This window comes from Pteronotus mesoamericanus, unplaced genomic scaffold, assembly GCF_021234165.1.
Source record: "Pteronotus mesoamericanus isolate MK-2021 breed Mesoamerican mustached bat unplaced genomic scaffold, CSHL_Meso_final scaffold_21, whole genome shotgun sequence".
Lineage (NCBI taxonomy): Eukaryota > Metazoa > Chordata > Mammalia > Chiroptera > Mormoopidae > Pteronotus > Pteronotus mesoamericanus.
Genome location: NW_026555310.1, coordinates 308,667 through 369,307, shown reverse-complemented (window position 1 = coordinate 369,307; position 60,641 = coordinate 308,667). Strand labels below are relative to the sequence as shown.

General features: G+C 36.4%; 3 protein-coding genes and 1 pseudogene across 3 annotated transcripts; 3 read left to right on the top strand and 1 right to left on the bottom strand.

Annotated features, from left to right (window-relative positions):
- The first annotated feature begins 14,695 nt into the window (after window positions 1–14,695).
- On the top strand, window positions 14,696–15,634 carry LOC129084518 (olfactory receptor 6C75-like). Its single transcript, XM_054590714.1, has one exon. The coding sequence runs from the start codon at window positions 14,696–14,698 to the stop codon at window positions 15,632–15,634; it is 939 nt and encodes a 312-aa protein (XP_054446689.1).
- A 9,199-nt stretch (window positions 15,635–24,833) lies between these two features.
- On the bottom strand, window positions 24,834–25,772 carry LOC129084517 (olfactory receptor 6C2-like). The gene has a single exon (XM_054590713.1). The coding sequence runs from the start codon at window positions 25,770–25,772 to the stop codon at window positions 24,834–24,836; it is 939 nt and encodes a 312-aa protein (XP_054446688.1).
- A 16,267-nt stretch (window positions 25,773–42,039) lies between these two features.
- LOC129084515 (olfactory receptor 6C2-like) lies at window positions 42,040–45,471 on the top strand. The gene is made up of 2 exons (XM_054590712.1): window positions 42,040–42,951; window positions 45,436–45,471. The coding sequence occupies exons 1-2, from the start codon at window positions 42,040–42,042 to the stop codon at window positions 45,469–45,471; spliced, it is 948 nt and encodes a 315-aa protein (XP_054446687.1).
- Window positions 45,472–51,274: 5,803 nt separating this feature from the next.
- On the top strand, window positions 51,275–51,745 carry LOC129084516 (transcription factor BTF3-like; annotated as a pseudogene).
- Window positions 51,746–60,641: the final 8,896 nt, after the last annotated feature.

The window sequence follows — 60,641 nt, the reverse complement described above, 5'->3', positions numbered from 1 at the left end:
AGCAAATTCAGGGAAATTGAAATAATACCAAACATTTTCTCAGACCAGAAGGGATTGAAACTGGAAATCAACCTCAAAGAGAAACTTCAAAAACTTGCAAACTCATGGAAACTGAACAGTAGGCTATTAAACAATGAATGGGTCAATAATGAGATAAGAGAAGAAATCAAAAAATTTCTGGAAACAAATGAAAATGAACAGACAACAGTCCAAAACCTAGGGGACACAGCAAAGGCGGTCCTGAGAGGGAACTTCATAGCAATACAGGCCTACCTAAAAAAGATAGAAACATTTCAAATAAAAGACCTAACACTACAACTTCAAGAACTGGAGAAACAACAACAAATAAACCCCAGAGCAAGTAGAAGGAAAGAAATAGTCAAGATCAGAGCAGAACTGAATAACATAGAGACGAAAAGAACAATTCAGAGGATCAAGCAATCCAGAAGCTGGTTCTCTGAAAAGATAAATAAAATCGACAAGCCTTTAAGCAGACTCATCGGGAAAAAAAGGGAGAGGACCCACATTAATAGTATCAGACATGAAAGAGGAGAAATAACAACTGATACCACAGAAATACAAATGATCGTCAGGAACTACTATGAACAATTATATGCCAAGAAATTTGAAAACCTTGATGAAATGGACAAATTTCTAGAAAAGTATATCTTCCAACACTGAAGGAGGAAGAAACAGAAAGCTTGAACAGACCGATAACAGCTGGGGAAATGGAAGCAGTGATCAAGAAACTCCCCGCACACAAAAGCTCAGGGCCAGGACGGTTTCCCAGGAGAATTTTACAAAACATTTAAGGAAGAGCTAACCCCTGTCCTTCTCAGACTATTCCAAAAAATCCAAGAGGAGGGAAGACTCCCAGACTCTTTCTATGAGGCCAGCATCACCCTAATCCCAAAACCAGATAAAGACCCTATAAAGAAAGAAAGCTACAGGCCAATTTCGCTGATGAACATAGATGCTAAAATCCTCAACATAATATTGGCAAACCGCATCCAGCAATACATTAAAAAGATTATCCACCATGATCAAGTGGGATTCATCCCAGGGATGCGGGGATGGTTCAATATAGGCAATTCAGTAAACGTGATACATCACATAAATAAAAGACAAAAACCACATAATCATCTCGATAAACACAGAAAAAGCATTTGATAAGGTACAGCACCCATTTATGATCAGAACACTTAGTAAAATGGGAATAAATGGGGCATTCCTCAACATAATAAAGGCCATATATGAAAAACCTACAACCAACGTCATACTCAACAGGCAAAAACTGACAGCTTTCCCACTAAGATCGGGAACACGACGTGGATGTCCGCTTTCACTGCTTCTTTTCAACATCGTATTGGAAGTCCTAGCCACAGCAGTCAGACAAGAGAAAGAGATAAAAGGCATCCAAATAGGAAAGGAGGAAGTAAAGCTATTATTGTTTGCAGATGACATGATAGTGTACATAGAGAACCCTATAGACTCTACCAAAAACTCCTCAACCTAATAAGCGAATTTGGCAAAACAGCAGGATACTAGTCAACATTCAGAAATCAAAGGCATTTTTGTACACCAGCAATGCAATAGAAGAAGAAGAAATCAGGAAAAAAAATACCATTCGATATAGCAAGAAGAAAAATAAAGTACCTAGGCATAAATTTAACCAAAGATGTAAAAGACCTGTACGCAGAAAACCATCCAACATGGAAAAAAGAAATTAAGGAAGACACAAATAAATGGAAGCATATACCATGCTCATGGATTGGAAGAATTAATGTCATCAAAATGTCCATACTACCCAAAGCAATTTACAGATTCAACGCAATCCCTATTAAGATGCCAATGACATATTTCACAGAAATAGAACAGACATTTCAAAAATTTATATGGAACCATAAATGACCCTGAATAGCCCCAGCAATTTTGAGAAAGAAAAACAAAGTAGGAGGGATCACAATACCGGACATCAAACTCTACTACAAAGCCACTATACTCAAAACAATCTGGTACTGGCACAAGAACAGAACCATAGACCAGTAGAACAGGATAGAAAGCTCAGAAATAAGCCAGGGCTATATGGGCATCTAATATTTGACAAAGGGGGCAGAAGCATAAAGTGGAGCAATAATAGCCTTTCAATAAATGGTGTTGGGAGAGCTGGACAGCTACGTGCAAAAAACTGAAATTGGATCATCAGCTGACACCATACACAAAAATAAACTCAAGATGGATAAAAGACTTAAATATAAGTCGCAATACCATAAAAGTCCTAGAGGAGAACATTGGTAGGAAACTCTCAGATATCCCGCGCAGCAATTTTTTCACTGATATGTCTCCTAAAGCAAGGGACATAAAGGAAAGAATAAAGAAGTGGGACCTCATCAAAATAAGAAGATTCTGCATGGCTAAAGAAAACATCAGCAAAATGAAAAGGGAGCCAACCGTATGGGAAAATATATTTGCTAATGATACATCAGATAGAGGTTTCATCTCCAAGATATATAAAGAACTCACTCGACTCCACTCCAAGAAGACAAACGATCCAATCTAAAAATGGGCAAAGGACCTGGGCAGACACTTTTCCAAGGAGGAGATACAGAGGGCCCGGAGGCATTTGAAAGGATGCTCAGCATCACTAGCCATCAGAGAAATGCAGATCAAAACCACCATGAGGTACCACCTCACACCGGTCAGAATGGCCATCATAAACAGATCAACAAACAGGTGCTGGCGAGGCTGTGGAGAAAAGGGAACCCTAGTCCACTGTTGGTGGGAATGCAGACTGGTGCAGCCACTGTGGAAAGCAGTGTGGAATTTCCTCAAAAAGCTGAACATGGAGCTGCCTTTTGATCCAGTGATTCCCCTGCTGGGACTATACCGTAAGAACACCAAAACGCCAATACAAAAGAACCTATGCACCCCAATGTTCATAGCAGCACAATTTACAATAGCCAAGTGTTGGAAGCAACCAAAATGCCCATCAGTAGATGATTGGATCAAAAAGGCATGGTACATATACACAATGGAATACTATGCAGCAGAAAGAAAAAGGAACTACTAAACTTCGCGACAGCATGGATGAAACTGGAGAGCATTATGCTAAGCGAAATAAGCCAGGGGGCGAAAGACAAACAGCATATGATCTCACCTATAAGTGGAACCTAACCAAGAAAACAAAGATGCAAGGAAAATTAGACCAGCAACACTGAAAGGAAAAGAAATCAACAGAGACAAGAGGGAAGGAGGGGGGGCGGGGAAAAGGGAGGGAAGGGGAAAGTCAAGGAACATATAGCAAGGACTCATGGACAAAACCAAAGGGGAAGAGCTGAGGGAGGGAACAAGGGAGGGGGTAAAGGAAAGTGGTGTGGGGTAGGCAGAGACAAATGTATTTGAAAAAATAAATTAAAATAAAATTTTAAAAAAAATGTTCTGTTTCTAGCAATTTCCCTACTTTATAAGGTTACTTCTTATAAAGAACGTCTTCAAATAAACACCACTTTGTTTTCTTGTCTTGTTGGTAATAGCCATTCTAACAGGTGTGATGTTGTATCTCATTGTAGTTTTTTATTACATTTATTAGGGTAGCATTGGTTAATAATATTATATAGGTTTCAAATAAGTATCTGTTATTGATGTTATAGTCATAGTTTTCTATGAGGGACAAATACTACATTACTACTAAATACTACATTATATCCAGCCTTACAAGAGTGAAATCCAAACAAAATTTTTGAAAAACAAAATATTAATATTAATAAAATATTAGATTTACAATGAAACAGTTAAGCAATGCTGCTAATTTGAACTCTTCCATCCGTGGCTTCTCAACTAATCCCTTAATTCATTAAAGATACATTTATTCAGTGTCTCATTCAGGTTAAATAATTGAAATAAAACACAAAACAAAAGCAACTATAATTCTGTCCTTATGTAGCATATGTCCTAGAATAAATGTATACCAAATACATAAAAATAAATCATCACCACTATTAAGAATCATGAGACAAAATTTAAATGAAAAGGAATCAAAACAGCCACTTATAAAAATCATGTATAGGTTGTGCAGAAGTCATATTCAATTCTGAGATTATTAAAATCATAAGTAAGTTTCCTAAATGAGAGTGATAAAAATCTCTTCTCAAAAGGTGACCCTCATGCACTGTTGGTAGAAATGCAAACTGCTGTGGCTACTGTGGAAAACAGTACATAACATCCTCAAAAATTTAAAGATGGAACTGTCTTTTGACCCAGTGATCCCAATTCTGGGAATATATTCAAAGAAACCCAAAACACTAATTCAAAAGAATATCTGCACCCCTATGTTCATTGCAACATTATTTACGACAGCCAAGATCTGGAAACAGCCCAAGTGCCTACCAGTAGATGAGTGGAGAAAAAAGTCATGCTACATTTACACAATGGAATACTACTCAGCCATAAAAAAGAAGGGAATCTTACGTTTTGCAACAGTATGGATAGACTGGAGATTATTGTGCTAAGTGAAATATGCCAGCCAGAGAAAGACAAATATCATATGATCTCTTTACATGGGGAATCTAAGAAAACGAAATAAGCTTATGAACAAAATAGAAACAGAGGCATGGATACATGGACCAGGCTAACAGCTCAGAGGGGAGGGTGCTGGCAGCTGGATGAAAGAAGGTGAAGGAATAAATCAAACAAATATATATAGCACATAGATGCAGGCAACAGTATGGTGAAAGCCAGAGGAAAAAGGGGGCAGGGTGGGTGGAGAAGCACAAAGTAGGGAAAATAGGGGATGGAAAGAGACTTTGCTTGGGGCTATGGGCACATGATACAGTGTGCAGATGATGTTTCATTGAGTTCTACATTTGAAGTCTGTATGATTTTGTGAACCAATGTTACCCTAATGAATTCAATTTTAAAAAAGTTATTTAGTACTACACCTTGAAGCCAGCATTAAAAATCATTTGCCCCCTATTTAGAAAACCAATAAAGCCATAAGAAAAACAGAAAAAGAAAAAAGAAATTATAAAGCTTTGGATGGTGTAGCTGAGTTGGTTGGAGCATTGTCCTATAACTAGAAGGCTGTGGGTTTGATCTCCAGTCCAGGCACATATGAGAGGCTTCTCTCTCTCTCTCTCTCTCTCTCTCTCTCTCTCTCTATATATATATATATATATATAATTGTATCTCTCTCTCCCTTCCTTTCTCTCTAAAAAGCAATAAAAAAAAATGTCCTCGGGTGAGGATAGAAAAGAAATTTTTTAAAGAAGTTATAAAGAAAAAGACAAGAACAGTAATTGGGTTTGAGAAATTAGTGTGATTATGGGTAGTGCAAAAAACATTCAAAAATCTGAAGCAAGTATTGGATCTTCATATGCAAATTGTAGCTTAAGTAAGCAGGCCGTGACAACAAATTGAAGGAAACTTACATTCATAAAGAAATTAAGAAAATCAAACCAACAAAATACATGGTTACCTCAGTCAATGTAATACAACATATTACTATGATATTTGCATTAATAAAATAGCACAAATTTTGTTGGAATACATACTATAAGCACAACACAATTAAAAACTTTTTAATTTTTTCAATAATGGAAATGGAATTTATTGACTATATGAACTCTTTTTTTTACTTTATTTGTCTTATAGAGACTATTTCAGATGTCCCCATTCTCTCCACCTTTGCCACCTCCACACAGCGTATGCTCCACCTTCCTTCTCGCCATCAGCACACTGTTGTCTATGTCTGTGGAGTTAGGCATATATGTTCTTTGACTAACCTCTTCACATTTTGTCATTCAGTCTCCCCTCCCACCAATTTGAAAGAATATATGTACTCCTATGTTCATAGCATTGTTATTTACAGTAGCAATATCTGCAAACAGCCCCAAGTGTCCATCAGTATATGAGTGGATCAAAACATCTATAGTACATTTACACAATGGAATACTGTGCAGCTATAAAAAAGAAAAAAAGATCTTTCCTTTTGTGACAGCATGGATAGACATGGAGATTATTATGCTAAGTGAAATAAGCCAGCCAGAGAAAGACAAATAACATATGATCTCACTTATAAGTGGAATCTAATAAACAAAATAAACTAACAGACAAAACAGAAACAGAGGCATGGACAAATAAAGTGTTCTTAAATAATCACGATACATTAATGAATAGAGATTGGAATGAAGATAAGCCTAATAGCATAGCACCAACCTTATTTAAAAAGATGTCAAAAATTCAATTAACTATGAATAATTATAATGAAAGAGTTATAAATATCGGGACCACACTGCTTTTTACCACAAGACACATTGCAATCAACTAGACAGGACAAACAGTGAAGAGAAGAAAGCTATCCTATGTTCTCAGAGAGTTGTTTCTAAAGGAAGAATTTTCTGATAGCCAATGCACTGATAGTTCAATTATCATTTCTTCTTTATATATATATATGTGTGTGTGTGTATAAATAATATATTTTATATATATATATCTGCTCTATGATTCTCTTGACTAAAATTTTTACAGTAATTTAGGCCTATTTTTTAAACCTCTCTATATTTTTTTGACTTGTCTTCTTTATTGAAAACCCTAATTTGACAGACCTCTGAGCTCCCTATTGGGACAAAGTGGTGTTTTTTATAAGTAGTCATTTTACTCTGTTGCTATTATTTTTCAGTTTTCTAAATGGAAATGGAATTTATTGACTATATGAACTCTAACTTTTTTTTACTTTATTTGTCTTATAGAGACTATTTCAGATGTCCCCATTCTCTCCACCTTTATATAGTTTCTGGAAAAGATTTCTGGAATAAGATTTCATTTTATTATTTTTCAGTTTAAGGGGCTGGAAGCTTCTCCGAGTGAGTTAGGAATCAGGTCCATCTTATAGATGTAGGGCCACAAAAAGCAGGAACTGTGGCCTGTGGGCCCAAACACTCCACTCTGACATTAGGTCTACAAGCATGGTTCTAAGCCTCTTGCATTTTTTCACTTCCAGGAACTTCTTTACCTAATGTCCTAATTTTTTTCACAATGTCCAAAAAAGCTAAAAATATTCTAACATTAACAGCTAATACATTTTGTGTATTTATTCTCTGACTTTCCTTGGATTAAGCACTTCAAAGGCATAATCTCATTTTTTGAGCCATAATGTCTGCATAGAGAGAAATTAATTTCATCTTAATCTTTAACAATGAAGGAACTGAGACTGGGGAGATAGTTAAGACTTCATTTAAACCCAAGGTATGTGACTCAATGCTGTATTTATACAAGTCATGCTTTTCCCCAAACTTTAAAAAGTTTCAGAGAAGGATTCTCCGATCTCATTTTTAATTAATACACCAGTACATTGGGGGGAAATCTTCCTACTTGTTTAATAATAATTTATAAGAAAAATGTGGAAATTTATCATTATCTCCAGAGAAAGGGATTAAAAAATTACAGAAAGAGACTATTTCAATTGCTTTAATTCAGATTTATCCCATCTTCTTAAATAAGGTTTTCACTATATGTATGTATTTAAATAAATAGAATATAAATGTAGACTATATATTAGAATAAAATATGTCAATAGTTTCTGGAAAAGGTTCTAGACGTTTCTCTAAGATAAACTCTTTTAGAAGGCACTTGCATCCCTGCTCAAATTAATTTGCAAGTGATATAAATTAAAAGCCAGTAGAATTTCTGGCCAGAGTTTCACTGTAGCTTATATTATATTCTGAATGCACAAACACATATACACTCTTTAAATATTTATAGGTAGATGAAGTCCATAGAAGATGCTGCAGTGCCTTGTCCATATTGTCTACCCTGTGATGATATGACACCAACCTGACTTTCAACTGCCGCAGACACATAGAGCCACAGAGGCCTCTGTGGACACAGAGGCCTTTGTGCCCAACTGTGACAGGCCAGGAATGCCTAAGATCGATCCCTCAAGAGCAGCACTCATCCAGTGACTGAGATGAATTAGGATATAAATATTCCTTCTCCCGTGACCTTAAAGTGGAAGAACTCTGAGACATGTGTTTTACTCTTGTCCCCAGAGTTTTCACAAGAAGATGGAGACATTTGTGTGACAGCTTGAAGATCTTAAACTCCTAAAATTCTCCTGTGCTCTCTGACTTAAAGTGTTTCATACATATTCTTTGACTACTCCCTTCCCCTTCTTTCCACCATCTCCCCCACCCCACTTCCTCTGGCAGCTGTCAGTTTGTTCCGTTTCCATATCTCTGGTTCTGTTTTGCTCATTAGCTTATTTTGTCCATTAGATTCCTCTTATAAGTGAGATCATATGGTATTTTTCTTTCACTGACTGGCTTGTTTCACTTAGCATAAGAGTTTCCAGTTCCATCCATTGCTGTCACAAAGGGTAGGAACAAAAGAGGGAAAGGGCAGGGGGGATTGGGACAAATGTAATAGAATAAACAAGAATTTTTTAAAAAAAAGAAGTGGTTTGCACTTCCTTGCCAGACAACAGCAGTCTCTTCCTACTTGGAGAATATATAAAGCCCTCATCACTGTAATCAAAACAGTCTGGTACTGGCATAAGAACAGACACATAGATCAGTGGAACAGAATAGAGAGCCCAGAAATAAACCCATGTTTCCATGGTCAACTAATATTTGACAAAGGGAACAGATGCATAAAATGGAGTAAAATAGTCTCTTCAACAAATGGTGTTGCAAGAACTGGACAGGTACATGCAAAAAGATGAAAATTGACCACCAAGTTACACCATTACACCAAAATAAACTCAAGATGGATAAAAGACTTAAACATAAGCAATGACACTGCAAAAGTCCAAGAGGAAACATAGGTAATAAAATTTCAGATATCCCACACAGCAGTATTTTCACCAATATATCTCCTAGGGCAAGGAAGATAAAGGAAAGTATAAACAAAAGGGACTACATTGAGTTAAAAAGCTTCTGCATGGCTAAAGAAAACATCATCAAAATGAAAAGGGAACCAACCCTTATGGGAAAACATATTTGCCACTGAAACCTCAGACAAGGGTTTGACCTCCAAAATATATAAAGAACTCATACAACTCAACATCAGGAAGACAAGCAATCCAATTTTATGGGCAAAGGACCTAAACAGACACTTTTCCAAGGAGGACATACAAAAGGCCCATATGCCTATGAAAGTATACTCAATATCACCAGCCATCAGAGAGATGCAAATTAAAACCACAATGAGATACCATCTCACACCGGTCAGAATGACCATCATAAACAAATCAGCAAAAAAAAAATGCTGATAAGAATGTGGAGAAAAGAGAACCCTAGTGCACTTGTGGTGGGAATGTAGATTGGTATGGCCACTGTGGGAAAGAGTATGGAATTTCCTCAAAACAGTAAAAATGGAACTGCCTTTTGACCCAGTGATTCCACTGCTGGGATTATACCCTAAGAATCCCAAAACACCAATTCAAAAGAACCTTTGCACCCCTATGCTCATAGCAGTGTTATTTACAATAGCCAAGTTCTGGAAACAGCCTAAGTGCCCATCAATAAATGAGTGGATCAAAAAACTGGTACATTTACACAATGGAATACTATGCAGCAGAAAGAAAGAAGGAACTCTTACTTTTCATGACAGCCTAGATGAAACTGGAGAGTATTATGCTAAGTCAAATAAACCATGCAGCGAAAAGACAAATACCATATGATTTCACCTTAAGAGGAACCTAATGAACAAAACAAACAAATAAGCAAATTAGAAGCAGAGGCATGGAAACCAGTAACACACTGACAGTGACCGGATGGAAGCGGGGAGAGGGATGAGTGGAGAAAGAAGGGGAAGGACTAGTCAAGGAACAGGTTTAAATGACCCATGGACATGGACAACAGGGTGGGGATAGACTGTGAGAGCAGGCGGTGGGCGGGGCTGGGGAAAGCAACAGGGCAAAATTGAGACAACTGTAATAGAACAACAATAAAAAAGTAAAGTCCTCATCTGAGGCAAATAAATGCTCTGAAAGATGCATTTCCTTAAAATGTTCCCTCAAATAGTGGCTTCTGTAATAATACCTAGAATCAAGTCTCAACATTGCCTTCCTAGGGAAGTATATTCCCTTCTACAGAAAGAAAATACTTATTCACCAAAAGAGCTAACATATCCTGAAAGAATCAAGATAACACACATAAGGATAGATCGTGAGAGTACTAGACTTGAGTGAGGGTCACATAAAATGCCAACTAAGAGAGAGATTACTGATATAGGGCCACTCTTGAGTGACTCAGAATTTAACATCCTGGAAAAAATACCTGGAGCCAGTCCTATTGTAGATTCCAAAAGACTGAATTCTGGGTTCTGTCCATGGCGAACCACCCCAGTCAAGACTAAAATCTAGTTGATATTCAGTTTCCAGAAAATTTTCCTTGAACCATTTCAGGAAACATTCTGCCTAAGCAATGCATTAGAAATGCTTTGAATTTGTTTAATACAGGAAAGACAAGTCAAAGATATATCTTTGTATTTTAAACGTTTTACTCCTAGTTTGAGATAATTCAAAGGATAAAGAGCTAGACTCTGAAATAACTTTGCTTACATGAAAATAAAACCAGAGATCCTACTCTGTTATGAAACGGGACCATCTCAGTACCTTGGGGAAAAAGCAAAGAATGAGAAGACTGAAAGAAAAAAAAATGAGTTGAAAATAATATAATAATCTTCAGGTTTGAGAAAATTGAGGGCCATTTCCTGGTAATAATATTGAAAAATGCATATGAAGGTGATAATATTGAAAAATGCATATGAAACCAAACACAGGATTAAAAGTTATTGACTAACATTTTTATAAATATGATTTCTAATTCTATAATACAAATATCAAATGCACTATATTAATACTGCTTGTATCTCTCAGTCCTTTGTTACTCCATGTTGAGGTTTTTAGTCAGAGTATGCTGCATTTCTTTTATACTTCACAGGTTTTTTATTTCTTTCATATGTGATAGGTCAACAGGATACTCTTCAATTAAATATTTTTATTTCTTAACATAATTGAGAGAAATTTAACATAATTAGTAACCTTAAAGTTACTAATGTCTGACTGCCATCCTTTTTTAACAGAAGTATCCTATATTTCATCTCCTTGGATACAATTCTTATAACTTCATATCTTATTTCATTCAGTAATGTTTCTATTGGGTCTAGAGATACTGCTCTGCTTGTGCTGGACGTTATGTTCTGAGGTAATTGATCCACAAATCAATTAGCTCGAAGAATGTCACAACACATGCTAAGGATTTTCTAAATGGAAAATTTTGTTAATGTAGTTAACTCTAAGGGAATTTTGTAATTCTAAACTGAAATATATTAAAGTAGATTATTGAATAATAACATAAATGTGATCATGACACACCGATTGCTCTTATTCACTGTCTATAGATTTTTAATCCTCAGTTCTCCTTATTTATAGTGACCCTTTATATTCTATTACAATATGCTATATAAGTTGGTTTTATTGTATATCATTAGTGTCTTCTGATCATTAATCCCAGAGGAACATTTTCTTTTGTATTGTTTTGTTTCTTTTCCCTTCTCAATGAAATCCCTTGAGTATGTAATTAATTAAACAACAAAAGAACACTCACATTTTTGGCATGTGAAATCAACAGTGAACTATCTCCCTACTTACAGGATATAATGCTTTTATAAGGTATTCTGGATTTTTTTAATTTCCATTTCCAAATCTAAAGAATATAAGAATGTATTTCACTTGTATTAATACTAGATATAATATCATTTGGATGCATTCACAGTAAATGCTAGAGATTTATCTTATCTGGAATAGAACCAAACTTGAGAACTTTGCTTTAAATTTAAACTTACATAAAATGGTGAGGCAGAAAGTACAAAATTTACAAAAGCACAGAATACATTCCATCTTTTTGCATTGAAATGTAACTTAAATGTCATTTTCTTTAAATTTCTTATTGAAATAATATTGCCTAGACTTTGAATGCATTCATAATCCATTACTACCTCCTTTTTTCTCCCTTTTTACATCCTACGAGAAGATACAGGAAAATACTGGGACTAAGGCAAGTGGTTTAGAGTTTGGATCTTTTATTTTTAATTATAAATTAAGATAATTTTGTGGAAATCAAAGGCAGATATTTATAAGTGGTTTATTTTTTCTATTTTTCACTCTTTAAAAATATTTTATTATGGTTAAATATACAGAATACTTATCATTTGAACCACATGGCAGTGTACAACTCAGTGGCATTAAGTACATTCACTCAGTGGTAATTAAGTACATTAAGTACATGTTGTGTAACCATCATCACTATATTCAAAACTTTTTCATCTTCCCCAGCATGAACTTTTTTTATGACAACTCTCCCTTCCTCAACTCCCATGTCCTGGTAACCCCTATTCCACATTCTGTTTCTATTAGTATGTCTATCCTAGGTACCTCTAAAAGTGGAACCACACAGTACTTGTCCTTTTGTGTTTTGTGTTATCTCACTAAGTATAATGTGTTTAAGATCTATCATGTTGAAACATATATCAATATTTCACTCCTTTTTATGACTGAATAGTATGTACAGGCCACATTTTGTTTAATCTATTCATCTGTTAATGGACACTTGGGTTGCTCCCACTTTTTGCCTATTGTAAATAATGCTGCTATGAACATTGAGCCCTGCTTTTAATTCTTTGGCTATGTACTTAACAGTGGAATTCCTAAGTCCTATGGTAGTTCAATGTTTAACTTTCTGAGAAACTAACAGAGTGTTTTCCACAGTGGTGACTTCATTTTGCATTTCCACTAGCAATGCACAAGGGTTCCAATTTCTTCACATTCTTCCCAATACTTATTGTACTTTTTTATTATATCATTCTAGTAGATGTGAAGTGGTATCTCACTGAATTTTGAATTGCATTTCTGAAACAGCTAATGATGAATATCTTTTCATGATCTTATTGGCTATGCATGTGTCTTATTTGGAGAAATCTCTATTCAAGTCCTTTGCCCATTTTTAAATAAATGTATTAGGGTTACTGTGGTTAATTGGTTAATCATTTTACATCTTTTTGTATAGAAATATAAATTTAATATAACAATGGATAAGTTGAGAAAATAAAATTAATGAAATGATCTCTAGAAAAAGAGAAATATTCACTCTGTGGCCATCATAGTGCCACGTTTTAATTATCACTTACTTTTTGCCTGATTATATATTCCTAGAGAGATATTTTTTCATTCATTAATAAAAATATTGGAATTATAAAAAAATATTGGAATTACGAAGATGCTGATTACAAGAAAATAAATGTGAAAAATAATATATTATTTTCATTTAGTAACCAATAAACACAAAGCAGCTTTAGATACAGAAGACATCATGAATTACTTTAAATTCTCTGTTGATTTTGAAAATCGCTGTGATAGACAAACCCTCTAGACTACGTCAAAAAATTTTTTAATCAAACTAGGAGAAAACTATTAAGGAAACAATACATATTTGTTCTGAGCAGGCAGAAATTTTGACATGGGAACTAAGAAAAAGTAATAAGTCACAAAAACAGTTAAAATTTTTGATGTGTGTTAGCTTTTAAAAAGCAACTGAAATCCTAGTTGGTGTAGCTCAGTAGATTGAGCGGCAACCTATCAACCAAAAGATTGCCAGTTCAATTCCAGGTCAGGGCACATGCCTGGGTTGCAGCAACAACAATCGATGTTTCTCTCCCTCCCTTCCTCTCTCTCTGAAATCAATAAATAAAATATTTTTTTAAAAAATTAAAATAAATAGAAGATACTGAGTTGACTATATTCAGAGAGAGAGTCATCACCAGCAGGCCAAAGTTGCACAGCTAAAGATGATTCTAAAGAAGAGGATGCATTTTTTTTTTTTTACTTATTTGTGTTTTGAGTTGCTTTTTTTCTCTTAAGAATCATGTTAATGGTAATTAAGAAGCATAATTGGGTAGGTACAACATAGACAGGGGGATGTTAAGAACAGTTTAGGCAATGGAGAAGCCAAAGAACTTACATGCATGACCCATGGACGTGAATGAAGAGGAAGGGATCACTGGAGGGAAGCGGGGTGCTAGGCAGAGGGAGGCAAAAGGGGGAAAATTGGGACAACTTCAATAGCATAATCAATAAAATGTACTTTTAAAAAAGAATCACATTAATGGTAAACTCCACATGGAAATAGTCCAACCTGCCCACAATCTGGCTAACAAAATATTCTGAAGGAAGAGAAGGAGGAGAAAAACTCTTGATATAGGAATTACAGTATTACTGATTTCTAAAATGTGTTTAGGAAGTTTCAAATGCTATTTAAAATGCGGTTGCAAGAGTTTGTATGTTTTTTGAATTTATAGAATGATTTATCCCTTTTATTTTTATTTATATTCTAAAATTTTTCTTTTTCTTGAAAGTTATCAATATTCATAATCGCAATCTTATTAGTTAAACCTGAATAAATATATATACCCTTCTTAATTTTGTAGAGAGAATTTTGGTTTTGTGTAATACTCCACCCAAAGAGGGTTGTTGGGGGTCTCTAAACAAAGTACCTGACATGTTGTCGGTGATCAGTCAATGGACCTTAGTTCCTCTCTCTCCTTCTTTGTTCTTTCTTAGTAACCCTAACAGCTAATCCTAATCATTCTTTTTTTTTTTTAACTCTCTTTGTCTAGTTTTGATAAAATCCACAAGAGAAGAATGAGGAACCATTCAATGCAAACAGAGTTTATTCTTTTGGGTCTGACAGATGACCCTAAATTGCAAGTTGTAATTTTCCTCTTTCTATTTTTTACCTACATTTTGAGTGTGACAGGAAACTTAACCATCATCCTCCTCACTTTGCTAGATTCCCACCTTAAGACACCGATGTATTTCTTCCTACGGAATTTCTCATTTTTAGAGATCTCATTCACAACTGTTTGTATTCCAAGATTCCTGGGGAGCCTAGTGAATAAGGACAGAACTGTTTCCTATGAGAGTTGTATGGCTCAGTTATTTTTTTTTATCTTTTTGGGAGTGACAGAATTTTACCTTCTCGCAGCTATGTCCTATGACCGTTATGTGGCTATATGTAAACCTCTGCATTATACCACCATCATGAGTAACAGAGTTTGCTACCAACTTGTACTCAGCTCTTGGGTAACTGGATTCGTGATTATCTTCCCTCCAATGATCTTGGTACTCAAGTTGGAATTCTGTGCTTCCAATGTCATTGATCATTTTATTTGTGATTCTTCTCCCATACTGCAGATCTCTTGTTCAGATACACATTTCCTAGAGCTAACGTCTTTCTTCTTGGCCGTGGTGACACTAATGGTCACCTTGATGTTAGTGATTCTTTCCTATGGCTACATCATCAAGACAATTCTCAAATTCCCTTCTGCTCAGCAAAAGACCAAAGCCTTTTCTACCTGTTCTTCCCACATGATTGTAGTTTCCATTTCTTATGGTAGCTGTATATTCATGTACATCAAACCATCAGCAAATGATAGAGTGACTTTAAGCAAAGGAGTAGCTGTACTCAATACCTCAGTTGCCCCCTTATTGAATCCCTTCATTTATACCCTAAGGAACCAGCAAGTGAAACAGGCCTTTAAGGAAATGGTCCAGAAAGTTTTATTTGCTTCAAACCAATGAGAATATATTGAAAAGCATAAAGGAAATAATGCCCTTTTTCTCTTGGTTTACTTTGTCTTTCCCTGTACATGGTTTCAGATTATATTAGCAATTTCAGATCACTTTGGGTCTCTTTCCATGCTATTATTTCTGGTTAGAAACTTGATTCTGCACACCTTTATCAGTGTAAGAAATGCAAAATGTTAAATGTGATATTTTTCTTAGATCATATTTTATAAAACAAATGTTTTCAATAAAGCTCTGTATGAGCTTGCATATTAGAAGACTTTACAGAGTTTGGAATTTTTGTAGCTAGAATTATATTTTTAGGACAAGAGAAAAGTTTTTGAAAGAAATCACGAAGTCATTTGTGACAAAAAGACAAGGAAATAGTTTAATGGTAATGATAATAGATAATAGATAATGATCATAGTTTAATTTTAATAGATATAGTATTATGTTCTTGGGAATATTATGTTTCCTAAGTGTCACTTTTAAGGTGTGAGCACATTGCACAAATTATGAAGTCAAAGTAAGATATAATTTATAATAGCTTATTTTACAAAACACTTTTTCATTCAGTAAGATAAATTTTAATCCTTGTGTATGTGATGAATAGGAAAAATAGAAATCAAAGTCTATATTACCCTAACTGAATATATTTTTAAATAAAATTATAAAATTTTGAACTCCTTTTTTATTGAATTTATTGGAGTGACATTGATTAGTAAAATGATGTAGTTATCATGTGTACAATTCTACATCAACTGTATATTGTATTGTGTGTTCACCACACACAAAGTCTCCTTCCATCCCATTTATCCTCCCTTTACCCTCTTCTGCCTCCTCCCACCCCCTTTCCCTCTAGTAATAAATATACTGTTCTCTGTGTCTATGAAAATTTTGAATTTCTGAAAGAAATCATGACTATGTTAATGAAATAAATTATAATGTAAAAAATTATTTCATTGTCTTCAAAGCCTATATTCTACCTCCTCCATCCTGATTAAAGTTATTTTCTCTATCTAAAAAAATCCCTTAATTCAATGTAATAACTATTTTGCCATATAATGCTAAATTTCACTTTTATATTCTAGCCTAGTTAATTGAGCCTTTGGTGATGTAACTGGTAATGATAGCTATACAAGCTAAATATTCAGAAAAGTCAGTGGAATCAGGATATTTTTTTTTAACCAAGTTAATTTTTATGTAAAGTATGGCTATACCTTAAATAAAAGTGATATGGAAAAGAAAGGACAGAAACTAAACCTGTAGGATTAAACGGTGTAAATTTTTGGCACTGATTGTGGCCCATTATTCATGTTAGATTGTAAGCAATTCAGGAAGCAGGGTACAGTTTCTAATACTACTTCCCACTGAGAGGAACCAGGGCTTCTAGGAGAAAGAGTTGTTTCCATGTTAGGGGTAGGAAGCATACAAACTAAGCCTGAACATTTCATTGTTACAGAAAAATAGGAGGCAAAAAATATCACGAGGACACAGGAACCAATCTGGATCCTACCTACTGGTCTAAAATGAGACAATTTGAACATAAAAGTATAATAATGACTGCAATTGATTGAAAACTATCAAATATATAGAAGTCCATGAGTGTATATATAGCATTATAAAAGGAAATTAATTGATCAATCATTACTAAGTAGGTCAAGCAGACATGATGAGGCTCCTGATGTGATGCAATAGAAAGTATACAGTCACATCTGTCATCTATCTTTGCTAAAAATATGAATCTATAATCTAATCAATAATTAAATCTAATTAACATGTAAAAGAAAATCGGTGATAGAGTAACAAGTGATACCATGAGGAAAATGACCTTATTTCTCTAACTATTCATACAAGAAAAATAATAAAAGGACTGTAAGGAAATACAAAAATAAAAGTTGTGCCCTGGCTGATGGAGTTCAGTGGACTGAGTGCCAGCCTGCAAACCAAAGGGTCGCTGGTTCAATTCCCAGTTAGGGCACATGCCTGGGTTGCAGGCAAGGTCCCCGGTAGGGTGCGTGCAAAAGGCAGCCACACACTGATGTTTCTCTCCTTCTCTTTCTCCCTCGTTTCCCTCTCTCTAAAAACAAAATAAATAAAATCTAAAAATAAAAAATTGTAAGTAGCATAACAATCAAATGTGATGTGTGAATTTTGTTTGGATTTTAATTCTAACACCTTAAGTGTGAGAAAAAATCTTAATGTGAACTGGAAAAATCTGAATACACACTGAATATGTGGGATAATGGCATGATGGTAGGTAAAAGAAACCTTTCCTATTGACATACCTACTGATAAACTTGTGAGTGAAATGCAATGAATTTATGGGTGAAATTCTATTAAGTGAAATGCCAGCCAAAAAGCAGAAGACTGAGATGATAGAGAAAAATTATTCTAGTGTGTTTATAATTGTGGAACCTGGACAATGAATACATGTCTGATAATTATAGTATTATGACTCCTTTTGTGAATGTTTAAAAATTCTCATTCAAGAATGGTTTAAAAACCTACATTACCTGCTTGTTGTGATTGGGATAAAAATCACTGCTCATAACTGAGTATTTGCCCCTGAGTTAGCTCACTAGGGCAGAATGTACTCTCCAAATGATTTCAAAAATGTTCTACCTACAAAGAAGTTCCCATAAGACTAACAGCTGATTTCTCAAAAGACACTTTGCAGGCAAGAAGGAACTGGTGAGAAGTGTTCAAAGTGATGAAAGGCAAGAACCTACATCCGAGACTACTCTATCCAGCAAAACTATCATTTAGAATGGAAGGGCAGATAAAGTGTTTCCCAGGCAAGGTGAAGCTAAAGGAATTCATCATCACCAAGCCATTATTACGTGAAATATTAAAGGGACTCATTTAAGAAAAAGAAGAATATCAAAACTATGAACATTAAAAGGGCAACAAATTTACAACTATCAACAACTGAATCTAAAAAAACAAACTAAGCAAACAACCAGAACAGGAACATAATCATAGATATGGAGATCATTTGGAGGGTTATCAGTTGGGAGGCAGAAGGGGAAAAAGGTGCAGAGATTAAGAAGCATAATTGGTAGGTACAAGATAGACAGGAGGCTGTCAAGAATAATACAGGAAATGGAGATGCCAAAGAACTTATATGCATGACCCATGGACATGAACTAAGTGGGGGCATTACTGGAGGGAAGGAGGTACCAGGCGGAGGTGAGCAAAGGGGAAAAATTGGGACAGCTGTAATAGCATAATCAATAAAATACATTTTAAAATGTTCTGCTTCTAAGATGACAAATAAATCAGGCCAATTTAAGGATATTCTCTCATCTTAGCCACATTCTTCAACCTACATCTACCATGAATAAAGCAACTGTTGACACCTGATTCCTCTATTTCTCAATTTGTTTAGAACTCATGTTGAGGAAATGTGTGATTAAATAACACCAATTAGCATCCACATTATGGTTTAGAAATATAATATCATGAATACCATTTATATATGTGACCAAGTTGTGAACCTGGAGGATAAAGCAGACTTGTATAGGAAGTGATTTTCACTTTGGGTTAAAAAAGTCAGAAATCAGTGGTGAAATGGTAGTTATACAAATTGAAATCACAGAGGACTTGATACTCATAAGTTGAACTCTACACCCCTCATATTAGTGGGATACATAGAAATTCCCACATGGGGGGAAAAAAGCAAAGATTAAATCTTACTAAAGTATGTATACTTCCTAGGTTTAAGTTGATGGATTAGTAGCATAGATTATGGCAAAATCAAAAAATCAGAGAAGCTAAAAATTTTAGAAGTTTGGAGTTGAACGCAGCCATAGGATGAGGATACCCGCCCCAGTGCTTTTGTCTGATTGAAACTAAAGTTGGAGAACTTCTCTCTATCAAGCTCCCTAAGATTTGGAGAAATTCATGCAGAGCCCTCTGGTGCTTTAATGGACTCACATGAGGAGGCTCTGTCATAGATCAGCAAATGATTGACATCAAGAAAAATTCCTGGAGGCAGGTTTTACTCATCAAAGTTAAAGATCCAGATTACAAGGCCATTTATTTCTTTTTTTCCTCTTCTATTGCTTTTATTAATGTTTCCATTTCCACTTGCTTACATTTTCTTATACTGGTAATATTATTTTAAAATTAATCTTATAGTTTTATAATGTGTTATCCAATTACAATAATTAACATTATTAACATAGCATTAATAATGTATTTAAATGCATTACATTATGCTTTTATATATATACATGGTTTATGATATAAATCTTATTCAATTTAGTATTGCAGACTGGTGCATCCACTGTGGAAAACAATATGGAATTTCCTCAAAAGACTAACAAGGGAACTGCCTTTTGATCCAGTGTACCTACTGCTGGGATTATACCCTAAGAATCCTGAACCACCAATTCAAAAGAACTTATGCACCCCTATGTTCACAGCAGCATTATTTAATAACCAAGTGCTGGAAAAGCCTAACTAAGTCATAAACAAATAGCCATAAGTAAATGAGTGGATCAAAAAACTCTGGTACATTTACACAATGGAATAGTATGCAACTGAAAGAAAGAAGGAACTCCTACCCTTCATGACAGCATGGATGGAACTAGAGAGTATTACACTAAGTGAAATAAGCCAGTCAGTGAAAGACAAATACTATATGATCTCACCTATAAGTGGAGCCTCATCAACAAAACAAACAAAGCAGCAAAATAACCAGAGACATGGAACTAAAGAACAATCTAACAAGGATCAGACAGGAGGGAGAAGAGAGATAACAGAGGAAAGGAGGGGAAGGGTTAAGTCAAGAAACATCTACAAAGTACCTATGGATGAGGACAACAAGGGGAGGTGGAATTTAATGTGGAAGATGGGGGGTGGACAGGGCAGGGGAAAGCAACAGGGGGAAAAATGGGGAAACCTGTAATTGAACAACAATAAAAAATTTTTTAAAGAAAAAGAGAGGACCCAAATAAATAAAATCAGGAATGAAACAGGAGAAATAACAACTGACACCAAAGAAATACAAAACATTGTAAGAAAACATTATGAACAACTATATGCCAAAAAAACAGCACAACCTGGACAAAATGGATAAATTCCTAGAAATATGCAATCTCCCAAAACTAAATCAGGAAGAATAAGAGAATCTGAACAGGCATGTTATACCTAGTGAAATTGAAGCATTAATCAAAAAAAATCCCAAAACACAAAAGCCATGGAATGGATGGATTCACAGGTCAATTTTACCAAACATTCTGAGAATGACTAACACCTCTTCTTCTCAAACTGTCTTATAAAATTCAAGAGGAGGGAAGCCTCCCAAATACATTTTACAAGGCCAGCATTATCCTAATTCCAAAACAATGATACAATGTTATTTATGATTAAAACAGTCAATAAAATGAGAATGCAGGGAAGTATCTCAGCATAATTAAGGCCAGCTCTGACAAACCCTCAGTTAATATCATACTGAAAGCTTTTCCCCTAAGATCAGGTTCAACACAAGAATATCTACTCTCACCACATTGTTGTTGCTGTTGTTTGTTGTTGTTGTTTGTTGTTGTTAAAATCAATAGTGTGTTACTTTACATTGTTTAGTAGTATTCACAGTTTATTCACATGCCATGAAATTCTGACAGTTTTTTAAATTGTTTATTTATTTTTTTATTGTTGTTCAATTACAATCACCCCAATTTTTCCCCCATTGCTCTCCTCTGCCCTGCCCAGCACCCTGGAAAGAAGAGGAAGGGTCTAGTCAAGGAACATGTATAAAGGACCCATGTATATGGACAACAGGGTGGAGATTCACTCACATCATTCTTATTCAACATAGTACTAGAAGTGCTAGCCAAAGCAATCAAGCAAGAGAAAGAAATAAAAGATATTCAAATTGGAAATGAAGAAATAAAAGTGTCACTTTTTGCAGATGACACCATTCTTTATATAGAAAACCCTAAAGACTCCACAAAAAAACCACTAGAAACAGAAACAGCTGCAGTAAAGTTGCAGGATACAAAAATCAATGTATGAAAAACCCACTGCATTCCTACCTATTAACAATAAAATTTCAGAAAAGAATTCCTTTTGCAATTGCAACAAAAAAGAATAAAATACCTAGGAATAAACTTAACAAAGAATATGAAGGACTGATTCTAAAAACTACAAAGCATTATTTTAAAAGATTGAAAAAGATACAATGAAATGCAAAGATAGTTCATGTTCATGGACTGGAAGAATCAACATAGTTAAAATGTCCATATTACTCAAAGCAATATACAAATTTAAAACAACCCCCCATCAAATTCCCAAAGACATCTTTTAAAATAAATAGAACAAAAAAATCATCAGAGTTTTATGCAACCGCAAAAGACCCCAAATAACTAATGCCATCCTGAGAAAAAAGTAGCAAAGCCAGAGGCATCACATTCCCTGACTTCAAATTAGACTACAAAGTGACAATAATTAAAATAACATGGTATTGGCAGAAAAACAGACACACAGACCAGCGGAACAGAACTGAGAGCCCAGAAATAAAACCCATGTATAGGGGCAAATAATTTTTGTCAAAGGAGCCAAAAACATACTATAGTGAAAAGAAAGGCTCTTCAACAAATGGTGCTGGGAAAATTAGACAGCCACATGCAGAAGAATAAAACTAGACTATAGTTTGTCCCCTATGCAAAAACTGATTCAAAATGGAACATAGGACTAAATATAAGATCTGAAACAATAAATTTACATAGAAAAAAACAAAGGTACTAAACTTATGGACCTTGGTCTTAGAATTTTATGAATTTTACCCCAAACGCAAGGGAAGTAAAAACAAAAATAAATGAATGGGACTATATCAAACTAAAAACCTTCTGCACAGCAAAAGAAACGGCCACAAAACAAAGACAACCAACTGAATAGGAGAAGATATAAGATATATCTTATATCTGAAACAACAGATCTGACAAGAGGTTAATATCCAAAATATATTAAAGACTCAAACTCAACACCAAACATAAAAATGATCCAAATTAAAAAAAATGGGCAGAGTACCTGAACAGACACTTCATCCAAGAAGACATACAAATGTCCAGCAGATATATGAAAAGATGCTCAACTTCACTAGCTATTATGGAAAATGTAAATCAAAACTACTGTGATATAACACCTCACCTCTGTTAGAATGGCTGTTACCAACAAGTAACAGCAAGTGTTGGAGAGGTTGTGGAGAAAAAGGAACCCTCTTTCACTGTTGATGGAAATATAAACTGGTACAGCCACCATGGAATGCAGTAAAAAGTTTCCTCAAAAAATTAAGAGTAGAGTTACTATATGACATAACAACCTCTCTTATACATACCTAAAAAATTTCGAAAACATTTATTCACAAAGATATATGTACTCCTATGTTCACTGAAGTATTATTCATGGTGAACAACACGTGGAAACAAAGTGTCCTTCAATAGATCATTGAATAAAGAAGAGGTAACGACGGCCTGGCGGGAACGCAGGGCGTAGGATCGAAGTACGGCCTCGTCTGGAGTCATGGCAGTGAGGAGAAGGGGGTTTTCTTCGGAAACCAAATCGTCGGTCTCCTCTCTTCCTTCCTCTTTGGTCCAAACACCCCCAGGACCAGAACCTTTGCTGCGCCAAAGGACTGACTCCTCCGGTGCCCAAGGGCCAATGGGCGGACCCAGAAATCGCACACGGGCCGGCCGCCCCTGGCCACGACCGGTTCCCGGCCCATTCGGACACCTCCGCGGAACGATGCGGTCCTCTGTGCTCGGGAGGGCGGAGAAACTCCACAGCGAAGGGTCGCTTTGTTCCTTCGCCTGCTGCTGCCCCGAAACAACTCTGAACGACAAGCAGTGATAGAAATGATAATCACTGCGATGATGATGTTATACATGTTCGCGCTCGTTTTGTTTTGTTTTGTTTTGTTTTGTTTTGTTTTGTTTTGTTTTGGAGTGGGGCAAGAGGTACAAGTTTCTAAGGAACAGATGTGTGGGGTGATCGCATCGTAAGCATTGTGAATGTCGAATGGCCATGTGGTACACCCAAGAGGAATATGCTATTGTATACTGGCAGTACTTAGGGAAAAAAGAAATGAAGTTTTTTAAAAAGAAATAACAAAAAAAATAAAGAAGAGGTAGTGCATAGATACACTGGCATATTACTCAGCCATAAGAAAGATGAAGTACTGACATTTGGAACAACATGGACTGTTCTTGAAAATATCATGCTAAGCAAAATAAGACAGGAAAAGTTAAGAACCATATGATCTCACTCATACGTAGCATATAAAACTGAAAGCAACAAAAGAACAACAAGAAAAACAAACTCCTGCACAGGCAATAGTATGGTGGTTACAGGAAGGAAGGAAATGGGGGATTTTTAAAGAGTAAAGGGTGTCAAATATATGGTGATGAAATATTTGACTTATTTGACTTTGGATGGTAGACACACAATGCAATATGCACATCATGTATTATAGAAATGTATACTTGAAACCTATATAATCTTATTAACCAATGTCACCCCAATAAATTTAATTAAAAAATAAAATGAGAAGAATAAATACATTTTCTACATTCAAGTTTTTACATTGCAATTGATACATCAGTAGCTATTTTATGTAATTTCAATGCAGGTTTTATGTCTTTACCAGGAATTACCAGTGCATTACTCTTTTCATTTTAATTTAATTCACATCACTTTGGCAATTTTTAGATAACTTTTATACTGGATTGGATCTATTCAAGAAAATATGTGATTTTGTGATTTTAAAGTTTCTTAGCAAATGCTTTTTTCTTAAATCCTTAATCTTTTTACTTATTCTTTGTTTTAAAATACACTTTGGGATTTTGAAATTTTTTCTTTGTTACACTTACAAATGGTATTTGTTCCCTTTAATATTATTTCTCTACTTATTTGAGTAGTTTTGTCTTGAAAAAGTAATGTGCACTATTGCACCAATATTTTATGATAAACTTTCTAATTTTTTTCAGCATTGGTAAATAAAGGTTGAGAGTAAGGTCATGCTTAGATTTCCTGAAATAACTATTCTCATTTTTCTTAATAAAAATTATTCTCAAAGAGGTTGGTTTATAAGAAAATGCAAGGGTGACTTGATCAGGGTCATTACTGAACATTAGGCCAAGTCTAGATCAGGAAGAGACAGAATAGGGTAAAAACAGGAAAACTGCTTAGAGATCCTGACTTGAACACTTCCTTAGTTCTTTGAAAGCAATATTATTCTTTTGACTAAGTCGTTAAAGGCTTGTTTCACTTGTTTGTTCCTCAGAGTATAAATAAATGGGTTTAACATGGGGGAAACAGAAGTAGTGAGTATTGATACTCCCTTATTAATGGCCATTTCTTCTTTTGCTGAAGGTTTGATATAAACAAAGATGCAGCTGCCATAGGTGATAGAAACCACAATAATGTGGGAAGAACAGGTGGAAAAGGCTTTTGTCTTTTGCTGGACAGAGGGAAATCTTAGAATTGTTCTGATTATATTTATGTAGGATGAAACCACACACATAAGAGTCATGATGAAAGTCAACACAGAACACACAATAACCATCTGCTCTATGAACCATGTATCTGAACATGAAATCTTCACTATAGGATTAGCATCACAGAAAAAGTGGTCAATGGCATTAGAGTCACAGAATTCCAGGTCCAGTCCCAAGCTAAGTGGTGGGACTATGATTAACAATGTGGTCATCCAACAGCAGAAGATAAGCTTTTTGCAGACCCTGTGGTTCATGATGGTCATGTAATGCAGGGGTTTGCATATGGCTATGTATCGATCATAGGACATGATGGCCAGGAGAAAAAATTCTGTTACTCCAAAAACATCTGTAAAAAACAACTGGCATGCACAAGCGTTATAGGTAATAGTCCTGTCACCTGTTGATATACTGTACAAGAATCTGGGAACACAGGCAGAAGTAAATGAGATTTCTAAGAAGGAAAAATTTTGGAGAAAAAAGTACATCGCAGTTTTAAGGTGAGAATCCACTAATGTGAGGATGATGATGACCAGATTTCCAGTTATACTCAGCACGTAGGTGATAAGTAGAAATAAAAAAATCAGAATCTGCAGTTGTGGGTCATCTGTCAATCCCAATAGGATGAATCTGGTTAGTGATGTATGGTTTCTCATTTCTAACTCCTAACTTCTGTCCATTTTGCATGTAAAACTGAGGAAGATAAGATCTGAGAAGAAAGTGGGAAAAATGTTTTACAATGGATTTTGTTTAGAAAAGCCAAGCAATGTATTTTACATAGATTGGCTTTCTTTGATAATATTTTTAAATAATTCATGCTCTCAGCATGCTGACATATCATTTGATAAATTAGAAACCTGACTTTCAAACATTTTTAGTACAACATGTGGTAAGGTCTACATTTTATATTGCAGTCAACTGTACACACACACACACACACACACATATCTGAAACAGAAGTTCAATGAAAACCTAATCCTTAGATGCCCTGTTCTCTAAGGTTTCTATTCTAATTTATCTCATCAAAAATAAATACAAATATAACCAATTTGATTGTATAGCCAACTAAATGTGATGACCTGTATTTGAAAAAACAGTAAATTTTTAGGGATTCTTTAAATAATATACTCCAAGTAAAACATAATTTTTCTAGGAGTTTTTAAATATATACTTCTTTAATTAGTCTTTGGAAAGGATTTGCTCATAGCACACTTGTTCCCTGAGAGTAATGAAATTATCAAATTTAGGGTATACTTTTTTACTAAGAATTTTTCCCCTATCCCTAACCAAAAGTTTACTCAGTTTCATTATGTACTTGAAGTTTTTTCCCCCCCTGAATAAATTGTAAACACATGAGGTGTGGTTATGACACAAGTTGTTTCTATATTAATCTGCCAAAGCATTGAGGACTCTGTTCCTCTGTCATGATCAAACCTAAATTTAATCTACAAAGGACATTTCTCATATTTAAAAAACCCTTTCCTAGACCTTTCCCATGACTTTCTCAAATTGTTTATGCCTTCCTTTTGCTTTTCGCTGATTGTTCACTTTAATGCAGAACACTGAGAGCATTTTGATACACAACAAATTCACAAATAAATGAGGAAATGTCTGTACACAGCTCAAGAATATGACCCTTAATGTTTTATAATTCAATCTGGTATTTGACAGAAATGTTTATATTCCTTATTACCACTGATATTATAATACATTCTATAAGGATTAAACACAATCTCCAATCTGGCTCCCACCCTTAGCTTCCAATAATTTTCTCTAGTTCCTGACTTCCAAACTATTCTTCAAGTGTTTATGATATATATGGCTTCTGAACACACCACTTCACTGAAACGAGTCTTGGCAAGTCTAACTGTTATTTCTTTAACTTTCAATGAAATGTAGCCATTTTATTTGTACTTTTTGTTGCATTTGGCACTGCCAATTATTTCTTTCTTTTTATGATGTTCTAGATGAGCAATTTTCAACCTTTTTCATTTCATGGCACATATAAACTAATTACTAAAATTCTATGGCACACCAAAAATATATATTTTTTGCAAATTTGACCAAAAGAAAGGTACAGTTTTGATTCATTCACACCAGACAGCTATGGTTGCGTGGACTGTTGTCATTTTTTTTATTTGACAATCTAAGGGAAAAGAGGTCAGTGCTCCTGACTAAATAGTCAGGTATTGCATGTTTTAAAAATTCTTGTGGCAGAGCAGTTGAAAATTGCTGTTCTAGACACATTGTACCATATCCACACTCTTGGTTTTTGTTTTTCCTTTCTGATTTCCCCTTTACATGTACATATTCCCTTACCCATCTGTATAACATTGATATTTCTTAACATTTCATCTCTAAATCCTATTCTCTGCTTTTCTATGTGTTTTCCCAGGGGATTGATTAAATCCTGTGACTTTGATTTACTATTTAAAATGTGATTATTTCAAAATGTACCTTTTTTAATATGTTCTCTTGAAAAGTTAGTCGTTTGCACTTAGCAATTTCACACTCCAAGTTAACTTGTTCAAAGTGGAATGCTTCATCTTCATCTCTATTCATCTTTACCTTCTCCTTGTTTACTGTACTAAAACCAAAAGCCAACAATTATTGCCCTATATTAACAATTGATATCAAGCTTTATTGTTTCATACTTTAGCATTATCTTGAAATTTTATTGGTATCGCAGGTACTTTTACTTGATTTTGCTGTCTCCCTGATTCTGACAAGGGAGAGGTTTTTTTTGTGCAGCAGTGGTGGAATTGTGAAGAGTGGCTTTAAAAACCTAAGCCTACCATAGTGAGAAACAAGTATTATAGTAGCCATATTACATGGGTTACCCCTCTGCAAAAATATTTTCATCTAATTATTTGTGTTTTTTCCTCCCCCTTACTCCACCTGACCTACACCTAGCTCTTAGTGACTGCTTCCTCTATTTTTTCACTTAAGACTCTTTGGAGGAGTCTTTTCAAATCTTCCAAACCACATTAAGACCTTTTTATATGTTTTGTCACACTCTATGCTTAATATAGGATGTAAAAAAATTGTTGGAAATAGAATTTTTATCTTGTTTAATGTAATAACCACAGAGTAGAAGAATGCTGAGATATAGAATTAATTCAAGATAATATTTACCCTCACACCTAGATCAAGGTATATTGCTTATTTTGCGCACTAAATTTTAAAACCATTCTGACATCTTTTCATTTTGCCATACTCCTGACTCTAATTTAGGGCATTCTTGTTGGCTTATACTTAAGAGGAAATGTTCTGAATGGCTTTCAATTCACATCATAACCTATGTACTCAGCATATATGTTATACCTGCATTAAGGCAAAACTTTTTAATTGACTTTAATTACAATTTGGCAAAGAAGTGGCTTTCCTTTTATGATTTCCATTCATGCTTCTTCAATACCCCCTTTCAGAAACATATTCATACCAGAGATTAATTCTGGATTTGAACCAACAGATGCTCTTTGATTGATCCTCAAACAACACCAACTAGCTACATTAACATCTGCTGAAATAACTTCACACTCCAATGCTTATTCAAAGCCATCAATAATTTGGAAACAATTTTCTTTTAGAAATTTCAATTAACTGGCTATGTGAAGTTTTCCCTTGATTGCTTTAAAATACTCCTTTTCTTCAGAAGTGGGAGATACTCTATACCCACCATCTGCCCATTTCCCATAGTACATCTTCCAGAGTTTACAAACCCCATTAAAGGAATGAAAAACTGACCTTGGTATAATGTTTTAGGATGAGCTGGGAGCACTTTAAAAAATGTGAGCATCACAGAAGTAACAATAAATGAAATAAATATTAACAATAGATTAATTAAAATAATTAAATAAAATAATACACTGGAAATATAAGAAAGAATTATATGCAACACACCTCTTTTGTTTCAGGCTTAAGACATCTAGTTGGTGCCTTACACAAGTCTGAAAGCTCTAAGTCGTGTCTTTGCTCCTAAATATCTTCAAAAATAAATTGACACTATCATTTGTTATCTATTTACTTCTTTTGTCTTTTAGAAAACTGAACATTTTACTTTTTTTCAAATTTAGTTTATTTTTCCCAAACTGGCATAGCATGTGGGCTCAGCAGAACTAGGTCGGGGGAAGGCCCAGATGACTACCAAAGAGGATAGGTCTTATTTTTTTACGGCAAACTCCCTCCAATTCCTGTACCATTAGCTGTGAGTCACACTACAAACATGGGGGAGCTGACTCCTTGGAAATGGACCCCAGAAAGGAGAAAGGAGGATGGAGATCTGCTGAGAGCAAACTGTCCTTGAAAAGTCACAGCTCTTCTATCAGTACAATTTTTTAAAAGATTGTAGAGAGCTTAATTATATCAGGAAGTAAATTCCAATTCAAGGTTGTTTCTAGAAGTCCTTCATTTAACCTATTTTTAGGTGTCCACCTATTTATTCATGCACAAACCCAGCCCCATCAAAGTCTTTTTGTTATTTAACCTTCATTGTATTTTCCATTACCATATAGTTTTGTCACATTCCCCTCTCCCCAATAATAACCACACAGTTGTCCATGTCCACAAGTCCTTCTTCCTAATTGTTCAATCTCTCTACCACCTAACTTCCCCCTACCCCACTAGCTGTCTCAAAGTCTTTAATCAACTTAAAATTATGACCTCTTGTTTCTTTAACCATAATTTAATTAACTATTCACATCTCTCTAGTTTTAGCAAAATATACCAAACTTTCTAAGAGAAAATAATTTTCTAAGCCTCTGAAAAACCACAGACATAGTGGTTTTAGCTGATTATTTATCCCTGTGCACCCTCAGAGTTATAAGGATAAAGAAGAAAATGTTTGCATGAGCTTGTATTTGGACTTCTGGTCACTCCAACTCTGGACCATACTCACCTAACAGGTGCCTCCTGGGTGGCATTGACTTATCTGATCACATCATTTCTATCATGTGGCCAAGACTTTCCTTCCAAGATATCTGTATTACTATAAAATGTAATTGCTACTCCAAGGTCTGAGGGAACTCTCACTGGTTTAATAGACATGATATTTGTATCTTCCTAGAAAAAACTGGGAATATTTTAGAACAAAATTGATGTTTGGCTTTTTTTGGGGGGGCGGGGGTTTATGTGCCAAACATGATCAAGTGAATAAATAGTAGTCCTAGGTGAATTAGGTTTCAAAGTCATTAATGAATCTTTCATGTATTCTTTTGGCAAGGATTCTGAAACATGCAGCAGTGGGGAAAATGTCCTCAGAGAACTGAAAATTCAAAATTACATTCAACACAGGACTTTTACGCAACATAAAAATAAAATGAAACCCATAAAATCTAATTAACCAATGTCATCCCAATAAATAAAAAAAGAAAATGAAAATTAGTAACCTCCATTTTCTTCCTTTTATTGACTCTTTTTTTGTTGTTGTCCAATTACAGTTATCCCTATTTTACCCTCATTTTTCTCCCCCTGCCCTACCCATCTCCACCTCCAACATTCAATCCAACCCCCACCCCATTGTCTTTGTCCATGGGTCCTTTACACATGTTCCTTGATGACCTGTCCCCTTCTTCCCCCAGTTATACCTATTCTCCCTCCCCACTGGTTACTGTCAGTTTCTTCTTTATTTCCATGTCTCTGGTTCTATTTTATGGCTTGTTTATCTGTTGATCAGGTTCCACTTATAGGTGACAGCATATGGTATTTGTCTTTTACCCCCTGGCTTATTTCACTAAGCATAATGCTCTCCAGTTCCATCCATGCTGTTGCAAATGTAGGAGATCCTTCTTTCTTCCTGCTGTGTAGTATTGCTGTGTAAATGCACCACAGTTTTTGATCCACTCATTTACTGATGGGCACTTTGGCTGTTTTCAGCATTTGCCTATTGTAAATTATGCTGCTATGAACATTCTGATGCATAGGTTCTTTTAAATTGGTGTTTCAGGATTCTTAGGCAACAGTGGAATTGCCAGGTCAAAAGGCAGTTCCATTTTTAGTTTTTTGAGGAAATTCCATACTGTTTTCCTCAGTGGCTGCACCAGTCTGCCTTCCAACAAATAGTGTACTAGGGTTTCCTTTTCTCCACAACCTCACCAGCATATGTAGTTTGTTGATTTGTTCATGACCATTCTGACTGGTGTGAAGTGCTGTCTCATTGTGGTTTTAATTTGCATTTCTCTGATGGCTACTGAGTTGAGCATCCTTTCATATGTCTCTGTGCCCAGTGTATAACCTCCTTGGAGAAGTGTTTGTTCAGGTCCTTTGCCCAATTTTTACTTGGATTTTTTGTCTTCCTGGAGTAGAGTCATGTGAGTTTTTTATATATTTTGGAGATCAAACCCTTGTCCAAGGTAACACTGGCAAATATATTTTCCCATATGCTTGGTTCCCTTTTCATTTTGCTGCTGTTTTCTTTAGCCATGCAGAAGCTTCTTATTTTGATGAAGTTCCATTTGTTTATTCTTTTCTTTATGTCCCTTGCTCTAGGGGACATATCAGTGAAAATATTGTTGCATATCTGAAATTTCTCTGCCTCTGCTCTCTTCTAGGACTTCTATTGTGTCACGACTTATAGTTAATTCTTTATTCCATCTTGAGAATTGTTTTTGTATATGGCGTAAGTTGGTGGCCGAGTTTCATTTTTTTTCTTTGCAAGAAACTGTCCCAACCTCCCAACACCATTTGTTAAAGAGGCAATTCGTACTCCGTTTTATGCTCTTGCCCCCTTTGTCAAATATTAATTGACCCTAGAGACATGGGTTTATTTCTGGGCTTTCTACTCTGTTCCACTGATCTATGTGTCTGTTCCTATGCCAGTACCAAACTGTTTTGATTACAGTGGCCTTATAATATAGTTTGATGTCAGGTATTGCAATCCCTCCTACCTTGTTCTTCTTTCTCAAAGTTAATGAGGCTATTTGGGGTCATTTATGGTCCATATAAATTTTTGAAATGTTTGTTCTATATCTGTGATATATGTCATTGGTATTTTGATAGGGATTGCATTGATTCTATAAATTGCTTTGGGTAGTATGGACATTTTGATGATGTTAATTCTTTCAATCCATGAACACAGTATGCACTTCCATCTATTTGTATCTTAATTTCCTTCTTTACTGTTGTGTAGTTTTCTGAGTACAGGTCTTTTACCTCCTTGGTTAGGTTTATTCCAAGGTACTTTATTTTTCTTGTTGCTATAGCAAAGGGGATTTTTTTCCTGATTTCTCTTTCTGACATTTTGTTGGTGGTGTAAAAAAATGCCTTCAATTTCTGAATATTGACTTTGTATCCCACTGATTTGCCAAATTCAGTTATTAGGTCGAGCAGTGTTTCAGTAGAGTCTATAGGGTCTTCTATGTACACCATCATGTCATTTGCAGAAAATGACCATTTTACTTCCTCCTTTCCAATTTGGATGCCATTTATTTCTTTTTCCTGTCTGATCACTATGGCTAGGATTTCCAATACTATGCTGAATAGAAGTGGTAAAAACAGACACCCTTGTCTTGTTCTCGATCTTAGTGGGAAAGCTTGTCGTTTTTCCCCATTGAGTATGAGGTTGGCTGTAGGTTTTTCGCATATGGCCTTTATGATGTTGCAGAATGCTCTCTCTGTCCCCACTTTGCTGAGGGGTTTTATCATAAATAGATGCTGTAACTTATTAAATGCTTTTTCTGCATCTATTGATATGATCTTGTGATTTTTGTCTTTCCTTTTGTTTATGTGATGAGTTATATTGATTTGCGAATATTGTACCATCCTTGGATCTGTGAGATGAATACCATTGGACCATTATGTATAATCTTTTTAATGTGTTGCTGGATGTGGTTTGCCAATATTTTGTTGAGGATTTTAGCATCTATGTTCATCAGCGATACTGGCCTGTAGTTTTCTTTCTTTGTTGTGTCTTTATCTGGTTTAGGGATCAGGATGATGCTGGCCTCATAAAAAGAGGGTGGGAGTCTTCCTTCTTCTTGGGTTTTTTGGAATAGTTTGATAAGGACAGGGATTAGCTCTTCCTTGAATGTTTTGTAAAACTCTCCTTTGAGGCTCCCTGGCCCAGGGCTTTTGTGTGCTGGGAGTTTATTGATTACTGCTGCAATTTCACCAGCTGTTATTGGTCTGTTCAGGCTTTCTGCTTCTTCTTCATTCAGTAGTGGGAGGTTATATTTTTCTAGAAATTTGTCCATTTCACCCAGGTTTTCAGATTTCTTGGTTTATAGTTGTTCATAGTAATTTCTTACAATCCTTTGTATTTTTGTGGTATCAGTTGTAATTTCTCCTCTTTCATTTCTGATTTTGTTTATTTGGGTCCTCTCTCTTTTCTTCTTGAGTCTGGTTAAAGGCTTGTTGATTTTGTTTATCTTTTCAAAGAACCAGCTCCTGGATTTATTGTTCCTTTGAATTATTCTTTTAATCTCTATGTCATTTAATTCTTCTCTGGTCTTGATTATTTCTTTCCTTCTACTTGCTCTGCCTTTGTTCATTGTTGTTTCTCTAGTTCTTGTAGATGTAGGGTTAGGTTGTTTATTTGAAATGTTTCTATCTTTTTGAGGTAGGGCTGTATTGCTAGGAACTTCCCTCTCAGGACTGCCTTTGCTGTGTCCCATAGGTTTTGGATTGTTGTGTGTTCATTTTCATTCATTTCCAGAAACTTTTTGATTTCTCCCTTAATCTCATTATTAAACCATTCATTATTTAATAGCGTGCTATTCAATCTCCATGAATTTGAATGTTTTTTAGTTGTTTTTTTTTAAATACATTTGTCTCTGCCTCCCCCCGCACCACTTTCCCTTGCCCCCTCCCTCCTTCCCTCCCTCAGCTCTTCCCCTTTGGTTTTGTCCATGAGTCCTTGATATATGTTCCTTGACTTTCCCCTTCCCTTCCCTTTCCTTGCTCCCCCCCCGCTTCCCTCTTGTCTCTGTTGATTTCTTTTCCTTTCAGTGTTGCTGGTCATATTTTCCTTGCATCTTTGTATTGTTAGTTAGGTTCCACTTATAGGTGAGATCATATGGTATTTGTCTTTCACCCCCTGGCTTATTTTGCTTAGCATAATGCTCTCTAGTTCCATCCATGTTGTCACAAAGTTTAGTAGTTCTTTTTTTCTTTCTGCTGCATAGTATTCCATTGTGTATATGTACCATGACTTTTTGATCCAATCATGTACTGATGGGCATTTAGGTTGTTTTCAACACTTGGCTATTGTAAATTGTGCTGCTATAAACATTGGGGTGCATAGGTTCTTTTGTATTGGTGTTTTGGAATTCTTAGGGTATAGTCCCAGCAGGGGAATCACTGGATCAAAAGGCAGCTCCATGTTCAGCTTTTTGAGGAAATTCCACACTGCTTTCCACAGTGGCTGCACCAGTCTGCATTCCCACCAACAGTGGACTAGGGTTCCCTTTTCTCCACAGCCTCGCCAGCACCTGTTGTTTGTGGATCTGTTTATGATGGCCATTCTGACCGGTGTGAGGTGGTACCTCATGGTGGTTTTGATCTGCATTTCTCTGATGGCTAGTGATGCTGAGCATCCTTTCAAATGCCTCTGGGCCCTCTGTATCTCCTCCCTGGAAAAGCATCTGCCCAGGTCCTTTGCCCATTTTTTGATTGGATCGTTTGTCTTCTTGGAGTGGAGTCGAGTGAGTTCTTTATATATCTTGGAGATCAAACCTCTATCTGATGTATCATTAGCAAATATATTTTCCCGTAGGGTTGGCCCCCTTTTCATTTTGCTGATGTTTTCTTTTGCCATGCAGAAGTTTCTTATTTTGATGAGGTCCCACTTCTTTATTCTTTCCTTTCTGTCCCTTGCTTTAGGAGACATATCAGTGAAAAAATTGCTGCGTGGGATATCTGAGAGTTTCCTACCAATGTTCTCCTCTAGGATTTTGATGGTGTTGTGACTTGTATTTAAGTCTTTTATCCATCTTGAGTTTATTTTTGTGTGTGGTGTCAGCTGATGATCCAATTTCAATTTTTTGCATGCAGCCGTCCAGCTCTCCCAACACCATTTGTTGAAGAGGCTATTATTGCTCCATTTTATGCTTCTGCCCCCTTTGCCAAATATTAGATGCCCATATAGACCTGGGCTTAATTCTGGGCTCATCCCTGGGCTTTCTATTTTGTTCCACTGGTCTATGGGTCTGTTCTTGTGCCAGTACCAGATTGTTTTGAGTATAGTGGCTTTGTAATATAGTTTGATAACTATTATTGTGATCCCTCCTACTTTGTTTTTCTTTCTCAAAATTTTTGCAGCTATTCAGGGTCATTTATGGTTCCATATAAATTTTTTTTCCTTTCTTTCTTTATTTATTTTTAAATACATTTGTCTCTGCCTCCCCCCACCACTTTCCCTTGCCCCCTTCCTCCTTTAAATTTTAAAATGTCTGTTCTATTTCTGTGAAATACGTCATTGGTATCTTAATAGGGATTGCGTTGAATCTATAAATTGCTTTGGGTAGTATGGACATTTTGATGATATTAATTCTTCCAATCCATGAGCACGGTATATGTTTCCATTTATTTGTGTCTTCCTTAATTTCTTTTTTCAATGTTGTATAGTTTTCTGCGTACTGGTCTTTTACATCTTTGGTTAAATTATGCCTAGGTACTTTATTTTTCTTCTTGCTATATCGAATGGTTTTTTTTTTCTGATTTCTTCTTCTTCTATTTCATTGCTGGTGTACAAAAATGCCTTTGATTTCTGAATGTTGACTTTGTATCCTGCTGTTTTGCCAAATTCACTTATTAGGTTGAGGAGTTTTTGGTAGAGTCTACAGGGTTCTCTATGTACACTATCATGTCATCTGCAAACAATGATAGCTTTACTTCCTCCTTTCCTATTTGGATGCCTTTTATCTCTTTCTCTTGTCTGACCACTGTGGCTAGGACTTCCAATATGATGTTGAAAAGAAGCGGTGAGAGCGGACATCCTTGTCATGTTCCCGATTTTTAGTTTTTTTCTTTGAGGTGCTTTCTAGTTTCAGGCCCCTGTGGTCCAAGAGAATGCTTGGTATCATTTCAATTTTCTTGAATTTGTTGAGGCTTGTTTTGTGTCCTATCATGTGGTCTATCTTTGAAAATGTTACATGCACATTTGAAAAGAATGTGCATTTTATTTCTTTGGGATGAAAGGTTAAGTCCATTTGATCTAGGGCATTGTTCAAGGCCACAATATCATGTTGATATTTTGTTTGGAAGATCTATCCATTGTTGACAGTGGGTGTTAAAATCCCTTACTATCAGGGTGTTGCTGTCTATATTTTTTGTTAACTCCTCCAAGATTTTCCTTAGTCTCTGGGTGCTCCTATGTTGGGTGCATATAGGTTTACAATGTTTAGGTAATCTTGATGGATTCTTCTCCTTAGTGTTATGTAGTGTTCATCTGTGTCTTTTTTTTTATGACCTTTGTTTTGAAGTCTATTTTGTCTGATATGAGTATTGCTACCCTGGTTTTTTTTTTTCCCCTGTCCATTTTCTTGGAATATTTTTTCCAGCCCTTCACTTTCATTCTGAGTAGTCTTTGGTTCTGAAGTGGGTCTCTTGCAGGCAGCATATGTGCAGGTCATGTTTCCTTTTCCATTCAGCTACCTTGTCTCTTTTGGTTGGAGCATTTAATCCATTTACATTTAAGGTTATGATTGATAAGTACTTATTCATTACCATTTTACCCCTTTTGTACCTGTTTTTCTCTTCTCTCTCTTTTTCTTCATCTTTTTAAAGCAGTTCCTTTAGCATATCTTGCAGTGTTGTTTTGGTCGAGGTGTATTCTTTTAGCCTTCATTTATCTAGGAAACTCCATATTTCACCTTCAGTTTTAATTGAGAGCCTTTCTGGGTAGAGTAGTCTTGGTTGCAGGCTCTTGCTTCCCTTTTTTTTTTTTTATTGTTGTTTAACTGCAGCTGTCCTCATTTACCCTTCACCACTCTCCCTCACCCCACCCACCTCCACCTCCCACCCCTAATCTTACCCCCTAGTTGGCTTTGTCCATGGGTCCTTTATACATGTTCCTTGATGATCCTTCCTGTTCTTTCCCCCATTATCTCTCTCCCCTCCCAATCTAGTTCCTGTCAGTTTCTTTATTTCAATGTCTCTCATTATATTTTTCTTGTTAGTTTGTTTTGATTTTAGGTTCCACTTATAGGTGAGATCATATCATATTTGTCTTTCACCTCCTGGCTTATTTCACTTACCATAATGCTCTCCAGCCCATCCATGCTGTTGTGAAGGGTAGGAGTTCCTTCTTTCTTTCTGCTGCATAGTATTCCAATGTGTAAATGTACCACAGTTAAGGCCCTTGCTTTTCATTACTTGGAATATTGGAATATTTCATGCCATTCCTTCTTGGCTTGTAGTGTTTCTGTTAAGAAATCAGTTGATAGCCTTATTGGAGCTCCCTTGTATGTTACAATCTGTTTCTCCCTTGCTGTTTTTAAGATTCTCTCTTTGTCTTTGAATTTGCTATTTTAATTATGATGTGTCTTAGAGTGGGCCTCTTGGGGTCCATCTTGATTGGGACCCTCTCTGCTCTCTGAATTTGCGTGGCTTTTCCCCTCCCCATGTTATGGAAGTTTTATGTAATTATTTTTTCAATCAGTTTTTCTTTTCCTTGCTCCTTTTCTTCTCCTTCTGGTATTCCTATGATTTGAAAATGGTTGCATTTCATGTTGTCCTGAAGTCCCTAAAGTATCTTCATATTTCTTTAGTCTTTTTTCATGCTGCTGCTCTACCTCGGTATTTCTTTGTACCTTGTCTTCCAGCTTACTAATTCGGTCCTCTGCTTCATCCAGCCTGCTTGTGATTCCTTCTAGTGTATATTCTATTTCAGATATTGTATTCTTCATTTCTTCCTGATTCTTGGTTATAGTTTCTATTCCTTTTTTCATGCTGTTGTAGTTCCCACTCAGTTCCTTGTAGTTTTCACCAAGTTCCTTGACCATCCTTATAACCGTTCTTTTGAATTCTATGTCTGATAGTTTGCTTGCCTCAATTTCTTTTAGCTCTTTTACTGGGGATTCTTCCATTCCTTTTGATTGTGGGTTCTTTCTTTGTCTCCCCATTTTAGGTGACTCTTTTTGTTTGTTTCTGTGTTTCCAGATGTTCTGCTTTGTCAGCTGTCTTCCTGTAGGGAACTTCTGTGGCAGGGGTTCTGTAGGACTCACTGGTGCAGTCTCTTTGATCTCCTTGTCTGGATGCTCTAGGGTTGCCCTTTCTTCTTATTTGTATGGGGTCTCTTGTTTTACTTGGGCTTTACCTGTTGGTGTCTTCTTTGTTGGTGGGTTCTGCCCTCCAGCGGGCTTACTTATAATCACAACCTCACCAGCACCCGTTGTTTGTTGTTTTGTTTATGATGACCATTCTAACTGGTGTGAAGTGGTATCTCATTGTGGTTTTAATTTTCGTTTCTCTAATGGCTAGATTCCATATCTATTCATGGTAAAACCCTTTAGAAAATAAGAAAGGAAACTGCTCTAATCTGATCAACTATACCCATATATCTACAAATACCTAGCAAACATTAAACTTAAAGTTGAAATTATGTTAGTTTACCTCTAAGATTAGGAATAAGACAAGGATATTTGATATCACTTCTACTCAACATTGTACTGAAGGCCTTCGACAGAACAATAAATCAAGAGAAAAACATAAAAGATATAAGAATTTAAAACAAATGCATAAAACTGAATTTATTTAAAGTTTTTTGTAGAAAACCTGAAATAACCTAAAAAAATGAATTTATTAGGTAACTTAAAGATCATACATACAAGGTCAATATACAAAAGTCAGTTTTGCTTCTATATACTAGAAAAGAAAGATCAGGTGAGTATTTTAAATGATTTGCTTTATAGCAGCACAAAAAAAAAGAATACTAGTAAGTAAATCTAATGAGTCATGTGCAATAATTGTAAATGCAGAAACAGACATACACACCAAATAAAAACATGTAAAATATTGAAGTAAATTTTTAAATAACTAAATAAATAGGAATACCATGTTAATAGATTGGAAGATTCATTATTCTAAAAATGCAATCTATCCCCAAATTGATTCATTGATTTAAGCAAACTCAATAGAAATTCTAGCAAAATATTTTTGTTCAGATCAACAATATGATTCTAAAGTGTATATGGAAATAAAGAGGACCAAGACTAAAAAAACTCTCCTGAATAAGAAGAAAACACATTAGCAATAGTGTAGAAAAACAGACCAGTAGGATAGAATAGGAAGTGGAGAATCAGACCCATGGGAATGTACCCCTGCCTCCATTTCTCCAAGCCTGTCTCTGTGTTCCTGCTTCCTCTGGTACCTCCTTCCCTACCTCAGCACCTATTTGCCTGCCCAGGAGAAGCTCCAGTATTGCTGCTGTCAAAAAACCTACTCTCTTCTCTTAAAAACTGACTCACATTTATAAGAGATATGAAGGCATTTCCAAAGTGAGTATGATTGCTGTGATACCATGAAGGTGGGTGGAATTTTTTATATTTATCTTGGATGGAGAGGGGAGCTACGAGCCAGCACAGGCATTTACGTGCACATATTCTCTGGCCCTGGTTCAGCCTTCTCAGCTCCCAGCTACCGGACTTTATGAAAAGCTGGCAATGCTGAACATTGTGAAATGATTGGGTGATCTGTAGACTTAACAGATCACAATACCCCAGATCCTGCATTCTTGATAAACAAAATGAAATCTGCAAGTTAAGTATGAATTGCAATGATTAACATATATATAAATATTAATCGGGTCTATATTAATAAGACCAGTGAATGAACTATATGATTAGTATAGCAAAATAATTAAACACTGATCCTCCTAATCATTAAAATAAAACATTTTATGAACTAATAATCAGATATCTGGCAAGAACTGACTTGAGTAGATCATATGAATGCGTCTTGTATCAGAAATTATTTAGATGACCTTCGCATTTAGACAACGTAAAGAGAACCTAAGATTGTCGTTTGATTTTTTTTTTGTCAGGGGGTTGCTGCTGTTGCAACTGATGCTATTATGGTTGCAATTTTCTCTGTGGACACCGCCTCACAGGAGCTGATTAATTTTTTCTTTTTTTTTTTTTTTTGGGCCAAAGTTAATTTTACTGTAGATTCACTAGTGATTTAAATAGAGTCACCAAGGACATTTTTGTTTATTCACTCAATTTTTCCCTGTGAATTTAAGCAGATAATACAATAAAGCACATGCCATTTCCATTAATGAAAATTTATATAGCAACTCATTTCCTTGCACTGAGAAATCAGACATCTTACTTCCACAGCCAGGGAGAGTTGATAGAATTTATTTGTCATCATTTGTCCATTCTTTCAGCCACAGAATTCAAGGAAATATTATTTAACAGTTTAATGAGAGATAAGAATTCTAATCAGATTACATTTTAGATTTGATGATGACAAGAGCAAAGGGTGCTATTCTCTACGCCATTGCATGTTACAGCTTTCCTGGAAATATTTACATTTTGGATTCAGTTTGACCTGGGTCAAATTCTTAGAAGTATCATCACTGGGGAAGGTGAGTGGTTGGTAGGAAATATGAAGAATAAAAAAGTACTCAAGGGCTTCTTGGAAAGTGGTAAAAATGATGAATTCTTCGACATGTTCCTCAAAAGAAGCAACATAGAAGGGCAGTCTTGTAGGGAAACTCATGAAGATAGATTGTGGGGGTTTTTTAGCTTTTAAGAATATTATACCAAACAGCCAAGTTGTATTTATTCTCTATGTCACAGTTAATTCTTGTTAAGTATTAATACCTGATAATGACTGTTCTGTGGAGGAATAACCATGAAGTCTGAGTCTATCCTTGGCCCAGAATGATGAAGAACAAAAAGATTTCCTGAAGCAATGATAGGAGCAGTAATGACTAGTGGCATTCCCAAGGGCAAAGTGAGTCTTTAGAGAAAGGAATCACGTCAAAGAAGTCAGTAGTTTTCCTAAGTGGTATGCTTCCTCTACCCATCTTGGAGGATATAGATTCTGTTATCAAGGGAGCCACCAAGTAGCCTCAGAAGGTATTTGGGAGCTGAAATTCTTATGCATAAACTACAGAACCTCAATAAGGATGATAGAAGCTTAAGAACAGGATTCTGTTCTCTGGGGAAGACCATCAAAGCATCCATTGTCAGTATTCTGGGAAGACTGGGGTGAGTGGGACATTAGACAACAAATGGATGTTGAAACTGGAATTCAAGAAAGAAAACAAAACTGAGGCTGTTCAAACTGATACGTGAGAGGGACAGAGACTCAAATATTTCAGCTTATTATAATAAAAGGGAAGCAAAGAAGAAATGCCAGAGGAGTACGGGACTCAGGTAACTCTGTGATACTGCACCCAGGTTGCCCAAACAGTAAAGGCTTCTCTAGGATGTTAAGAAGATTGAGAAACTATTTGAGGGTAAAGTGTTGGAAAGCATGAAAAATAATATAACCAATCCACTAGTGGTATTATAGAGTATGATAATGATTTGCTGATATACTGTCTTGACAGAGATGGGAAAATAAAATTTTCTACAGATTTATCATTTATCAACATATATGGATCTCCTACTCTACACAGAACTGGGCACACCATGATGGCTGCTGCCACCCCAGGGGACTGTGAGGTTCTCATGGTACCTTCTCTCTGTTTTAAAACCAGTCTTCTAACCGAAGTGGAAATGAAACTTCAGATGGGTATTTTCCATAAATCACATTCTGAAGACCAAGGTAAAGCAGAGCCTAGGGAAATGAAGCATGATGTGGTCACTTCTACAGCAGATTATTAATGATCAAGTGAAAGTTTAAAAATGTGCTTCTACTGGCTTGCTTGGCTACTTTTCTGTATATAGCATTTTGAAATATTATTTTATATTCTACTCCTCAGATTCAAACTTTATCATCTACCAATATAGACTCATTATATATCTGAAGACAGTGATGAAAAATCATTCTGCAATAACATTTATCCTGCTAGGATTAACAGATGACCCACGACTACAGGTTTTTCTTTCAGTATTTCTGTTTTTCACCTACATTTTTACTGTTGTTGGAAATCTAATTATTATCTTCCTCACTCTGGTGTACTCTCACCTTAAAACACCCATGTACTTTTTCCTTCGGAATTTCTCCATCTTAGAAATAATATTTACAACTGTCTGCGTTCCTCGATTCCTGTACAGCATGACAACTGGGGACAAACGTGTTACCTATAATGCTTGTGTCATCCAATTATTTTTTGTTATACTCATTGGGGCAACAGAATTTTTTCTTCTAACTGCCATGTCCTATGACCGCTATGTGGCCATCTGCAAGCCTCTGCACTACACCATCATCATGAATGAAAAAGTATGCACCATTCTTGTCTTTTGCTGTTGGCTGATTGGGTTAATTGTTATACTTCCACCACTTAGCCTGGGGGTTCAGCTAGATTTCTGTAAGTCCAATCTCATTGACCATTTTGGCTGTGATGCATCTCCTCTTCTAAAGATTGTATGCTCAGACACTCGATTTGTAGAGCAACTTATGTTGATCATGGCTGTGCTGACCCTCATAGTCACACTATTCTGTGTAATTGTGTCCTACACATACATCCTGAAGACTATTTTAAGGCTCCCTTCAATTCAGCAAAGAAGAAAGGCTTTCTCCACTTGTTCTTCCCACATGATTGTAGTTTCCATCACCTACGGAAGTTGCATCTTCATCTATATCAAACCGGCAAAAGAAGGAGTGGCCATTAACAAGGTGGTGTCTTTGCTCAACACCTCAGTTATTCCTTTGATGAACCCTTTCATTTATACTCTGCGAAATAAGCAAGTCAAAAAAGCCTTCACTGACTCCATAAAAAAGATGGCATTTTTCAAAGAATTAGGTAACTAAGAAGGTCTTAAAATTAAAAGTATATACATATAAGTATTTCCTTTTTACTACATGTTCTAATTTAAATCTACAATGCAGGGCTGAATTTATAGTCTAACCACTGAAATTTCTTTTTTTATAACTCTTAGAACCATAGACCAAAGTAAGCACTATGGCCTTAATTCAAATAGACCTTCTTTCATAATGGTTCATTTTCATAAGTGACCATGAATAAATATTTCCAGAAAGTCCAAGCAACAACTCACCATCCTGCCTGAAACAGACACACCAAAAAAAAGGCAGTAACAAAAATTCAAGTTGTGTTTTTATTTATTCATTTCTTTAAACTAATAGTTTTTTAAGGGCAAAAATTTTTTACCTCAGGATTCCTTCCTGGTCTAGCATTCACTGTCTCAAGAAAACTGGGTAGACACCATGCCTGGATGATTCAGTTGGTTGGAGCGTCATCCCATAAACTGAAAGTTTCCAGTTTTGATTTACTGTCAGGGCACATATCTATCCCTGGTAGGGGCATGTATGAGAGGCAACCGATTGATGTTTCTCTTTAGCATTGATGTTTCTCTCCCTCTCCCCCACTCTTCTCTCTAAAATCAATAAGCATGTGAGGATAAGAAGAAGATTGGATGGGTGTAATGTGGTTCTCATTTTTTGCAAACTTCCTTGGTATAAACTAAGATGCAACTATGTCATTATACTAATTTGTTGTTAAAATGAAACATTTTTTGGTGTTTTAAATTTTTTATTTTTTGCATTACAGCCACTCATTTTTCTAGTTTCACTGCAGTAAGATTGACATATAACAGCATATAAGTTTAGGATCTACACCATGATGATTTGAAATACACAGAGAGAAATAATTACGAAAGTTTACTTAACATCCATCACCTCACATAATTTTTTTCTTGTAATGAGAACTTCTAAAAATCTACTCTCCTAGCAACTTTCAAATAAACAACACAGTATTGTTAACTATAGTCACCATGCTATACATTACATACTCAGAACAAATATAGCTTATAACTGGACATTTGTACATTTTGACCAGCTTCACCCATTTCCAGCAGCCCCCAACCCCTGCTTCTGGTAATCATCAATTTGTTCTCTGTTCCTATGCATTTGTTTGGTTTTTAGATTCCACATATTAATGGTATCATATGGTATTTGTCTTTCTCTGACTTATTTCACTTAGCATAATGCTCTCAAGGTCAATCTATGTTGTCAAAAATAGCAGGATTTCCTTCTTTTTAAGACCGAATTTTATACATATATATCACGTTTCCTATATCCATTCATTCATCAATGGACACTGAGGTTGTTTCCATGTCTGTTATTCTGAATAATGCTGCAATAAACATAGGGGGTGCAGATATATCTTTGAGATATTGATTTTATTTCCTTTGAGTATATACCCAGAAGCAAGATTACTGGATTATATGATAATTTTATTTTTAATTTTTTGAGGAAACTCCATATTGTTTTCCATAATAACTGTACCAATTTACCCACTCTTACTGAGAGAGTACTAGGGTTCTATTTTCTCCACATTCTCACCACCACTTGTTATCTTTATTTATTTTTTGTTCTAGCTGCCCTACCACGTGATAGCTCATCAAAGATTTTACCTGCATTTCTCTGATGATTAGTGATATCGAGCACATTTTTATGTACTTGTTGGCCATTTGTATGTCTTTTTTGGAAAAAATTTATTCAGCTCTGGCTGGTGTGGCTCAGCGGATTGAGCACTGGACTGAGAACCAAAGGGTTGCCAGTTCAATTCCCAGTCAGGGTACATGCCTGGATTGCAGGCCAGGTCCCCAGTAGGGGGCACTCAAGAGGCAACCATACATTGATGTTTCTCTCCTTCTGTTTCTCCCTCCCTTCCCCTCTCTAAAAATAAATAAATAAAATCTTTTTAAAAACTCAAAAAAATTTATTCAGGTCCTTTTCTCATTTTTTAATTGGATTTTTGGAGTTTTTTCCTATTGCATTATAAGAATTCTCTTTCTGAGCTGAACAAGAGTCCATCTGCCCACAGATAGAGACTGAAAGAAATGTGCAAGCAGGAGTTTGCAGTGAAGAAAGAAAATGATTGTTAGTATTGGTACCAATTAAGAGTACAGGAGAGCTAGTGCTCTAGAATACCCAGCTCCCCACTGGTTTACAGGCAAGAGGCATTATAGAGCAAAAATCATAAGTCATCACAAGTGAGGGATTTGAGAGTCTAGGTGAAACTGATTTGTCAGGAGTGAGATAAGGGCAGTAAATCATGATTTCAGGTCTGGAGGTCAGCTTTGTGTCCTTCATTCTGGTTTCATGGGGATGTGGCCAGGGGGTCATTCTTTAGGATGCACGAGCTAAAACATAATGTAGAGCATGAAGCTACCTTTAGCTTAATGAAATCCATACCCTGTGACCATTAGTCAGGGCCTGTTCATTATTTCTTGCTGCTCTGGGGAGTTAATGATTAGCAAGCAAAAGGGCCAAAGGTTATAGGGCATGCTATGAAGAAACTGAATTGAGTCCTGGGGCTTTATGTTAAATTAAAATCAGGACCCTTGGTTTCAGTTGCTTACGTATTTTGGACATTAACCTCTTGCCAGATATACGGTTTGCAAATATTTTCTCCCATGCCATAGGCTGCCTTTTCATTTTGTTGATGGTTTCCTTTGCTGTGCAGAAGCTTTTTAGTTTGATTTAGTCTGACTTGTTTAATTTTGCATTTGTTGCCTGAGAAAAAAGTATTGCTAAGGCCACTGCCAAGAAGATTCTTCATAATATTTTTACCTAGGAGTTTTGCACATTCAGGTCTTTTGCTTAAGTCTTAAATTTATTTTTGGTTGATTTCTATGTACAGTATAAGATAAGAATCCAGTTTCCTTCTTTTGTATGTGAATATCCAGTTTTCTCTAGATCAATTTTTTTTAATGAGAATACTTTATTTTTTTTTACCATCAAATTCTTTTTATTTATTTATTTATTTTTTAAATACATTTGGCTCTGCCTCCCCCCCACCACTTTCCCTTGCCCCCTCCCTCCTTCCCTCCCTCAGCTCTTCCCCTTTGGTTTTGTCCATGAGTCCTTGCTATATGTTCCTTGACTTTCCCCTTCCCTTCCCTTTCCCTGCCCCCCCCTTCCCTCTTGTCTCTGTTGATTTCTTTTCCTTTCAGTGTTGCTGGTCATATTTTCCTTGCATCTTTGTATTGTTAGTTAGGTTCCACTTATAGGTGAGATCATATGGTATTTGTCTTTTGCCCCCTGGCTTATTTCGCTTAGCATAATGCTCTCCAGTTCCATCCATGTTGTCGCGAAGTTTAGTAGTTCCTATTTTCTTTCTGCTGCGTAGTATTCCATTGTGTATATGTACCATGACTTTTTGATCCAATCATCTACTGATGGGCATTTAGGTTGCTTCCAACACTTGGCTATTGTAAATTGTGCTGCTATGAACATTGGGGTGCATAGGTTCTTTTGTATTGGCGTTTTGGTGTTCTTAGGGTATAGTCCCAGCAGGGGAATCACTGGACCAAAAGGCAGTTCCATTTTCAGCTTTTTGAGGAAATTTCACACTGCTTTCCACTCTCTAGATCAATTTTTGAAAATTAACATATTTTTCCCATTGTGTCTGCTCATCTATTTCAATTTTAGAAACATCATGGTCATCAAGCCCACACCTGAGAGCTCTGTGGATCGAACCTTTCATCTCTGCTGGCCATGACATTAACTCAACTTACTTTATCTCTTCAGTTTAACTGGTACCACCTGTCCCCTATATTCCAGCATCCTATCATTTCACTGAATTCAGGGAGCCCTTTTCAATAGCACCATTTCCTATTGTCCTTCCTGAACTTGAGAGAATAGTCACTACAGAACAACTCAGGAATCTAAGGCTCCTCCTCAACAATATATTTCTCAAAGGCTGATGAATGGAATGCCCTCTGAAATTTCCTGGGCTATTGTTAGGTAATATATAAGCAAGTCTTACATAACAAATCTACCCAGCATCCCAGTCTCCTTAAGTCTTTGGATTCCCTTCTCAACAGTGTAGGCCACATTGGCCCAAGTAGAGCCATGCCCAGCCACTTGAGATACCAGCATCCACATCAGTGAATTCAACCCAATCCAATGTTACTTTGGGCCTTACTCTGATTCTAAAACTTTTATGATCCATTCCCAGAGATACTCCTCAGATTTAAGTTGATATAAATTACCTGCTTTGAAACTCTTTTGATATATATGGTACCCCCTTCCAAGTCATACTGTGTACCCAGTGCCCTGGAGTCTGTTAAAATCCGAATCTGGTTATTGGATTGCAAGCAATTAGATGAGTTGGGGGAGGGGGTCTTGAATAAGTTCAACATTCTCCTGCAAGAAGACTACCTCAAAAGAGGTCATTACAGGTTCTTCAGGCAAGAAGAGATCAAATCCTTTAGACAGGTTACAGCAGAGTATGGGACTTCAATGGAAACTACCCACATGTATCCTCTAGTAATCCTTGGAAGGTATAAATTCAATTTGCATTAAAATTAATTCATCCACAGGATTAGATTCGGGTTGGTTTCCAGAAGTTTCAATCCTGTCAGGCGTCCTCAACATCCATCCTCCTTGTCCATGGATGCAAATCACATTATCACCTAAGCTCCGCCTCCTGTCACCCAACTCCTTCCCTGGCCTGAGCTCCACTCCTGTCTCCACACCCCTCACCCCTGACCCTACCTCACTGAAATCCATGGAAAAATTGTCATCCACAAAACCAGTCCCTGGTGCCAAAAAGGGTGGGGACCACTGCACAGAAGACCAGTCTCATAGGGAAAATCATAGTCTCTGTGGAGGTGGAGTGTTCCTTTTTTGTTGTTTTTTATACCTGGAGCTGGAAATTTAAAATCTTCAGATAATCATTTTTTCTTTCTCCAAGTTCTCCAAATACTTAGAAAAATTTTCAGAGCTCAGGGCAGGTCAGGTTGCCCAAAGATGTCCCACATGGCATATTGATTATTTTGAGTTAAAATCACCTGAGAAGCAGCAGAAGCAGGAGGAGCTCTCTGGTTCTCCTGTCTCTCTAAATGCAGGAAATCAATCTCTAAGTGATAAATGCTCTCCCTGCTCCTGAGTGCTGAGAGGCAACCTTACCACAAGAGTTTTTTAAAAACCCAGAGTCAACCTTTGCTAAACATGACCTAATCTCAGACCTTGCTTATATTTCTTTCCAGTGAGTACTAGCTTTCTTAGTCCTGTCAAGTTCTCGCAAATTTATTGTTTCTTGGCCTAAAAAGTATAAAAATTTACCTAATTTAATCATTTTGTTGAGTCATGTCTTATAATATAAGCATCATATTACAATTCTCTCATGCACTAGACTATTAATCTAGTCTTGTGTCAATATCATTATTTTATTATCAGTGTTATCATAAGACTAAAGAATGATAGAGGAGAGAAATTGTCCCTCTCCCTGACATAACCAACCAAAGTTACAGTTGTTATATTCCTCATCTTTTGCTTAAATATTCCATGACAGCAATTACTTGGGAAAAGCAAGTCATAAGGGCAGGACACATTCAAAGGGGTGACAAAACCCACCACTTCCAGGGTGGGCTGCCAAGCATTATGAACATTTCTACATATTAGCATTTAATGAGTACTTGATTCATGTCTCAACTAGATTACAAGATTTCATTTCCTGAAGGCTTTTCCTGATATTACTGCCACTAACATCCCATCTAAATAATAATAAACTTCCATTAGGTAGCAAAAAGTGCCACGATTTCAGGTGAGAGGTCAAAGATACAATGCTGCCAAACAGAACGAATTTTAAGAGGAGATGAAATTTGATCATAAGCAAAGTAAAGGAATGTTTACAAGACTATTTAGAATAAATAAGGCAACTTTTATTAGTCATTCCAGATTTTCAAAAACCTAGAACATTAGAAAATGTTCTCATATGAGAAAAATAGCACAGAAAAATAATAAGCTTAAGCTGAAATGAAGTAACAGGGAGTTTACATGCCCTCCCAGCTTAAACCACAAAAAAATTCAAGCAAAATATACAAAACCACAGTTTTTCAGAAAATTGACATCAGGCAATGAAGGATAGTGATACCTGTGAGAGGATTACTTCAGCTTACTTACAGGACACAGCACAGATAGAGAGGGACCCATCTGGAGCCCATCAGTCTGGCAGAGTTGAGAAGATGTAGGTGGTAGTCCAGGAAGGCTAAAGTTCACCAAAAAAAAAAAAAAAGTACCAAGAGGTGAGAGAGACATACAGGGAGATACTAGTGATCTATAAATGGCCCCTTGTGAGCACTCTGCTGAGAACCAATCAGTATATACATGTAAGGAAATTGCCTGACTGAGGGTAAGAATCACCCAAAAGGATTAAAAAGAACAATATTCTGACCTCACTCAAGATGGAAATGATTACTCCTCACAGCAAACAGAATTAAAAATCTCATAATTTACTGGGTATTATTTGGAATGACTTGCATCAGTGTTGGAGGAAGAAATCACTGGACTGAACACTGCTCTGTGTTCAGTCTAGCACAGATTAACACATAATCTAAAAGAACAAAACAGTTTCCAACTGATTTAAACCAGAACAAACCTAAAGAATCTTTACAGGTATAAAAATACATTCATCCCTCAAGAAGGTAAAATTCATAATGTCTGAGAAAAAACAAAATTTTCAAGACAAAGAAACAAGAAGTTACAACCGGTGAGGAGAATGATCAATACAAATAGACTCAAAAATGACACAGATTATTTAATTTTAAAAAATAAAATTAAAACAGTAATTATAACTGTGTTCCACATGTTGAAGAAGATAGGAGAAAGATTAAATATGTAAAGTAAAAACATGAACATTATTTAAAACATTCAAATAAAACTTCTAGAGACAAAAACTATACTACTTGAGAAAATATATACTGAGTAGTTTTAATATCAGTTGGATACTACAGAAGTAAAAATAGTTCGCTTGAAGAAATGGCTGTTAAAACTCCCTATATAAAGAGATCAAGATGGCAGAGAACTGAATGAAAGTGACACTGACCTCCACCCAGGACCAATCAGGAATTAAAACTAAATTGTGGAGAAATCACCTGGAACAAACAACTGAACAATAGCAACATAGAAGCCTTACAACCTTGGGCAGACAGAATAATCAGCTTTAGCACAACCTGACTGGTAAGGAGTGCGGTAGAGTTTCAAGAAGGCTGGCTGGGTGCCCATGGGAAGCAGTGCCACAGGGATATTGAAATGGGCAGTTAGATCACCCAAAGAAGAGTGGGACCTGAACCATAAGTGGAGATCTCCTCCCTACAACACCTGAGCCTAAAAAGTATACAGATAACATCCACCTGTGAAAAGCAGCAGGGTTGCTCTCTGCCAGACACCAGCAGCTAGAGAAGCAAAGAGCCCTTTAAAAGGCCAACGCATAAATTTTTATTTGCAGCCACTTACTCTTGTATCCAGCAAAGGCAGGGCTGAGTAGGCTAGAGACACCTGAAGAGACTAGGGAAGGAGGCTTTGGGGAGAGAACTGAGAGAGTAGCTGGCATGATCCCGCTGCTGACTCTTCCCCCATACAGCAGCAGCCATCTTGCTCAGGCAGACCACTCCCCTAAGTGGCAGCAATGTGAGATGACACAATAACCCCACCCCCATGAGGGACTTGGCCAACTCCGTGGTGCTAAAGCCTGACTGCTGAGTACGGGGTGGTAGCCACAGATAGTAGATACCTCGCTAAGGAAGGTACAGAGTGGTCGAGAGGCACTTCAGAAGAGACTGGAGTTGGAGGCTTTGGGGAGAGAATGGAGAGAGTAGCTGGTGCGGAATCCTCTCTCATTTGGCAGCAGCCATATGTCTCGGTCAGACCACTCCCCTAAGTGGCAGCAGCGTGAGAGGACACAATAGCTCTGCCCACAGGAGGGACTCTGCCCTGCCCTGTGGTGCCGAAGCCTGAATCCTGGGTGCAGAGTGACTAGTTTAACAAATGGAGGAGACAGACACAGATGGTAGATTCCTGGAAGTCTCTAAAAGACTGCCTAAGGTCAGACGGTGTCAACAGCTGGCATAATCACAGGAAGATCCAGAAAAAAAGAAAAAAAACAGTGGTCTCCTACCATAGAAGTTCACGCCACAAAGTCAGGAAGTCAAGAACAAATCAATTTCTCTCCAGCTGCCATCTTATGTCCCCGTGTGTGCCCGCTTATTCTCAGCTGGTCTGCCAAAGACCCCCTAAGCGCCAACGCTAGTCCCCCGCACAACCCCATTTTCTCTCCAACAAGATGAAAGAAACTATCATGAACCAAGAGAAACTCGCCAAACTGTAGGCACAAGTGCGCATTTGTGGGAAAGGCACTGCTCGTAGAAAGAAGAAGGTGGTTCACAGAACAGCTATTGCAGATGATTAAAAAACTTCCGTTCTCCTTAAAGAAGTTAGGGGTAAACAATATCTCTGGTATTGAAGAGGTAAATATGTTCACAAACCAAGGAACAGTGATCCACTTTAACAACCCTAAAGTTTGTTACACTCTGGCAGTGAACACATTCATCATTACAGGCCACGCTGAGACAAAGCAGCTGACAGAAATGCTACCCAGCATCTTAAATCATCTTGGCCCATACACTCTTACTAGTTTAAGGAGACTAGCTGAAGCTCTGCCCAATCTATGGATGGAAAAGCACCACTTGCTACATGAGAGGATGATGATGATGAAGTTTCAGATATTGTAAAGAATTTTGATGAGACTTCCGAGAATGAAGCAAACTGAGTTGAATCAACTTCTGAAGAAGATAAACTTGAAGAAGTTACTGGAAGCTGCTATTTTGTATTATTACTGCTTTTTCAAATTTTGTTTATGGATCTGATAAAATCTAGATCTCTAATATTTTTAAGCCCTAGCCTCTTGGACACTGCAGCTCTTTTCAGTTTTTGTTTATACGCAAATCATTTTTTGCAGCTAATTAAGCTGAAGAAGCCTGGGAATAAAGTTTGAAACCAAGGTTTAAAAAAAAGATCAATTTAAGTAGGAAATACAAAAAAGAAGAGTCTCACAAATAATGGGAAGAAAAAGAAACACCTCTCAATCAAAGGAAAAGGAGGGACCCCCACAAAGAACTAAATGAAATAGAGGCCAGTAAACTATCAGATATTGAGTTCAAAACAATGGTTCTAATAAGCTCAGTGAACTCAAAGAGAATTACCAAAAACTATAGGGAAACTATGAGAAACTTATTACAAACTATATCAGCATGAAAAATGACACAGAAACTACCAATAAGAGACAAGAAGGAGTGACGAATACAATTCTGAATTGAAAAATACATTAGAAGGAGTCAAAATCAGGCTAAATGAAGCAGAGGATTGAGTCAGTGAGTTGAAGGAAAAGGTAGAAAAAAAGCTCCCAGAAAGAGCAAGAAAATGAAAAAAGACTCAAAAAGAATGGAGAAGAAAATGCAGGACAACCTGAAACATAATATGTGTATAATAAGGATACAGGAAGGAGAGGAGGAAAAAGGGATAGAGAACCTGTTTGACAATGTAATGATGGAAAACTTCCCTAATTGGAGAAGGGAAAAAGTCTCACAAGGCCAGGAAGTGCAGAGGGTCCTATTCAAGTGGAACCCAATGAGGTCACTCCAAGACACATCATCATTAAAATGGCAAATATCAAAGACAAAGAGAGAATCCTAAAGGCAGCAAGGGAGAAAGAGGTAGTAACAAACAAGGGAGCCAATACGGCTAGCAGCTTTCTCAACAGAAACAATACAAGAGAGAAGGGAACAGCAAGAAATATTCCAAGTCATGAAAAGCAAAGGCCTGGAACCAAGACTGCTCTACCCAGCAAGGCTCTCAATTAAAATGGAAGGTAAAGTAAGGAGTTTCACAGACAAAAGAAGGCTAAAAGAATACACCTCCACCAAACCACCACTGCAAGATATGCTAAAGGAACTGCTTTAAGAAGATGAAGAAAAAGAGTGAGAAAGAGAGGATCACAAGTACAAAGGGAAAAAAATGAATAAGCACCTATCAATAATAACTTTAAATGTAAATGGATTAAATGCTCCAATCAAAAGACATAGGATAGCTGAATGGATAAGAAAACATGAGCCACACATCTGCTGCCTACAAAAGATCTACCTCATAACAAAAGACCTACACAAACTGAAAGTAAAGGAATGGAAAAAAATATTCCAAGCAAATGGACAGGAAAAGAAGCAGGGGTAGCAATACTTATATCAGATAAAATAGATTTCAAAACAAAGGCCATAAAAAGAGACCCAGAAAGATATTTTATAATACTCAAAGGAAGAATCCATCAAGAAGACATAAACATTGTAAACCTATATGCACCCAACATAGGAGCACCCAAATATATAACAAAAATCTTGGAGGATTTCAAGAAAGATATCGGCAGAAACACACTGAGAGTAGGGGATTTTAACATCCCACTGTCAAAAATGGGTAGATCTTCCAAACAAAACATCAACAAGGATATTGTGGAACTGAAGAATTCATTAGATCAAATGGACTTAACTGATATATATAGAGCCCTTCATCTCAAAAAGCAAAATACACATTCTTTTCACATGCACATGGAACAGTTTCAAAGATAGACCACATGATAGGACACAAAACAAGCCTCAACAAATTCAGGAAAATCAAGATCATAAAAAGCATTTTCTCAGACCACAAGGGCTTGAAACTAGAAACCAGCCTCAAGGAAAAAACTCAAAAGCAGTCAAACTCATGGAGACTGTAAGCATACTATTAAACAATGAATGAGTCAATAATGAGAACAAAGAAGAAATCAAAAAATTTCTGGAAACAAATGAAAATGAACACACAACAGTCCCAAACCTATGGGACACAACGAAGGCAGTCCTGAGAGGGAAGTTCATAGCAATACAGACCTACCTCAAAAAGAGAGAAATATTCCAAATAAACGATGTACCCCTCCAGCTTCAAGAACTGGAGAAACAACAACAAACAAAGCCAAGAGTCAATAGAAGAAAGAAAATAAGATCAGAGCACCACTGAATGACATAGAGACTAAAAGAACAATTCAAAAGATCAACAGATCCAGGAGTTGGTTCTTTGAAGAGATAAACAAAATCGACAAGTCTTTAAGCAGACTCATCAAGAAAAGAGAGAGAACCCAAATAAATAATATCAAAAATGAAAGAGGAAAAATTACAACTGATACCACAGAAATACAAATGATTGTAAGAAATTACTATGAACAATTATATGCCAATAAATTTGAAAACCTGGGTGACATGGACAAATTTCTAGAAACATATAGCTTTCCAACACTCAGGCTTTCTGCTCCTTCATTCAGGAACAGACTGATAACAGCTGGTGAAATTGAAGCAGTAACCAAAAAACTCCCTGCACACAAAAGCTCTGGGCTGGATGGTTTCACAGGAGAATTTTACAAAACATTTAAGGAAGAGTTAACCCCTGTCCTTTTCAGGCTATTCCAACAAATCCAAAAAGAGGCAAGATTCCCAAGCTCTTTTTATGAGGCCAGCATTATCCTAATCACAAAACCAGATAAAGACCCTACAAAGAAAGAAAACTACAGGCCAATTTCACTGATGAACATAGACGCTAAAATTCTCAACAAAATGTTGGCAAACTGCATCCAGCAATACATTAGAAAGATCATCCATCATGATCCAGTGAGATTCATCCCAGGGATGCAAGGATGGTTCGATATTCACAAATCAATAAATGTAACACATCACATAAACAAAAGGAAAGACAAAAACCACATGATCATATCAACAGATGCAGAGAAAGCATTCAATAAGGTACAGCACCCTCTTATGATAAAAAACACTCAGCAAAGTGGGAATAAAGGGGGTATACATCAACATAATAAAGGCCATATATGAAAAACCTGCAGCCAACCTCACATTCAGTGGACAAAAACTAAAATCTTTCCCACTAAGATCAGGAACAAGACAAAGGTGTTCACTTTCATCACTTCTATTCAAAATAGTATTGGAGGTCCTACCCACAATGATCAGACAAGAAAAAGAAATGAAGGCATCCAAATTGGAAATAAGGAAGTAAAACTATCATTGTTTGCAGATGATATGTTAGTGCACATAGAAAACCCCATAGACTCTGCCGAGAAACTACTCCACTTAATAAGTGAATTTGGCAAAACAGCAGGATACAAAGTCAATATTCAGAAACCGAAGGTATTTTTGTACACCAAAAATGAAATAATAGAAGCAGAAATCCGGAAAAAATTCCCTTTGCTATAGCAACAAGAAAAATAATGTACCTAGGAATAAACTTTACCAAGGTGGTAAAAGACCTGTACACAGAATACTATACAACACTGAAGAAAGAAATTAAGGAAGACACAAATAAATGGAAGCATATACTATGTTCATGGATTGGAAGAATTAACATCATCAAAATGTCCATACTACCCAAAGTAATTTATAGATTCAATGCAATCCCTACTAAAATACCAATGATGTATTTAACTGACATAGAACAAACATTTGAAAAATTTATATAGAACTATAAATGACCCCAAAAAGCCACAACAATTTTGAGAAAGAAAAACAAAGTAGGAGGGATCACAATACCTGACATCAAACTATATTACAAGGCCACTGTAATCAAAACAGCCTGGTACTGGCATAAGAACAGACACATACATCAGTGGAACAGAATAGAAAGCCCAGAAATAAACACATGTCTCTATGGTCAATTAATATTCAACAAAGTGTTCAGAAGCATAAAATGGAGTGAAAATAGCCTTTTCAACAATTAGTGTTGAGAGAGCTGGAGAGCTACATGCAAAAAAATTGAAATTCAACCACCAACTTACACCATACACAAAAATTAACTCAAGATGGATAAAAAACTTAAATATAAGTTGCAATACCATAAAAGTCCTAGAGGAGAATACAGGCAGGAAACTCTCAAATATCCCACGCAGCAACATTTTCACCAATATGTCCCCTAGAGCAAGGGACATAGAAGAAAAAATACACAAATGGGACTTCATCAGAATAAGAAGCTTCTGCATGGCTAAATAAAACATCATAAAAATGAAAAGGGAGCCAACTGTTTTGGAAAATATATTTGCCAGTGACACCTCAGATAGGGGTTTGATTTCTAAAACGTATAAAGAACTCACACAACTCCACTTCAGGAAGACAAACAATCCAATTAAAAAATGGGCAAGGACCTGAACAGACACTTCTCTAAGGAGGACATACACAGGGCCCAGAGACACATGAAAGGATGGTCATCGTAACTAGCCATCAGAGAAATGCAAATTAAAACCACAATGAGATAGCACTGGTCAGAATGGCCATCATAAATAAATCAACAAAAAATGGGTGCAGGCGAGGTTGTGGAGAAAAGGGAACCCTAGTGTACTGTAGGTGAGAATGCAGACTCATGCAGCCACTGTGAAAAACAGTTTGGGATTTCCTCAAAAAGCTAAAAAATGGAACTGCCTTTTGATCCAGCAATTCCACTGATGTAATTATACCCTATGAATCCCAAAACACCAATTCAAAAGAACCTATATACCCCAATGTTCATAGCAGCACAATTTACAATAGCCAAGTGCTGGAAGCAACCCAAGTGCCCATCAGGAAATGATTGGATCAAAAAACTATGGTACATTTACACAATGGAATACTACACAGCAGAAAGAAAGGAAGAGCTTCTACCCTTTGCGACAGCATGAATGGATCTGGAGAGCATTATGCTAAGTGAAATAAGCCAGGTGGTGAAAGACAAATACCATATGATCTCACCTATAAGTGGAACCTAAGCAGCAAGGCAAGCAGGCAATGAAAATATGACCAGCAACACTGAAAGAAAGAAGAAACTGACAGGAATGGGAGGGAGGGAGGGCAGGAGGGAGGGATGAGGGTAACAGGGAGGGGAAGGGGAAGGGTCAGATCAAGGAACATGTGTGAAGGACACATGAACAAAGTTTAGGTGAAGAAGGACTGAGGCGGGGAAGTGGATGTGGGTAGGGCAGAGGAAAGTGGTAGCAAGTAAATGGAGACAAACGTATTTGAAAAATTTTTTTTAAAGAAATACATTTTTTTAAATGAATAAATAAAAAAGAAAAAGAAAGAAAGAACTCCTACTTTTTGTTACAACATGGATGGAACTGGAGAATATTATGCTAAGTGAAATAAGCCAGGCAGTGAAAGACAAATACGAAAAGATCACACCTATAAGTGGAACCTATTCAACAAAATAAACTAATGAACAAAAAAACCACAAGCATGGAAACATGGAGCAGACTAAAGTGACAAGAGGGGATGGGGAAGGAGGACAATGGTGGAAAGAAGGGGAAGGGACTAGACAAAAACATGTATAAATGACCCATGGACATGAACAACAGAGTGGGAATTGACTGTGGGAGAGGGGGGCAGGGTGGGATGGGTGGAGGAGGGCAAATGCGGAAAAACTGAGACAACTGTAATAGAATAAACATGATTTTTTTTAATTTTAAAAATTAAAAAACAAAAGCAGAGAACATCAAAGATAAAGTTTTATTCAGGACCATGGGACAGTAATGAAACATAGCAAAAAGTGAAACAGATCCTGGAACCAAGCAATTTTTTATTCAGTACTTGCGATGCAAAACTCCCCATTGCTTCAAATGCCAAAAGTGCTTTCATTGTCTACCGGAAAAGTCAAAAATAGAAGCAGAAAGAATGAAAAAAACAGGCCAGATAGCACTGTGCAAACATCAGGTTGAAATTTATTTATTTTCTTTCAATTTTATTTTGTATTGATTTCTGGTATACAGTTCAGTGGTTAGACAATCACATACTTTACATAGTGTTCCCCTCAATATTTTCAGTACCCAACTGGCACCATACATAGTAATCACAATATTGTTGGCTATATTCCATATGCTGTACTTTACATCCCCATGACTGTTTTGTAACTACCAATTTGTATTTCTTAATCTTCACCTCTTTCACCCAGTCCACCAACCCCTTCCCCTCTAGCAACCCTCAGTTTTCTGTGTCTATTTTCTTTGTTTGTGTGTGTTTTATTCTTTTGAGCCACATATAAGTGAAACCATATGGTATATTAATGCTGGTAAGCCTCTTAAATATTGGGACAAGTGGCTAGGCCAGTAAGGGGAAAGAATCAGAATTTTTTTTTAAGTTTTATTTATTTATTTATTTTTAGAGAGAGGGGAAGGGAGGGAGAAAGAGAGGGGAAGAAACATCAGTGTGTGGTTGCCTCTCACGCACCCCTCTCTGGGGTCTTGGGCCACAACCCACACATGTGCGCTGACTGGGAATCAAATCAGCAACCCTTTGGTTTGAAGGCCGGCACTCAATCCACTGAGCCACACCAGCCAGGGAGGATTTTTGTGTTCAGGTAAATTTTTGTTCAAAACCTGCACCACCACTCTAAGGCATTCTCTCTGGTCATTCTTTTTTTTTTTTTTTTAATTGTTGTTCAATCACAGTTGTCCCAATTTCCACCCCTCCCCCACCATTGATCTCCCCAGCCCCGCCCACCCCTCTCCACTCCCTCAGTCAATCCCCACCCTGTTGTCCATTACCATGGGTCCTTTATACATATTCCTTGACTAGATCCTTCCCCTTCTTTCACCCATTAGACCTCTTCCCCCTCTCCTCTGGTCACTGTCAGTTTGTTCCTTATTTCCAAGTCTCTGGTTCTATTTTGCTCATTTGTTTGTTTTGTTCCATAGGTTCCGTTTACAGGTGAGATCATGGTATTTGTCTTTTACCCCCTGACTTGTTTTACTTAGCATAATGCTCTCCAGTTCCATCCATGCTATCACAAAGGGTAGGAGTTCCTTCTTTCTTTCTGTTTCATAGTATTCCATTGTGTAAACGTACCATAGGTATTTGATCCGCTAATTTACTGATAGGCTCGTAGGCTGTTTCCAGCACTTGGCTATTATAAATAACACTGCTATGAACATTGGGGTGCATAGGTTCTTTTGAACTGGTGTTTCAGAATTCTTAGAGTATGATCCCAGCAGTGAGGTAACTGCATCAAAAGGCAGTTCCATCTTTAGTTTTTTGAGGAAATTCCATACTGTTTTCCACAATGGCTGCACCAGTCTGCATGCCTACCAACCATACACCAGTGTTCCCTTTTCCCCACATCCTCACCAGCACTTGTTGTTTATTAATTTGTTAATGATGGCCATTCTGACTGGTGTTAAGTGATATCTCATTGTGGTTTTAATTTGCATCTCTCTAGTGGCTAGTGATGTTGGGCATTCTTTCATATGTCTTTGTGCCCTGTGTATGTCCTCCTTGGAGAAGTGTCTGTTCAGGTCCTTTGCCCATTTTTTGATTGGATGTTTGTCTTCCTGGTGTTGAGTCATATGAGTTCTTTATATATTTTGGAGATCAAACCCTTGTCTGAGGTATCATTGGCAAATATGTTTTCCCAGACAGTTGGCTCCCTTTTCATTTTGTTGATGTTTTCTTTAGCTGTGCAGAAGCTTTTAATTTTATGTAATCCCATTGTTTATTCTTTCCTGTTTATCTCTTGACCTAGGAAATACATTGGTGAATATATTGCTGCGTGGGATATCTGACATTTTACTGCCTATGTTTTCCTCTAGGACTTTTATGGTGTCATGACTTATATTTAAGTCTTCTATACATCTTGAGTTCATCTTGGTGTACAGTGTGATTTGGTGGTTGAGTCTCATTTTTTTGCATGTACCTGTCTAGCTCTCCCAGCATGTCCAGTCATTCTATTGCTCCTTAGTTCTCTCATCTGTAAAATGGGGATAATCTGGGGTCTTTTTCTTACTATATCTAAGAGTTATATCAAAGATAAATAAATTATTCCATATAAAGTGCCAAAGTGTGTAATTCTAGGAGAAATATAAAGATTCAACAAAGAAATCAAAATAGAATTCAGATGACACCAGACTACCCTCTGTGTCTCTGAGGACATTTTTCCCATTGCTACATGTGTTTTTACATTGTTCATTAGACTGATGCCAGTTCATTAGTAACTTTTGAAGCTGACTCACCAAGGACTATTTTGTTTTTCACTCAGATATTCCCTGTGCACTGGTCAACTATACATATAAATAAGTGTTAATTATATAGAATTTTTAGGGAAGCCTGCCTTCTTCCCAGGAAATTCAGAGGTGCTCCACTGACAAAACTAGAGAGAAATCTTCCCTATCTCTTCACCACTGTTTCCTTCCTTTGAACTAACAAAGTAACTGGGAAATCTAGTAACAGATGCCATTTTAGACTTGGTGTGGGAAGAGGAGACTGAGACTGGGCTCATTATATCTGGAGCCATGAAAATCTAGGAGAGTTCTGTCTCACATACACACACACATGTTTGTGTGGAGCTTAAGCCTGGCAGTTGAAATAGATGGAATGCAAGAGAAGGATCAGAAGTACACACAGAACTCACAGATTCAACATTGCTTGAATTGTGGTTCCTTCAAGGTTCCTTGTAAAGAACTGTCAGAAGAGTAAGTATGTAATTGTTACAACGTATTTTTCCAGATTCTCTAAACATAGGCAGAGGGTGAATACAGTGAGTTTTAAAATCTGGAATTCAGTTCATTATAAATGATACTAACAAAAGTATTCAACAATCATTCTGATATATTGTTATTATGAAGGAACATA

Bases quoted from the DNA above. Each gene is read 5' to 3' on its own strand.
- LOC129084518 (XM_054590714.1), top strand. From the start codon at position 14,696: ATGAGGAACCATTCAATGCAAACAGAGTTTATTCTTTTGGGTCTGACA.
- LOC129084517 (XM_054590713.1), bottom strand. From the start codon at position 25,772: ATGAGAAACCATACATCACTAACCAGATTCATCCTATTGGGATTGACA.
- LOC129084515 (XM_054590712.1), top strand. From the start codon at position 42,040: ATGAAAAATCATTCTGCAATAACATTTATCCTGCTAGGATTAACAGAT. The intron at 42,952-45,435 runs GCATTTTTCAAA...TGCTCTGGGGAG, and splicing joins CTGACTCCATAAAAAAGATG to TTAATGATTAGCAAGCAAAA.